Here is a 69,937-nt window from a genome sequence, read left to right on the forward strand (position 1 = left end):
CTGGGGGGGTTACTGGAAGCACTGGGGGTAGTGGGGACTACTGGGGACACTGGGAGCACTGGGCACAGTGGGTGCTCTGAGAGCGGTGGGAGCACGAGGGGGGAACTGGGAGCACTGGGAGCACTGGGATGGAACACTGGAAGCACTGGGGGGCACTGGGACAACTAGGGGGCACTAGGGGAAACTGGGGGAAATTGGGAGCAGTGGGACGGAACACTGGAAGCACTGGGACAACTGGGGAGCACTGGGGGAACTGAGGGGCGCTGGGAGCACTGGGAGCACGGGGGGACACTGGGAGCACTGGGACAAGTGGGGGAGGCACTGGGGGAAACTGGTGGGTACTGGGAGCAGTGGGACAAGTGGATGGCACTGGGGGAAACTGGGAGCATTCAGAGGGTACACTGGGAGCACTGGGGGGGCACTGGGAGCACTGGGGGGCACTGGGAGAATTGGAGGGAACTGGAAGCACTGGGGGGAACTGGGGGAGGCACTGGGGGAAACCGGAGAGTACTGGGAGCACTGGGACAAGTGGGGGAGGCACTGGGGGAAACTGGGGCACTTGAAGGGAACATTGGAAGCACTTGGGGGAACTGGGAGCACTGGGGGGGCACTGGGAGAACTGGAGGGAACTGGGAGCACTGGGGGGAACTGGGAGCACTGGAGGAAACTGGGGGAGGCACTGGGGGAAACTGGGGGGTACTGGGAGCACTGGGACAACTGGGGGGTACTGGGAGCACTGGGACGGAACACTGGAGGCACTGGGGGGCACTGGGGCAACTGGGGGGCACTGGGCGAAACTGGGGGAGCACTGGAGTGGTACTGGGAGCACTGGGGGAGGGTGGACTCACTCTGGACGCCCGTGTCCGCCCCTCCCCCCTCCCCGGCGGCCCCTTTGATCCCGCACGTGTCCGGCACCCGCCGGGGCGGGGGGGGGAGGGGCGGCGCGTGGGAACCCGGAGGCCGGGATTCTCCCACGGGGGGGGGGAGGGGCGGCTGACACCTCCCCCCACCCCCCACCTGGGGACCTTTTGGGCTGCCCCTCCCCCACCCCCCGGACGTTGGGGTCCCCCTGGGGGGGGGGGGGGGGGGGCCCAATGGCCGGAGGTGGCGGGTGGGGGGAGGGGCAGGAGCGTGGTGTCCCCGTGCGCGCACGTGACCAACCCCCTCCCCTCCCCCCCCCCAACGCCTCCGGGTGCTGCCCCTCCCCCCCCCAGGTCTCTGGGTGCTGCCCCTCCCCCCCTCCAGGTGCCCCCCAATAACTCCTCGCCCCTCCCCCACGTGGTGCCCCCCATTTTATTGGAGGCCCCGCCCCCCCTCCGTGGCCTCTGTGGGGCAGGGTGTGGGGCAGGGGGGTGTGGGTCAGGGGTTGTGGGGCAGAGTGGTGTGGGGCAGGGTGGTGTGGGGCAGGGGGTGTGGGGCAGGGTGTGGGGCAGCGGGGTGTGGGGCACAGCAGTGTGGGGCAGAGCTGTGGGGCAGAGCGGTGTGGGGCAGGCAGTGTGGGGCAGAGGTGTGTGGGGCACGGTGTGGGGCACGGGATGTGTGGGGCAGGGTGTGGGGCAGGATGTGGGGCAGAGCAGTGTGGGGCAGGGGGTGTGGGGCAGAGGTGTGGAGCAGGGTGTGGGGCAGAGTGGTGTGGGGCAGGGGGTGTGGGGCAGGGTGTGGGGCAGCGGGGTGTGGGGCAGGATGTGGGGCAGAGCAGTGTGGGGCAGGGGGTGTGGGGCAGGGTGTGGGGCAGCAGGGTGTGGGGCAGAGCTGTGGGGCAGAGCGGTGTGGGGCAGGCGGTGTGGGGCTGGGGGGTGTGGGGCAGAGGTGTGTGGGGCAGGGTGTGGGGCACGGGATGTGTGGGGCAGGGTGTGGGGCAGGGTGTGGGGCAGAGGTGTGGGGCAGAGGGTGTGGGGCTGGGGGGTGTGGGGCAGAGGGTGTGGGGCAGAGGTGTGGGGCAGGATGTGGGGCAGGGGGGTGTTGGGCAGGATGCGGGGCAGGGCGATGTGTGGGGTAGGGGGGTGAGGTGTGGGGCAGGATATGGGGCAGGGCGATGTGTGGGGCAGGCCGTGGGGCAGGGGGGCAATGTGTGGGGCAGGGGCAGAGGGTGTGGGGCAGGATGTGGGGCAGGGGGGTGAGGTGTGGGGCAGCTCCGTGGGGCTCAGCTCTCGCCGTGGGGCCAGCGCAGGCACCACTCGCAGGCGTTGCGGAACATGCGCAGCCAGGGGGCGCTGCCGCCGCTCGCCGTGGGGCTGCCCCACTGCGGGGGCCACCAGGGCCACTGCCAGGGGCGCACCCCGCGCTCGGGGTGCGGCATCACCGCCAGGTGGCGCCCGCAGGGGGAGCTCAGCGCCGCAGCGCCCCCTGGCGACCCGTTGGGGTTCTGCGGGTACTCGCTCGTCGGGCGCCCCCTGTCGTCCACGTACCGCAACGGCACCAGCCCCGCCCCCAGCGCCGCCTCCAGCCCCCCCGGGGCCGCGAAGTGGAACCGTCCTGGGGAGGGGGGGGCGCCCCCTGTCGGTGGGAAGCCTAACGGGCTCCCAGTGCTCCCAGTGCCACCCGGTGCTCCCCCAGTAGCCCCCAGTGACCCCCAGTGCTCCCAGTGCCCCTAGTGCTCCTACTGCTCCCAGTGTGCCCAGTGCACCCCCAGTGTCCCTCAGTGCTCCCAGTGCCCCCCCGTGCCCCCCGGTGCTCCCCCAGTACCCCCCAGTGCCTCCCAGTGCCTCCCAGTGCACCCAGTACCCACCAATGCTCCCACTCCCTCCCAGTGCTCCCCCAGTGCCCCCCCCAGTGTCCCCAGTGCTCCCAGTGCTCCCCCAGTGTCCCCCAGTGCTCCCCCCAGTACCCTCCCAGTATCCCCAGTCCTCCCAGTGCTCCCAGTGCTCCCAGCCCCGCCCCCAGCGCCGCCACCAGCCCCGCGGGGGCGCGAAGTGGAACCGCCCTGGGGGGGGAGGGGCGCCCCCTCTCGGTGGGGAGCAGCACCAAAGCTCCCAGTGCACTCCCACTATCCCCCAGTGCTCCCCCAGTGGCGCCCAGTGCTCTCCCAGTGCGCCCAGTGCTCTCCCAGTGCTCCCAGTGCCTGTAGTGCCCCTACTGCTCCCAGTGTCCCCAGTGTACTCCCAGTATCCCCAGAGCTCCCAGTGCCCCCCCCAGTGCTCCCAGTGTCCCCCAGTGACGCCCCCAGTACCCTCATAGTGACCCCCAGTATCCCCAGTGTGCCCAGTGCCCCCCCAGTGCCTCCTAGTGGTCCCAGTGCCTCCAGTGTCCCCCAGTGCCTCCCAGTGCTCCCAGTGCCCCCCAGTGCTCCCCGGTGCTCCCCCAGTACCCCCCCAGTGCCTCCCAGTGCCCCCCAGTGTGCCCAGTGCTCCCAGCGACCCCCAGTGCTCCCAGTGCCCCCAGTGCCCCTACTGCTCCCAGTGCTCCCCCAGTGCCCCCCAGTGTGCCCAGTGCTCCCAGCGACCCCCAGTGCTCCCAGTGCCCCCAGTGCCCCTACTGCTCCCAGTGCTCCCCCAGTGCCCCCAGTGGTTCCAGTGCTCCCAGCCCTCCCAGTGCTCCCAGTGCCCCCAGTGCCCCTACTGCTCCCAGTGCTCCCCCAGTGCCCCCAGTGGTTCCAGTGCTCCCAGCCCTCCCAGTATTCCCAGTGCTCCCACTACTCCCAGTACAACCAGTACTCACAGTACTCCCAGTATCCCCACTCCTCCCACTCCCCCACTCCCTCCAGTGCTCCCAGTATTCCCACTCCCCCCACTCCTCCCACTCCTTCCAGTCCTCCCAGTATCCCCAGTCCTCCCAATGCTCCCAGTGCTCCCAGTGCTCCCAGTACTCCCAGTATCCCCACTCCTCCCAGCCCTCCCAGTCCTCACAGTACCCTCATTCCTCCCAGTCCTCCCAGTATTCCCAGTGCTCCCACTCCTCCCAGTCCTCCCAGCATCCCCAGTCCTCCCAGCACTCCCAGTGCTCCCAGCACTCCCAGTATCCCCACTCCTCCCAGTCCCCCCAGTATCCCCGGTATCCCCAGTCCTCCCAGTGCTCCCAGTAATCCCAGCATCTCCACTCCTCCCACTCCTTCCAGTCTTCCCAATATCCCCAGTATTCCCAGTCCTCCCAGTATTCCCAGTGCTCCCAGTTCTCCTAGTGCTCCCAGTACTCCCAGCGCTCCCAGTGCTCCCAGTACTCCCAGTATCCCCACTCCTCCTAGTATCCCCACCCCCCCCCCCAGCACTCCCAGTCCTCCCAGTGTTCCCAGTACCCCCAGTATCCCCACTCCCCCCATCACCCCCACTCCCCCCACCCCCCCAGCGCTCCCAGTACTCCCACTCCCCCCAGTGCTCCCAGTATCCCCACCCCCCCCGCCCCCCCCACCCCTCCCAGTACCCCCAGTGCCCCCAGTACCTTCCCCGTGCGCCACCCACACGCCCAGCAGCGCCCCCTGGAGGCCGCGCAGCATCAGGGCGGGCCCCGGCCCCACCCCCACGGTCACGAACCGCGACTCGAAGCGTCCGGACACGTTGGGGCAGAGGGTGACGGCGGGGGGGGCGCCCCCCTCTGGGGACACGGGTCACTGCGGGGACCCTGGGGACACCCCAGGGACCCCACCCACCCATGGGTGCCCCCCCAAGGTACCCCACCCCCCCAGGGACACCATCCCCCCAGGGACACTCCTAGTGACACCCACCCCCCCCTGCACCCACAGTGTCACCCCCCCCCCCAGGGACACCCCTGGGGACACCCACACGCCCCCCCAAAGGGACCCCACCCCACCCTGGGGACCCCCCTCCCAAGGGACACCCCCCACCACCCCCCTCCCCCCCACCCAGGGGACACTCGCAGGGTCCCTCCCTCCCCAGGACTCCCACCCCCCCCCGCCCCCCCACAGCGACATTCACCCCCCACCCATGGGTGCCCCCCCCTCTCCCACCATGGGACACCCCCTCCCAAGGGACCACATCCCCCCATGGGTCACCCCACCATGGGACACCCCCCCCCACCCCCAACATGGGAATCCCCCTCCCCACCCACGGGTGCCCCCCCCCACCCATAGGTGCCCTCCCCCTCTATGAGACCCTCCCCACCCATGGGACCCCCACCACCACCCCCCATGGGTGCCTTCCCCACCCATATGTGCCCTCCCCTCCCTCCATGAGACCCCCCCCCCATAGGACACACCCCCCCCACCCATGGGTGCCCCCCACCCACCTTGGGGCACCCCCACCCAGCCGAGCAGGGCCAGCAGCTGGCACCCGTTGCAGACGCCGAGGCTGAAGGTGTCGGGGCGGCGGCGGAACCGCTCCAGGGCGTCCCGGGCGCGGGGGTGGAACCGCACGGCGGCCGCCCACCCTGGGGGGGGACCCCAAAAGTGGGTGCACCCCCACCCCCAGCACCCCCAGCACCCACACCCCCAGCACCTCCAGCACCCACACACCCAGCACCCCAAATCAGGGGCCCCCCAAAAATGGGAACCCCCCCACCCAGCACCCATAGCACCCAGCACCCCCAAATCCAGGGGCACCCCAAAAATGGGGACCCCCACCCCCCCCTAGCACCCACACCCCTAGCACCCAGCACCCCAAATCCAGGGGCACCCCGAAAATGGGGACCCCGACACCCAGCACCCCCAAACTAGGGATCCCCCCACCCAGCACCCCGACACCCCCAGCACCCCAAACCCTGCACCCTAAATGAGGGGCAACCCCAAACTGGGGAATCCCCCACCCAGCACCCCAAAACCAGGGGCACCCTGACCCATGGACACCCCAAAACCTGGGACACCTTAAAACCAGGAGCACCCTAACCCAGGGCACCCTGAAACAGGGACACCCCAAACCCAGGGGCACCCCAAATCCAGGTGCACCCTGATCCATGGACACCCCAATGTCGGGGGCACCCTAAAACCAGGGGCACCCTAACCCAGGACACCCCAAACCCAGGGGCACCCCAAACCCAGGTGCACCTTGACCCAGGGACACCCCAACGTCGGGGGCACCCTAAACCCAGGGGCACCCTGACCCAGGGCACCCCGACCCAGGGCACCCCGAGGTCTCACCCTTGGCGGAGCCCAGGACGTCGGCGTAGCTGAAGCCCCCAACGCAGACGAGGCCCCGGAAGCCATCGAGGGTGGCGGCACCCGAGCAAAGGTCCTCGGTGGTCACGTCCCACACCTGGGGGGGACACCCCGACCCTCGGGTCACCCCCAGACCCCGCGGCACCCATCCCGGGCACCTGGGTCACCTCCTGGGCCACCAACCCCCTGGGGCCACCAACCCCGGACACCTGGGTCACCCCTGGGGCCACCAACCCCTGGGTCACCCCTGGGCCACCCAACCTGGACACCTGGGTCACCTCTGAGGCCACCAACCCCTGGGTCACCCCTGGGCCACCCAACCCCTGGACACCTGGGTCACCCCTTGGGGCCACCCAACCCCTGGACACCTGGGTCACCCCTCGGGGCCACCTAACCCCTGGACATGTGGGTCACCCCTGAGGCCACCCAACCTCTGTGTCACCCACCCCTGGACATCTGGGTCACCCCTGGGGCCACCAACCCCTGGGGCCACCAACCCCTGGACATCTGGGTCACCCCTTGGGGCCACCCAACCCCTGGACACCTGGGTCACCCCTGAAGCCACCCAACCCCTGGGCCACCCACCCCTGGACATCCGGGTCATCCCCCTGGGGCCACCAACCCTTGGTTCCCACCCTGGGCCACCAACCCGGGACACCTGGGTCACCCCTTGGGGCCACCCAACCCCTGGACACGTGGGTCACCCCTGAGGCCACCCAACCCCTGTGTCATCCACCCCTGGACATCTGGGTCCCACCTTGGGGCCACCCAACCTGGACACCTGGGTCCCACCATGGGACCACCCACCCCCGACACCTGGGTCCCCCTGGGCCACGAGGGGGGTGGGGGTCCCTCACCTGGAAGCCGGCCATGACGAAGGCGGCCGCCATTTCCCGGTCCCCGTTGCTGCCCTCCTCCCGCAGGATGGCCACCCGCGGCCCCGGCAGCTCTGGGGACACCAGCGTCACCCACCTTGGCCCCTGGACCACTGCAGACCCACCCAGAGCCCCATGGGGCCCCCAGAGCCCCATGACGTCCACGGTCCCTCAGACCCCCCTGGATCTCCAGACATCCATGTCCCTCAAGACCTCCATGATCTCCATGACCTCCATCACCCCTCAGACCTCCACGACCCCCAAGACCCCCATGATCCCTCAGACCTCCATGACCCCCAAGACCCCCACAGCTCTCCAGACCTCCATGTCCCCCAAGACCCCCATGATCCCTCAGACCTCCATGACCCCCAAGACCCCCACAGCTCTCCAGACCTCCATGTCCCCCAAGACCCCCATGATCCCTCAGACCTCCATGACCTCCATGACCTCCATGATACCTCAGACCCCCACAGCCCTCCAGACCCCCATGTCCCCCAAGACCCCCATGATCTCCAAGACCCCATCACCCCTCAGACCTCCATGACCTCCAAGACCCCCATGTCTCCCCAGACCTCCATGACCTCCAAGACCTCCATGATCCCTCAGAGCCCCACAGCTCTCCAGACCCCCATGATCCCTCAGACCCCCATGACCTCCCACCCCCCATGTCCCCCAAGACCCCCATGATCCCTCAGACCTCCAAGACCCGAAGACCCCCATGATCCCTCAGACCCCCACAGCTCTCCAGATCCCCATGACCTACCATATCTTCTTGGACCCCCATGACCCCCATGATTCCCCAGACCCCTATGACCTCCCACACCTCCATGTCCCCCCAGACCGCCATGATCATCCAGACCTCCATCACCCCCAAGACCCCCATGATCCCTCAGACCTCCATGACCCCCAAGACCTCCATGATCCCTCAGACCTCCATCACCCCCCAAGACCCCCATGATCCCTCTAGACCCCAAGGCTCTCCAGACCCCCATGGCCTCCAGACCCCCATGTCCTCCCCAGGCCCCCATGACCACTCAGACCTCCATGACCTCCCAGACCTCCATGACCGCACCCCCCCCACCATGACCTTCTCCCCCACACCCCTCACCCATATGCCGGAGCAGTGGAGGCTCTTCCAAGGGGTCAAAGGTGAGGGTGAAGGTGGGTCCCCAGCGCCGGTGCAGCCCGGCCTCCTCCTGGGCCACGCACTCCACGGCCGCCTGCTCCCGCTCCAGCCGGAAGCTGGTCTCCTCCCAGATGGCCCGCAGGTCCCCCACGGGCTCAGCCACCACGGTGGCGCCTGCCACCACCACCTCGACCTGCCATGGGGACATGGGGATGATGAGGGACACACAGAGATGGCCACCACCACCTGAACCTGCCATGGGGACATGGGGATGGTGAGGGACATGGCCACCACCATGGCCACCACCACCTCAACCTGCCATGGAGACATGGGGATGGTGAGGAACATGGCCACCACCATCTGAACCTGCCATGGGGACACAGAGATGTTGAAGGACATGGCCACCACCATGGCCACCACCACCTGATCCTGCCATGGGGACACAGAGATGTTGAAGGACATGGCCACCACCATGGCCACCACCACCTGATCCTGCCATGGGGACATGGGGATGGTGAGGAACATGGCTGCCATCATGGCCACCACCACGTGAGCCTGCCATGGGGACATGGGGATGGGTCAGGGACACGCAGAGATGGCCACCACCACCTGATCCTGCCATGGAGACATGGGGATGGTGAGGGACACGGCCACCACCATGGCCACCACCATGGCCACCACCACCTCGTCCTGCCATGGGGACATGGGGATGGTGAGGGACATGGTCACCACCATGGCCACCACCACCTGATCCTGCCATGGGGACATGGGGATGGTGAGGGACATGGCCACCACCATGGCCACCACCACCTGAACCTGCCATGGGGACATGGGGATGGTGAGGGACATGGCCACCACCATGGCCACCACCACCTGAACCTGCCATGGGGACATGGGGATGGTGAGGGACATGGTCACCACCATGGCCACCACCACCTGATCCTGCCATGGGGACATGGGGATGGTGAGGAACATGGCTGCCATCATGGCCACCACCACGTGAGCCTGCCATGGGGACATGCGGATGGGTCAGGGACACGCAGAGATGGCCACCACCACCTGATCCTGCCATGGAGACATGGGGATGGTGAGGGACACGGCCACCACCATGGCCACCACCATGGCCACCACCACCTCGTCCTGCCATGGGGACATGGGGATGGTGAGGGACATGGTCACCACCATGGCCACCACCACCTGATCCTGCCATGGGGACATGGGGATGGTGAGGGACATGGCCACCACCATGGCCACCACCACCTGAACCTGCCATGGGGACATGGGGATGGTGAGGGACATGGCCACCACCATGGCCACCACCACCTGAACCTGCCATGGGGACATGGGGATGGTGAGGGACATGGTCACCACCATGGCCACCACCACCTGATCCTGCCATGGGGACTTGGGGACAGTCAGGGACGTGGGGACATGGCCACCACCATGGGAACACAGCCCTGGGGACATACCCATGGCCATGTGCTGTCCCACCATGGCACCATGGGGACACAGCCCTGGGGACATACCCATGGCCATCTGCTGTCCCACCATGACACCATGGGCACACAGCCATGGGGACACAGCCATGGCCACCTCTTGTCCCACCATAGTACCACAGGAACACAGCCATGGGGACACGGCCATGGCCATCTCCTGTCCCACCATGACACCATGGGGACACAGTCACAGGGACATACCCATGGCCATCTCCTGTCCCACCATGACACCATGGGGACACAGCCATGGGGACATGGCCATGGCCACCTCTTGTCCCACCATAGTACCACAGGAACACAGCCATGGGGACATGGCCATGGCCATCTCCTGTCCCACCATGACACCATGGGGACACAGCCATGGGGACACGGCCATGGCCATCTCCTGTCCCACCATGACACCAGGGGTACATGGCCATGGCCACCTCCTGTCCCACCATGACCCCATGGGGACACATCTGCAGGTCCACACCTTCAGTCCCCTCCCATGCCCTCAGGACCATCTCCCCTGCCACCCCCGTGTCCCCTCACCATGGCATCGGGCCCATAGGGGCCGCTGTGGCCGATGGGGACACAGCGCACGCCGGCCTCCTGGTAGCGGCGACAGACGTCCACGCTGGTGGCCACCGGCACCTCCAGCACCAGCCCGGGCTCCTCCGCGAAGAGCACGGCCAGCGCTGAGGGGACGAGGGACGCGGAGGGGGAAGAGAGTGACACGGGACGTCAGACGTGGAGATGTGGGACGTGGGGACGTGGGGACATGGGGACATGGGGACATGGGGATGGGGATGTGGGGATGTGGGGATGTGGAGACATGGGGACATGGAGATATGGGACATGGGACATGGGGATGGGGACATGAGAACATGGGGACATGGGGACATGGGAATGTGGGGATGTGGGGACATGGGACATAGGAGACCTGGCGACATGAAGTCATGGGGACATGAGAACATGGACCATGGGACAATGGGGACATGAAGACATGGGATAATGGGGACATGGGGACATGAGGACATGGGGACATGGAGGTATCTGCGAATGGAGGATGTGGGGACATGGGACATGGGGACATGAGGACATGGGGACATGGACATATGGGACATGGCGACATGAGGACATGACGACATGGGGACATGGAGATATGGGATAATGGGGACATGGGAACGGAGGATGTGGGGACATGGGACATAGGAGACCTGGGGACATGGAGTCATGGGGACATGAGAACATGGGGATGGGCAATCTGGGGATGTGGGGACATGGGACATAGAGAACATGAGGACATGGGGACAGGGGGACATGGGACTTGGGGACATGGGGGACAAGGGGGATGTGGGGACATGAGCCATTGGGACACAGGGACACGGTGATACAGGGACTTGGGGACACGGCACGTGAGGACATGTGGACAAGGGGACATGGGGACATGAGGACATGGGGCTGTGGGGACACGGAGGACAGGAGGACATGGGGCACGTGACATGGGGACACGAGAGGTGGGACGTGGAGGTTGAGGTTCTCCAAGGGTTCTGCAAGGGTTCTCCAAGAGGTCCCCCAAGATGGGAAGGTCCCGAGTGGGGTTCCCCAGGGTGGGGTGTCCCTGGGGTGTCCCCGGGGTGTCCCCAGGATGTCTCCGGGGTGTCCCCGGGGCGGAGGGAGGTGACAGTGACTCACGGGAGGCGCCGGGGGGGGACGGTGGCGATGTCCAGGCGGAGGCCACAGTTGCCGGCGAAGGCCATCTCCAGGGCGCAGCCCAGCAGCCCCCCATCGCTCACGTCGTGGCCCGCGCTCAGCGCCCGCTCTGGGGGCAGCAGCACCCCAGGTCACCCCGCGTCACCCTCCGTCACCCCATGTCACCCCGTGCCACCCTCCATCATCCCATGTCACCCTGCATCACTTTCCATCACCCTGTGTCACCCCATCACCCCGTGTCACCCCCCGTCACCCTGTGTCACCCCACGTCACCTTGTGTCACTCCACGTCACTCCGTGTCACCCTCCATCACCCTGTGTCACCCCATGTCACCCTCTGTCACCGTCACCCCACATCACTCTGTATCACCCCGCGTCACCCCGCACCACCCTCTGTCACCCCGCGTCACCCCACGTCACCCTTCATCCTCCCATGTCACCCCGCATCACTTTCCATCACCTCGTGTCACCCCCGTCACCGCGTGTCACCTCCCATCACCCTCTGTCACCCTGTGTCACCTGTCACCGTGTCACTCCACATCACCCATGTCACCCTGTGTCAGCCCGTCACCCCACATCACTCCGCATCACCCCATGTCACCCCATGTCACCTCGCGTCACCCCGCATCACTTTCCATCACCCCGTGTCACCCCGTCACTCCCGCGTCACCCCCATCACCCTCCGTCACCCCACGTCACCCCACATCACTCTGCATCACCCCATGTCACCCCGTGTCACCCATCATCCTCTTGTCACCCCGCGTCACCCTGTGTCACCCTCCATCATCCCATGTCACCCCACATCACTTTCCATCACCCCGTGTCACCCCCGTCACCCTCCATCACCGTGTCACCCCACGTCACCCTGTGTCACTCCACGTCACTCCGTGTCACCCTCCGTCATCCCGTGTCACCCCGTGTCACCCTCTGTCACCCCACGTCACCCCACATCACTCTGTATCACCCCGCGTCACCTCGCACCACCGTCACCCCGCATCACCCCGTGTCACCCTCCATCATCCCGTGTCACCCCGCATCACTTTCCATCACCTCGTGTCACCCCCCGTCACCGCATGTCACCTCCCATCACCGTCTGTCACCCCGTGTCACCCCCCGTCACCCTCTGTCACCGTGTCACTCCACATCACCCATGTCACCCTGTGTCACCCCACGTCACTCCATGTCACCTGTCACCCCGCATCACCCCACGTCACCCCGTCACTCCCTATCGTCCCATGTCACCTGTGTCACCCCCATCACCTGTGTCACCCATCACCTGTGTCACCCCGCATCACCCTCTGTCACCCTGCGTCACCCCATGCCACCCTGTCACCCCGCGTCACCTTCCATCACCCCGTGTCACCCCACATCACTCCATGTCACCCCACGTCACCCTGTGTCACTCCACATCACCCATGTCACCCTCTGTCAGCCCGTGTCACCCCACATCACTTTCCATCACCCTGTCACCCCATCACCCCGTGTCACCCTCTGTCACCCCCGTGTCACCCCACGTCACCCTCCAACACCCTCTGTCACCTTGTGTCACCCCGTCATCCTGTCACCCCATGTCATCCATGTCACCCCGTGTCACCCTCATCCCCCCCCATACACCCCAAATCCTCCCCCTACAGCCCAATCCCCCCCCCCCCAGCACCCACCTTCCAGCAGGCGCTGGGTGACGCCGAAGGCGCCCGCCAGGCTCTCGGGGTGCTCCAGGTCGGGACACGCGTCGCCCAGTTGGGAGAAGACCTGGGCCAGGGCGCTGCCCCCCAGCCGGTGCTGCCCCGGGCTCAGCTGCACCCACAGCAGCGCCCCTGGGGGGACCCAACACCCATGGGCGACCCCAAAGGCACCCCAACCCCCCCCAGGGGGCACAGCACCCCCAGGGCACCCCACAACCCCTATGGGGTGGCCCTGGGTCCCTGAGGGCACCCGACAACCCCTATAGGGTGGTCCTGGGTCCCTGAGGGCACCCCAAAACCCCCCAGGATCACACCACACCCAAGGGCACCCCACAACCCCTATGGGGTGGTCCTGGCACCCTGAGGGCACCCCAACCCCCCCCAGGAGTCACAGCACCCCAAAATGTTCCCAGGGTGTCACCACCCCCCCCAAAGTTACCCCAAATCCCTTCTGGGGACCCTAAAAATCTATAGAAGGTGTCAAACCCCCCGCCAGCACCCCAAAAGGCACCCAGGGGGCCCACCCCAGCCCAGGGCACCCCAAAACCTCTATGGGGTGGTCCTGGCACCCTGAGGGCACCCCAAAACCCCCCAGGACTCACAGCACCCCAAAGGCACCCCACAACCCCTATGAGGTGGTCCTTGAGGGCACCCCAAAATTCCCCCAGGGTTCACAGCACCCCAAGGGCACCCCACAACCCCTATGGGGTGGCCCTGGCACCCTGTGGGCACCCCAAAACTCCCCCAGGGTTCACAGCACTCCAAGGGCACCCCACAACCCCTGTGGGGTGGCCCTGGCACCTTGAGGGCACCCCAAAACCTCACAGGGTTCCCAGCACCCCAAGGACACCCCCCAACCCCTATGGGGTGGTCCTGGCACCCTGAGGGCACCCCAAAACCCCCCAGGGCACCCCACAACCCCTATGGGGTGGCCCTGGCACCCTGAGGGCACCCAATCCCTCTCTGGGGTCACTGACCTTTACCATCAGGACACTTGAGGTCGGGGGTGACGGTGGCCGTGATGTCGGGGCACACGGCGTAGGCCGAGACCACCAGGGTGCCTGGGGAGGGGGCAAGAGGTCATGGGGGGTCACCAAGGGGTTGGGGGTCATAAGGGGTCACAGTGGGGCACCCATGGCCAGGGGTGGTGGCACTCATGGGTCACAGTGCCATGGTGGTGGCGTCCGTGACGCATCATGGCGGTGGTGGCACCCACAAGCCGTCATCGTGGTGGTGGCACCCATGGGGCCATCCCACTGCTGTGGCACCCATGATCCATCACCATGGTGGTGGCACCCATGGGTCCTGGTGCTGTGGCACCCCTGAGCCATCATCATGGTGGTGGTACCCACAACCCGTCATCATGGTGGTGGCACCCATGGGTCCTGGTGCTGTGCCACTCCTGAGCCATCATCATGGTGGTGGCCCCCATGGGTCCATCCCACCGCTGTGGCACCCCGACCCATCATCATGGTGGTGGCACCCATGGGTCCACCCCACTGTGGCATCCACAGCTCACCATCATGGTGGTGGCCCCCATGGCTCCACCCCACCGCTGTGGCACCCATGCCCTACCCTCCTGGTGGTGACACCTCGGGGTTCCTCCACCACGGTGGTGGCCATCGCACCCCTACCCCACACCAGCAGCACCCACCGCTCCCCCCCCGGCCGCGGGACTCACCGGGTGCCAGGACGGTGTCGGTGCCCACGCGGGCGGCCATGCTGAGCGAGTCCTTGCCCCCGTCGATGGCCACCCCCAGGTGGTGCAGGAGGGCCACCAGCCCCTCGCAGGCCGTCACCAGCGCCCCACCCTCGGCCCCCGTCTTGGCCCCCCACATCCAGTTCCCCGAGCACTTCACGTCCTGGGGACACCGAGGGGACAACGATGGGGACACCAGGGGGACACCAGGGGGACAGAGATGGGGACACCAGGGGGACAGAGAAGGTGGGGACACCAGGGGGACAGAGATGGGGACACCAGGGGGACAGAGAAGGTGGGGACACCAGGGGGACAGAGAAGGTGGGGACACCAGGGGAACAACAATGGGGACAGCAGGGGGACAAAGATGGGGACACCAGGGGGACAGAGAAGATGGGGACACAGGGACATGGAGGACACCAAGGCAGGGACACGGGGATGTGGAGGATGGGGAGCCACCAGGACCAGGGAGGGGGGGACATGGGGACACCAAAGGGGACATTAAAGGACACAGGACAGTGGAGGAGGGGAGAAGTCAAAGCCACCCCATGTCCCACCCCCCTCCTGCCACCCTCGACTCCCCAAGTTGTCCCCTGGTAGCCCCCAACCTCCTCGTCACCTCCCACCCCATGTCTAGTGGCAGTCTCAGTGGCCACCACATGGCCATGACGTGGTGGCCGTGGCCGTGCCATGGCCCCTCCTGACCATGACGTGGCCCTGGTGACACCAGCTTGGCCCCCACGGCAGTGACATGGTCCTGGTGGCTCCCCATGGCCATGACGTGACCTTGCCACGGCCCCTGGAGTCATAGCACAGCTCTGGTGGGACGATGACGTGGTCCCTGTGGCCGTGGCATGGACGCTGTGGCCTCATGTCCCATTGCTGTGTCATGGCCATGCCATGGGTGCTCTTGGCCATGCCATGGTGTGACCACATCATGGTGGTCCCCTATGGACATGCCATGGTCATGCCATGGTCCCCTTTGCCCACGCCATGGTCATGCCTTGGTGGTCCCCTATGGCCATGCCATGGTGTGAACCATCATGGTGGTCCCCTTCGGCCATGCCATGGTCCTCCATGGCCACACCTTGGCCCCACCATAGTCACCCATGGCCATGCCATGCTCCTCTATGGCCATGCCATGGTGTGACCACATCATGGTGGTCCCCTTTGGCCATGCCATGGTCATGCCATAGTCCCCTATGGCCATGCCATGGTCCTCCATGGCCATGCCTTGGCTCCTCCATAGTCACCCGTGGCCATGCCATAGTCATGCCATGGTGGTGGCATGTCCCCCACGCCATTACCATCCCGTAGCCACGCCATGACCATGTCACTGCTCCCGTAGCCACGCCACGGCCTTGCTGTGGTGGTGGCATGTCTCCCATGCCATGACCATCCCATAGCCACGTCACCGCTCCCGTAGCCACCTCAGGTGGACCTGGCGCGGTGGTGGTGGCGCCGTACTCACGCGGAGGTCCGTGATGCGGGCGAAGACGAGGTTGGTGAGGGCCTCAGTGAGGGCCAGGCGGGCACCAGCGGCCGGGTCCAGCAGGCCCTTGATTGGCTGCTCGCCCAGCGCGGTGGCCGCCCCCACCGTGTCGAAGTGGGACAGGGCCACCACGGCCACGTCGGCCAGCGGCGTGTGCAGGGGCCCCACGCACTGCTGCTGGGCCACCAGCCCTGTCACCGAGCGGTCCACCTGCCCCGGGGACAGCAGCGTCAGTGGGGGGACACGGGCTGGGAGGTGGCCACGGGGACACATCATGGAGGGACATGGATGGGACACGTGTGGGACATGGACACTGGGAGGAGCAGCTGGGACATGGAGGGGGATTGGGGACATGGAGAGGGGTGGGTGACACGGAAGGTACTGGTGGCACAGAGGGGATCGAGGACATGGAGGGGACCATGGCCACCACGTGGGTTGGTGACATGGAGGGGACTGGTGACACAAGGGGACAGAGGACATGGAGTGGACCATGGCCACCAAGAGGGGTTAGGAGACATGGAGTGGACCATGGCCACCAAGTGGGTTGGTGACACAGAAGGGATTGGTGACACAAGGGGACTGGGGACATGGAGGGGACTGTGGCCACCAAGTGGGTTGGGGACACGGAAGGGATTGGTGACATGGAGGGGACCACGGCCACCACAGATGCAGGCACAGGGGTGCTGGGTGGCCCAGAGGGGCCCATGGCCGGGGTTGGGGACGCCGGGTGACACGGAGGGGACACGGGTACCTTGTTGGTGAGGTAGCGCTTGCTGGCCACCGCCGGGAGCCGCAGGACCCGCTCCAGCGCCTGCCGCACCGTCAGCCCCGGGGGCAGGGCCAGCGGGCGCAGGGTGGGGGCCACCCGCTGCAGCACGAACTCCTGGGGGGGAACGAGGGGATGGAGGTTCCATCACCATGGGTGTCTTCATCCCCATTGGGTGGCCCCATTCCCAACTGGGAAGTCCCGATCCTCATTGGGTGGTCTCCATCACCATGGGGGGGCTTCATCCCCATTGGGTGGCCCCATTGGGTGGTCTCCATCATCATGGAGGTCTCCACTCCCATTGGGTGGTCCCCACCATCATGGAGGTCTCCACCCCTGTTGGGTGTCCCCGTTCCCAACTGGGGGGTCCCCATCCACACTGGGTGGTCCCCATCATCATGGTGGTCCCTCTCCCCATTGCGTGTCCCCATTGGGGGGGGTCTCCATCATCATGGAGGTCTCCAACCCCATTGGGGGGGGTCTCCATCATCATGGAGGTCCCCATTGCCATTGGGTGTCCCCATTGGGTGGTCTCCATCATCATGGTGGCCCCCACCCCCAATGGGTGTCCCCATTCCCAACTGGGGTGTCCCCAACCCCATTGGGGGGTCTCCATCATCACAGTGGTCCCCACCCCCATTGGGTGTCCCCATTGGGTGGTCCCCACCATCATGGAGGTCCCCATCCCCATTGGGTGTCCCCATTCCCAACTGGGCCATCCCCATCCCTCATGGGGGGGGTCCCCAACACCCCAGGTGACACCCTGGGGTGACCACAGTGGGTGCCCCCAGGGGTCCCCTCACCTTGCGGGGCATCTTGCCCAGCACCCACTGGAGCTCCAGGTTGACGGGGGTGGGCAGCCCCTCATGGGACCCCCCCTCGGGCACCGGCGCCTCCAGGTCATCCACCAGCATGATCTGGGGTGGGGGGGGGGGGGTCAGTGGGACCGGGGCGTCCCCAAATTGCCCCCAGGACCCTTCCTGCCCCCAGGGACCCCAAGGGACCCCAGGGACCCCCAAAAGCCACCCCAAGGTCCCTGTTGTGTCCTTCAAGCTCCCCAGGTCCCTCCAGGCCCCCGTGTCCTGGCCCCGGGGCCCAACATCCCCCCATGTCCCCCACGTCCCCATGTCCCCCATGTCCCACATCCCACGTCCCATGTCCCCATGTCCCCCATCCCCACATGTCCCATGTCCCCCATGTCCCACGTCCCCACACCCCATGTCCCATGTCCCATGTCCCCACGGTGTCCCCCATGTCTCTGCATCCCTATATCACATGTCCCTACATCCCCACATCCCATGTCCCCCATGTCCACATGTCCCCACATCCCATGTCCCCATGTCCCCATGTCCCCACGTCCCCATGGTGTCCTCCATGTCCCTGCATCCCTGTGTCACATGGTCCCATGTCCCCACATCCCACGTCCCCACATCCCATGTCCCATGTCCCCACGCCCCCACGGTGTCCCCCATATCCCTGCATCTCTATGTCCTATGTCCCCACATCCCACGTCCCCTTGTCCCCCATGTCCCACATCCCCACATCCCATGTCTCATGTCCCCACGTCCCATGTCCCCACATCCCCATGGTGTCCCCCATGTCCCAGCATCCCTGTGTCACATGGTCCCACATCCCCACATCCCATGTCCCCACATCTCATGTCCCCACATCCCCACATCCCATCTCCCCACATCCCATCTCCCCTCGCCCCATGTCCCCATGTCCCCATGGTGTCCCCCATGTCCCTCCATCCCTATGTCCCATGTCCCCACATCCCACGTCCCCATGTCCCCCATGTCCCACATCCCCACATCCCATGTCCCCACATCCCCATGGTGCCACCCATGTCTCTGCATCCCTATGTCCCACGTGCCCCCACATCCCACATCCCCACGTCCCCCCACCCCATCTCCCCACAGTGTCCCCACGGTGTCCCCCCCCGCCCCGCGCCCCCTTACCCGCCCGTCCCCGGTGACGGTCCCCACCACGCAGAGGGGACAGCGCTCGCGGGTGGCCAGGCGCCGCAGCAGCCCCAGCCCCGGCGGCCGCACCAGCAGCGCGTTGGACTCCTGGTACTCGGCGCCCCACAGCTCCAGCACGCTCAGCGTCGGGTCCCCCAGCTGCCACCGGCCGTGTCACCGCGGCCGGGGGGCACCGGGGGGGACGGGGGGAACCAGGGGAACAGGGGACACCAGGGGACAGGGGGAATCAAGGGGACAAGGGGCACCAGGGGGACACAGGACACCAGGGGGACAAGAAGAACCAAGGGGACAGGGGACACCAGGGGGACAGGGGACACCAGTGGCACCAGGGAGACAGGGGGTACTGGGGGCACAAGGGGCACCAGGGGGACAGGGGACACAAAGGGGACAGGGGGCACCAGTGGGACAGAGGAACCAAGGGGACAAGTGGCACTGGGGTGACAAGGGACACCGGGTGGTACTGGGGGGGAACTGGGGGGACAAGGGGACGGGGGGTCCTGGGGGGGGACAGGGGGAACCAAGGGGACAAGAGGCACCAGTGGTACCAGGGGGACAGGGGACACCAGTGACACCAGGGGGACAGGGGGCACTGAGAGCACAGGGGGCACTGGGGGACAGAGGGTGGGTGGTCCCATGGGTGGGGTGTCCCATGGGGGTGGGTGTCCCATGGGTGAGGGTGCCATGGGTAGGGATCCTGTGGGTGGGGGGGTGCCATGGGTGGGTGTCCCATGGGTGGGGGTCCCATGGCGGGGGCGGGCACCTGGAAGCGGCTGGCGTAGATGACGGCCCCCGCCGGCTCGCTGAGCTCCTTCAGCACATTCCCTGGGGACAGCGGGGACATGGGGACACCCCCATGACACCCCGTGTCCCCCCATGTCCTCCCATATCCCCCCATGTCCCCCCACGTCCCCATGTCCCCACATCCCCCATGTCCCCCCATGTCCCCATGTCCCCCATGTCCCCACATCCCCCCATGTCCCCCACGTCCCCATGTCCCCCCGTGTCCCCCCATGTCCCCACATCCCCGTGTCCCCATCCCGATGTCCCCATGACCCCCCATGTCCCCACATCCCCCATGTCCCCCCGTGTCCCCCCACATCCCCCACGTTCCCATGTCCCCCTGTCCCCGTACCGTTGCCCCCCACCCCCTGGTCATGGATGCTGCAGATGGGGTTGTTGTCCCCCCATGTCCCCCACATCCCCCCACATCCCCATGTCCCCCCATGTCCCCCCATGTCCCCATGTCCCCCCATGTCCCCTCATGTCCTCCATGTCCCTGTCCCCCCATACCGTTGCCCCCCGCCCCCTGGTCGTGGATGCTGCAGATGGGGTTGTTGTCCCCCCATGTCCCCATGTCCCCATGTCCCCCCATGTCCCCTCGTGTCCCCCATGTCCCCTCGTGTCCCCCGTGTCCCCCATGTCCCCGTCCCCCCGTACCGTTGCCCCCTGCCCCCTGGTCCTGGATGCTGCAGATGGGGTTGTTGTCCCCCCACGTCCCCCACGTCCCCCATATCCCCCCACATCCCCATGTCCTCCCATGACCCCCCATGTCCCCCGTGTCCCCTCATGTCCCCCATGTCCCCGTCCCCCCGTACCATTGCCCCCCGCCCCCTGGTCGTGGATGCTGCAGATGGGGTTCCCCCCCCCGCTCTCGATGCACCCCCGCAGCACCCGGTTCATCTTCTGCTCCATCTCGGCGTCCCCCCGCTGCACCGCCCCCGCGTCCCGCTCCTCCGCGTTGTCCCCCTGCACCTGGGGGGGGGGACACTGTGGGGACACCTGGGCACCCCCCAACACCCCCCCCCACCCTAAGGAACCCCCCCCACCCTTTACCTGGATGGAGGAGGCGGCGCCCCCCCCCACACCGATGCGGTACACGGGGCCCCCCACCTTCACCACCAGCATCCCTGGGAGGGGGGACATGGGGGGGACACGGGGGGGGACACGGAGGGGGGACATGGGTGAGACTCCCCCCAAAAAAAATCCCCCCTCTTGAGGAGCTTGAGGGGTTGGGGGGGGGATTTGGGGGTCCCGGGGGTGAAAAAGAGGGGGTGGGGGGGGATTTGGGGTCCCAAGGGTGAAAAAGGGGGGGTGGGGGGTGATTTGGGGGTGTCAGGGGGGGCTTGGGGGGGATTTGTGGGTCCCAGGGGTGAAAAAGGGGGGGTGGGGGGGGGATTTGAGGGTGACAGGGGTGAGGGAGGGGGAGGGGGGGGATTGGGGGGTGTCAGGGGGGGTTGGGGGTGTTGGGGGGGGTTGAGGGGGGTTGGGGGGGATTGGGGGTGTCAGGGGGGGTTTGGGGGGGATTTGGGGGTCCCAGGGGTGATGGGGGGGATGGGGGGGGATTGGGGGTGTCAGGGGGAAGTTGGGGGGAATTTGGGGGTCCCGGGGGGGATTGGGGGGGTCCCATGAGGGTGTTGTGGGTCTCAGGGGGATTTGGGGGTCCCAAGGGGGGTTTTGGGGGTCCCAGGGGGGGTTTGGGGGTCCCAGGGGGGTATTGGGTGTCCCAGGGGGTTTTGGGGGTCCCATGAGGGTGTTGGGAGTCCCGGGGGGGGGTTTGGGTGCCCCAGGGGGTATTGGAGGTCCCGGGGGGGGTTTGGGGGTCCCATGAGGTTGTTGGGGGTCCTGGGGGGGTTTGGGTGACCCCAGGGAGGTTTGGGTGCCCCCGGGGGGTCTCACCGGGCTCGGGGGGCTCCTTGCGGACGTGCTCGTCCTCGATGGCGCCGATGCCCCCGCTGAACATGATGGGTTTGATCCACTCCCGCCGCTGCCCCCCCGGCAGCACCTGCCCGAAGGAGCGGGCAAAGCCTGGGGACACCCAACCGTGTCACCTCCCCATGTCACCCCAGAGCCACCCCGAGGGGTGCCACAACATCCCCAAGGGTCCCCAAGACCGTGGAGGTCTTTGAGTGTCATTGGAAAGTCCCCAAATGTCCTTGGGGTCCCCAATGCCGTAGGGTGTGCCCAAGGGTCCCCAAGACCACAGAAGACCTTGAGCAACTCTGAAGGGTCCCCAGATGTCCCCAAGGGGTCCCCAGGGCTGTAGGGTGTCACTGAGGGTCCCCAAGGGTCCCCAAGACCGTGGAGGTCTTTGAGTGTCATTGGAAAGTCCCCAAATGTCCTTGGGGTCCCCAATGCCATAGGGTGTCTCCAAGGGTCCCCAAGACCACAGAAGACCTTGAGCACCCCTGAAGGGTCCCCAGATGTCCCCAAGGGGTCCCTAGGGCTGTAGGGTGTCCCTGAGGGTCCCCAAGACCGTGGAGGTCTTTGAGTGTCATCGAATGGTCACCAAATATCCTTGGGGTCCCCAAGGCCACAGGGTGTCTCCAAGGGTCCCCAAGACCACAGAAGTCCTTGAGCACCCCTGAAGGGTCCCCAGATGTCCCCAAGGGGTCCCCAGGGCTGTAGGGTGTCACTGAGGGTCCCCAGGGGTCCCCAAGACCGTGGAGGTCTTTGAGTGTCATTGGAAAGTCCCCAAATGTCCTTGGGGTCCCCGAGGCCATAGCGTGTCTCCAAGGGTCGCCAAGACCACAGAGGTCTTTGAGTGTCCCTGAAGGGTCCCCAGAAGTCCCCAAAGGGTCCCTAGGGCTGTAGGGTGTCCCTGAAGGGTCCCCAGATGTCCCCAAAGGGTCCCTAGGGCTGTAAGGTGTCCCTGAGGGTCCCCAAGACCATGGAAAACTTTAAGTGCCATTGGAAGGTCCCCAAATATCCTTGGGGTCCCCAAGGCCACAGGGTGTCTCCAAGAGTCCCCAAGACCACAGAAGTCCTTGAAGGTCCCCAGACGTCCCCAAGGGGTCCCCAAGGTCATAGGGTGTCCCTAAGGGTCCCCAGGGGTCCCCAAGGGGTCCCCAAGGCCATAAGGTGTCCCTAAGGGTCCCCAAGGCCAATGGGCGTCTCCAAGGGTCCCCAAGACCACAGAAGTCCTTGAGCACCCCTGAAGGTCCCCAGATGTCCCCAAGGGGTCCCCAGGTGTCCCCGGGGCGGGTCCCCGCTCACCGGCCAACACGGGCTCCCCGAACTTGTTGCCGTAGTCGCTGGCGCCGTCGCTGGCCCCGATGGCCACCTCCAGGGGGCGGGCGAAGGACGTGGGGTACGGCTGCGCCCCGTCCTCCCAGGGCAGCTCGTAACCTGGGGGGGGGGCGGGTCCCAAGGGTGGGGGGGGGACACCCAGGTATGGGTGGGAGTCCCAAGGGTGGAACTTGGGGGGTCCCAAGGGTGGGGGGACCTCAGATTTGGGGGGACAAGGGGAGTTTTGGGGGGTCCTGGGGGGGGTATAGGGGGGTCCCAGGGGTATTTGGGGGGTCCTGGGGGGGGGTATAAGGGGGTCTCAGGGGTATTGGGGGTCCTGGGGGGGGTATAGGGGGTCCTGGGGGGGGGTATAGGGGGTCTCAAGGGTATTGGGGGTCCTGGGGGGGGGCATAGGGGGGTCTCAGGGGTATTGGGGGTCCTGGGGAGGTATAGGGGGGTTTCAGGGGTATTGGGGGGTCCTGGTGGGGTATAGGGGGCTCTCAGGGGTATTTGGGGTCCTGGGGGGGGGTATTTGGGGGTCCTGGGGGGGTATAGGGAGGTCTCAGGGGTATTGGGGGGTCCTGGTGGGGTATAGGGGGCTCTCAGGGGTATTTGGGGTCCTGGGGGGGGGTATTGGGGGGTCCTGGGGGGGTATAGGGGGGTCTCAGGGGTATTGGGGGGTCCTGGTGGGGTATAGGGGGCTCTCAGGGGTATTTGGGGTCCTGGGGGGGGGTATTGGGGGGTCCTGGGGGGGTATAGGGGGGTCTCAGGGGTATTGGGGGTCCTGGGGGGGTATAGGGGGGTCTCAGGGGTATTGCGGGTCCTGGGGGGGTACATGGGGGTCTCAGGGGTATTGGGGGTATTGGGGGGGGTATAGGGGGGTCTCAGGGGTATTGGGGGGTCCTGGGGGGGGGTATTGGGGGGTCCTGGGGGGGGGGTATAGGGGGGTCTCAGGGGTATTGGGGGGTCCTGGGGGGGTATAGGCGGGTCTCAGGGGTATTGGGGGTATTGGGGGGGGTATAGGGGGGTCTCAGGGGTATTGGGGGTCCTGGGGGGGGGTATTGGGGGGTCCTGGGGGGGTATAGGGGGGTCTCAGGGGTATTGGGGGTCCTGGGGGGGTACATGGGGGTCTCAGGGGTATTGGGGGGGGTATAGGGGGGTCTCGGGGGTATAGGGGGGTCTCAGGGGTATTGGGGGTCCTGGGGGGGTATAGGCGGGTCTCAGGGGTATTGGGGGTCCTGGGGGGGTATAGGCGGGTCTCAGGGGTATTGGGGGTATTGGGGAGGGTATAGGGGGGTCCCAGGGGTACTGGGGGTCCTGGGGGGGTATAGGGGGGTCCCAGGCGTGCTAGGGGGGGTCCGAGGGTCTTTGGGTGCCCCCCAGGGGGGTCCCAGGGGTGCTGGGGGGGTCCCAGGGGTATTTGGGGTCCTGTGTGGGTTTAGGGGGGTCCCAGGGGTATCAGGGGGGTCCGAGGGTCTTTGGGTGCCCCCCGGGGGGGTCCCGGGGTCTTTGGGTGCCCCCCGGGGGGGTCCGAGGGTCTCTGGGTGCCCCCCGGGCTCTCACCGGGCAGCAGCAGGTTGCCGAAGCTGTACCCGGCGGTGCCGGCGATGACGTGGGCGCCGCGGCCGGTGCACTGGACGTCCCGGATGCGCCCGCCGGTGCCCGTGGTGGCACCGCTGAAGGGGGCCACGGCTGGGGGGGGGCAAGTTAGGCCACGCCCACTTCCCAGGCCACGCCCACTCCTCAGGCCACGCCCCCACCCACCCACCCGTGGGGAAGTTGTGGGTCTCGGCGGTGAAGATGACGTGGCGGATGGTTGTCCTCTTCTCGAAGGGGCTCGGCTCGGCCGGGTGCTGGGGCCACAGCGCCGTCACCGGCACCCCCCGGATGGCGCTGAGGGGACAGGGGACGCGTCACCCACCGGCGGGAGCCATGATGGGTCCCCAAACCTCCATGGCGTCATCACCCATGGTGATGGGACACCTCAACCTTCACGTCATCACCACCTATGGGTGATGGATCTGCCCAACCTTCATGTCATCACCACCCATGGGTGATGGGACTGGCCAACCTTCATGCCATCATCACCCATGGGTGATGGGACACCTCAACCTTCACGTCATCACCACCCATGGGTGATGGAACTGCCCAACCTCCACGTCATCATCGCCCATGGGTGATGGATCTGCCCAACCTTCATGCCATCATCACCCATGGGTGATGGGACTCCTCAACCTTGAAGCCAACATCACCCATGGGTGATGGGACTCCTCAGCCTTGAAGCCAACATCACCCATGGGTGATGGGACACCTCAACCTTGAAGCCATCATTGCCCATGGGTGATGGGACCCCTCAACCTTGAAGTCATCATCACCTATGGGTGATGGGGTCTCCAAATCTCCATGTCGTCATCACCCATGGGTGATAGAACTGCCCAACCTTCACGTCATCACCACCCATGGGTGATAGAACTGCCCCACTTTCACGTCATCATCACCCATGGATGACGGGACACCTCAACCTTAAAGCTATCATCACCCATGGGTGACGGATCTGCCCCACCTTCATGTCATCACCACCCATGGGTGATGAAACCACCAAACTCCATTCCATGGGCACCCACGGGTGACGGGATCCTCCCAGTCTACGTGCCACAGTCACCAATGGGTGAAGGGATCCCCCAGTGTCCATGCGATGGTCACCCATGGGTGATGGGACCATCGAACCTCCATGCCATTATCACCCACGGGTGATGGGACGCCCCCAACCTCCATGCCGTGGTCACCCATGGGTGACAGCCACCCCAGGGACCCCCAGCCTTGATACCAGGGGGCACCCATGGGTCCCACCTGCTGTTGTCCGAGAACTTGATGACATTGTTGGGGTTGCTGGAGCTCTGGGTTCCCATGATGCTCTGGAAGAGCGACTGCGGCTTCTCCTGCCTGTCCACCACCAGCCGCCCCTTGAAGAACCAGTGGCGGCTGTGCTCACTGGGGACACGGGGACACGGTCACTGGGGGCAGGGTCAGCAGGGGGGGACAGGGACATGGGGGGGTGTCATCAATGGAGGACACGGGACATGGCCATGGGGAAGGCATCAATGGGGACATGGGGACATGGCCATGGTGGGTGGGGTCAATGGGGACATGGGGACATGGCCATGGGGGGGCCTCAATGGGGACATGGCCATGGGGGTAGGGGTCAATGAGGGACATGGTCATGGTGGGTGGGGTCAATGGGGGACCTGGCCATGGGGGGGAATCAATGGGGATATGGGGACATGGGGACATGGGGACATGGCCATGGGGGGATGGCATCAATGGGGACATGGGGACATGGTCATGGTGGGTGGGGTCAATGGGGACATGGTCATGAGGGGGCATCAATGGAGGACATGGTCATGGCGGGATGGCATCAATGGGGACATGGGGACGTGGCCATGGGAGGGGGCATCAATGAGGGGCATGGGGACATGGTCATGGTGGGTGGGGTCAACGGGGACATGGGGACATGGCCATGGTGGGTGGGGTCAATGGGGGACTTGGGGACATGGTCATGGTGGGTGGGGGTCAATGAGGGACATGGTCATGGGGGGGCATCAATAGGGACATGTGGACATGGCCATGGTGGGGCATGAATGGGGGACAGGGGGACATGGTCATGGGGGTGGGGTCAATGGGGGAAATGGGGACATGGCTATGGTGCGTGGGGTCAATGGGGACATGGGGATATGGTCATGGTGGGTGGGGTCAATGGGGGACATGGCCATGGGGGGGGGCATCATTGGGGACATGGGGACATGGCCATGGGGGTAGGAGTCAATGAGGGATATGGGGACATGGTCATGGTGGGTGGGGTCAATGAGGGACATGGGGACATGGTCATGGGGGTAGGGGTCAATGGGGACATGGTCATGGGGGGGCATCAGTGGGGACATGGGGACATGGCCATGCTGGGTGGGGGTCAATGGGGACATGGGGACATGGCCATGGGGTCAGGGGTCAACGGGGGCCGTGGTAGCCTCCAGGGGCACCTGTTGGACTGGGCCAGGTCGAAGCACTCCACCGAGGTGGGGTTGCGCCCGGCGGCGCGGAAGAGGCGGGTGTAGTACTGCACGTCCCAGGGGTCGAAGGCCAGCCCTGGGGGACACCGCTGTCCCCAAGGGGCCCCAGGGACACCCCGGCGTCCCTCCTCCCCTCCTAACCCCACCCCACAGCCCCTCAGGTGCCTCAACCCACACCCGCAGGGACAACGTGTCCCCACAAGTCTTTGTCCCCAAGTGGCCCCACATCCTCCATGGCCCCTTGTCCCCACACCCCATGGCCCCATGTCCCTTGTCCACATGTCCCCTTGTCCCCACGCCCCTGTGTTCCATGTCCCCATGTCACCCTTATCTCCATGTCCCCAAGCCCTCCCTTGGCCCAATGTCCTCCATGTCCCCAAGCACCATGTCCCCCATGTCCCCATGTCCCCTTGTCCCCAAGTGCTCTCACATCTCCCCCATGTCCCATGTCCTCATGTCCCCTTGTCCCATGTCCTCCATGTTCTCATGTCCCATGTCCTCCATGGCCCCATGTCCTCATATCCCCATGTCCCATGTCCTCCATGTCCCCATGTCCCACGTCCTTCATGTCTCCATGTCCCCATGTCCCCCATATTCCCATGTTCCATGTCCTCCATGTCCTGTCCTCCATGTCCCCTTGTCCCTAACTGCTCTCACATCCCCCCATGTCCCCATGTCCCATGTCCTCCATGTCCTCCAAGTTCTCATCTCCCACGTCCCCCACGTCCCCATGTCCCCATGTCCCATATGTCCCATGTCCCCATGTCCTCCATGTCCTTCATGTCCCATGTCCTCCATGTCCCATGTCCTCCATGTCCCCACATCCCATGTCCCCATGTCCCATGTCCTCCATGCCCCATGTCCTCCAAGCTTTCAACTCCCACGTCCCCCATGTCCCCACATCTCCATGTCCCATGTCTCCATGTCCCATGTCCTTCATGTCCCCACGTCCCCATGTCCCATGTCCTCCATGTCCCATGTCCCCTTGTCCCCAAGTACTCTCACATCCCCCCATGTCCCCATGTCCTCCTCCATTTCCCCATATCCCATGTCCTCCATGTCCCATGTCCCATGTCCTCCATGTCCCATGTCCTCCAAGTTCTCCCATGTCCTCCATGTCCCCACATCCCCATGTTCCATGTCCTCATGTCCCATGTCCTCCATGTCCCCATGTCCCCTTGTCCCCAAGTACTCTCACATCCCCCCATGTCCCATCTCCCCCATGTCCCCATGTCCCATCTCCCCCATGTCCCCATGTCCCATGTCCTCCATGTCCCATGTCCTCCAAGTTCTCAACTCCCATGTCCCCCATATCCCCACATCCCCATGTCCCATGTCCCCAAGTGCTCTCACATCCCCCCATGTCCCCATGTCCCACATCCTCCATGTCCCCCATGTCCCCACATCCCATGTCCCCGTGTCCCATGTCCCCATGTCCCATGTCCCCATCCCCACCATGTCCCCATGTCCCCCCGTGTCCCCCGTCCCCCACCCCGGTGTCCTCCTCACCCAGCTCCCGATCCGCCTCCTCCAGAGCCTCAGGGCCACCTTGCAGGACGTCGACGGTGGTGACGGGGACGGGACGCACGGGGACCTCGAAGGTGGCCAGCGGCTCGGGGTAGAGCTGCTCCGTCATGGGGTCCCGCAGCGCCCGCCCCAGCCGCGCCGCCGCCCCCGCCGGGGGCTGGCCCTCGAACTGGGGAGGGGACACAGGGGACACCCCATGTCACCCCCTGGCCTGGCGGGGACCCTCCGTGAGAGACAAGGGGACAACAGGACCCCTGGGACTGGGGGGACACTGGGATGGGGCCAGGGAGGACACTGGGATCTCCAGGATGGGGATGAAGGGGACACCAAGACCCCTGGGGACAACGGGACACCTGGGGACATGGGGACCCCAAGGACAGACGAGGACAGGGGGACCCCTGGGGACCCCTGGGTCATGGGGACACCGGGACCTCCGGGGACAATGGGACCCAAGGGGACAGTTGGGGACAATGAGACCCAAGGGGACAGTTGGGGACAGAGAGACCCCCGGGGACACAGGGACAGCAGGACCACAGGGACAGGGGGACCCCCAGGACAGCTGATGTCCCCCCACGTCCCCCATGTCCCCCCCATGTCCCCCCATGTCCCCCGTGCTCCCCCCTGTCCCCCGTCCCCCCCCCGGTGTCCCCCCACCTCCAGCAGGAGGCGCCGCGCCCGCTCCAGGCGCCGCACCCGGCCCAGCCCGGCTGCCCGGCACAGGGACACGGCGTTGGTGGAGGCGGCCGTCGAGAAGCTCAGCCTGCGGCACCCACAGCACCCATGGGACCCCCGGCACCCAGGGGACACCTCATGGCACCCATGGGACCCACGGCACCCATGGGATCCCCATGGCACCCATGGGACCCACGGCACCCATGGGATCCCCATGGCACCCATGGGACCCACGGCACCCAGGGGACCCCCAGCACCCAGGGGACCCAATGGCACCCAGGGGACCCCCACAGCACCCATGGGACCCCCACGGCACCCATGGGACCCCCGACACCCAGGGGACCATCACAGCACCCATGGGACCCCCGGCACCCAGGGGACCCACAGCACCCAGGCGACCCTCACAGCACCCATTGGACACCAGGCACCCATTGGACCCCCGGCACCCAGGGGACCCCCGGCACCCAGGGGCCACCCCATGGCACCCATGGGACCCCCGGCACCCATGGGATCCCCACAGCATCCATGGGCCCCCCCAGCACCCACAGGATCCCTCCCCCCAGCACCCATGATCCCCCAGCACCCATGGTATCTCCTCAGCACCCATGGGACCCCCAGCCCCCCAGCACCCATAGAATCCCCCCCAGTACCCAGGAACCCCCCCAGCACCCATGGGCCCCCCCCCAGCACCCATAGGACCCCCCAGGCACCCATAGGACCCCCCCCCAGCACCCACAGGACCCCCAGCACCCATGCCCCCCCCCGGCACCCATGGGTGCCCGCACCTGGGCCCGATCTCCAGCAGCAGGTGGTGGCCGCGGGGCCGCAGGAAGCTCTCGGGGGCCACCTCGTCCCCTCCCCCCAGGGGGGACCCCAGGAGCCAGCGCAGGATCTGCCCCTCCTCCGCCCCGGGGGGGGCGTCCCCTGCGCACCCCAGGCCTTGGCACCCCCGGCACCCACAGGGACCCCCCGACACCCCCCATGTCCCCATGTCCCCCCGTGTGTCCCCATGTCCCCCCGTGTGCCCCCGTATCCCCCCATGTCCCCCCGTGTCCCCCCATGTCCCCCCGACACCCCCATGTCCCCCCATGTGCCCCCATGTGCCCCCATGTCCCCTCGTGTCTCCCCGTGTGCCCCCCCATGTCCCCTCCATGCCCCCCCACCCCATGTCCCCCTGTCCCTCCTGTCCCCCCGTGTCCCCATGTCCTCCATGTCCCCCTCCATGTCCCCCCCACCCCTCCCACTCCCTGTGTCCCCTTGTCCCCCCCGTGTCCCCCCGTGTGCCCCTGTGTCCCCCCATGTCCCATGACCATGTCCCCATGTCCCCCCATGTTCCCCCATGTCCCCCCATGTCCCTCCCTTATCCCATGTCCCCCCATGTCCCCCCCCATGTCCCCCCACATCCCCCATCGCCCCACGTCCCCCCTCGTGCCCCACATCCCCACATCCCCCCATGTCCCCCCATGTCCCCACGTCCCCCTCTCACCGTCCCACTCCACGTAGTAGCACAGCTCGCAGGTGACCCCGGTGACCGCCGGCTCCACGCCTCGGGCCACCCGCAGGGGGGACCCCAGCCCCAGCCCTGGGGGGGCGCCCCCACCCCCACCCCCGGCACCCCCCACCCGCTCGGGGGGGCCCGGCCGCACGTAGAACCGCAGCACCCGCATCTGGGGGGGGGAGGGGAGGTGAGAGGGGACCACCCCCCCAAAACCTGGGGACCCCCCCCCGAAATCAGGGACCCCCAACTCCCTGGGACCCCCAAAACCCCCCCCCGGCCCCCCCACCCCCCCCTGGGACCCCCCAAAACCCCTCAGGGACCCCCCAAACCCCCCCATGTGACCCCCAACTCCCTGGGACCCCCAAAACCCCCCCATGTGACCCCAAACCCCCCCCCGGGACCCCCAAACCCCCCCTGGGACCCACCAAAACCCCTCAGGGACCCCCCCAAAACCCCCCACGTGACCCCAAAACCCCCCTGGGACCCCCCAAACCCCCCCACGTGACCCCAATTTCCCCCCCGGGACCCCCAAACCCATCAGGGACCCCCCAAACCCCCCCTGGGACCCCCCCAACCCCCCCCCCCGGCACCCCCAAACCCATTAGGGAGCCCCTCCAAACCCCCCCACGTGACCCCAAACCCCCCCTGGGACCCCCCAAAAACCCTCAGGGACCCCCCAAACCCCCCCATGTGACCCCAAACCCCCCCTGGGACCCCCAAAACTCCTCATGTGACCCCCCAAACCCCCCCCTGGGGACCCCCCCAAAACCCCTCAGGGACCCCCCAAACCCCCCCTATGTGACCCCAAACCCCCCCCCGGGACCCCAAACCCCCCCTGGGACCCCCCAAAACCCCTCAGGGACCCCCCAAAGCCCCCCACGTGACCCCAAACCCCCCCCCGGGACCCCCAAACCCATCAGGGACCCCCCAAACCCCCCCTGGGACCCCCCCAAACCCCCCCCCGGGACCCCCAAACCCCTCCACGTGACCCCAAAACCCCCCCCGGGACCCCCTGGGGATTCCCCAAAACGTCACAAACGGGGTGTCCCCCCCTATTACGTCACTAATGGGGGGGGTCCCCCCTCTCCCTACGTCACAGCATCGCCCCACGTGAACACCCCCCCCCCACCCAACCTAACCCCCCCCTCCCCGCCCTTCCCCTCTCTCTCGGGGTCCCCCCACGTGACGTCACGTTACGTCACGCCACGTCACGCGTGACATTCCCCCCCATCCCCCTCCCCGTACCACGCGCCGCTCCGCAGCCTCTGCCCCCACCGGCGCGCGCGGGGTCGCCACCAAAGGGGGGGGGGGAGGGGAGGGGCGGGGGGAGGGGCGGAGTCACCGCGTGCTGCCCCTCCCCCCCCACGCCCCCCATCCCCTCCACATCCCCCCCCACCCCCACCCCCCCCACCGCAGCATCCAACCAGGGGAGCCCCGCGCTGCCCCTCCCCCCACCCCAACGTGGGGGGGGAGGGGTGGGGACAAACCCCCTCCCCCCCTCCCCACCCCCCCCCAGGGGATTACAGGGGGGATCCGGGGGGGGGGGGGGGGGGTCGCCCATCCCCCACCCCCCTATGGGTGGGGGGAGGGGCAGTGTTACCCAGAAGCCTTTGCGGCGCCCCCTCCCCCCCCCTTGTCCCCCCCCCCCCCATCCCCCACCTCAAGGCCAGCCGTGACCTCGTGACCCCCGTGGGGGGGGAGGGGCCTGGAGGGGGCGTGGGGGGGGTGGGGAAGGTCACGGGTGACGTCATGGGTGACGTCACGGGTGACATCGCAACCAGGTGGCCTTGGAGCGGGACTGTGACCCCACGGGACCCCATCCCCCCGCCAGGGGTCCGGATGGCCCCGCCCACCCCGGGGCGGAGGGGCGGGGTTATGCAAATAGCATGGAGGTGGGCGGGGCCGCGTCAGGCGCATGCGCAGAGCGCCCCCCGCAGGAGTCGGGGGGTGGGGGGGAGAGCTGCGCCGCGCATGCGCAGAGCGCCGAGAGGGGTCGCGGGGGGGCCCCCTGCGCATGCGCGGGGCTGTGGGGTCTCCTGTCCCCGTGGGTCATCGTGTGCGCGTGGACAGGGTGGCCCTTGTCGCCACGCCGAGGGGTCCCATGGCCGTGGTGTCCCCATGTGTCGTGGTGTCCCCATGGCCACAGTGTCCCTTGTCCCCCTGTCCATGGTGTCCCCATGTCCTCATGGCCATGGTGTCCACATGTGTCATGGTGTCCCTTGTCCCTATGGCCAAGGTGTCCCCATGGCCATGGTGTCCTACATCCCCATGGTCATCATGTCCCCATGACCAAGGTGTCCCCATGGCCATGGTGTCCCCAAGTCCCCCTGTCCGTGGTGTCCACATGTGCCATGGTGGCCCTCGTCCCTATAGCCAAGGTGTCCCCATGTCCATGGTGTCCCCGTGTCCTCATGGCCATGGTGTCCACATGTGTCATGGTGTCCCTCGTCCCCGTGTCCATGGTGTCCACATGTGTCATTGTGTCCCTCGTCCCTATGGCCAAGGTGTCCCCATGGCCATGGTGTCCTACATCCCCATGGTCATCATGTCCCCATGACCAAGGTGTCCCCATGGCCATGGTGTCCCCAAGTCCCCATGTCCGTGGTGTCCACATGTGCCATGGTGGCCCTCGTCCCTATAGCCAAGGTGTCCCCATGGCCATGGTGTCCCTTGTCCCCATGTCCATGGTGTCCCCGTGTCCTCATGGCCATGGTGTCCACATGTGTCATGGTGTCCCTTGTCCCCGTGTCCATGGTGTCCACATGTGTCATTGTGTCCCTCGTCCCTATGGCCAAGGTGTCCCCATGGCCATGGTGTCCTACATCCCCATGGTCATCATGTCCCCATGACCAAGGTGTCCCCATGGCCATGGTGTCCCCGTGTCCTCATGGCCATGGTGTCCACATGTGTCATGGTGTCCCTCGTCCCTATGGCCTAGGTGTCCCCATGGCCATGGTGTCCCTTGTCCCCATGTCCATGGTGTCCCCATGTACTCATGGCGTCCCCATGGCCATGGTGTCCCTTGTCCCCGTGTCCATGGTGTCCACATGTGTCATGGTGTCCCTCATCCCCACAGTCATCATGTCCCCATGAACAAGGTGTCCCTTGTCCCCATGTCCGTGGTGTCCACATGTGTCATGGTGTCCCTCGTCCCTGTGGCCAAGGTGTCCCCATGGCCACGGTGTCCACATGTGTCATGGTGTCCCTCATCCTCAGACTGAGGTGTTGTCCCTATGGCCATGGTGTCCCTCATCCCCATAACTGGGATGTCCCCATGTGTCATGGTGTCCCGTGTCCACATGTGTCATGGTGTCCTTCGTCCCCATGGCCAGGGTGTCCCCATGACCAAGGTGTCCCCATGGCCATGGTGTCCCACATCCCCACGGTCATCATGTCCCCATGACCAGGGTGTCCCCATGGCCATGGTGTCCCTTGTCCCCAAACTCAGTCCCAAGCCATGCAGGGGTGGGGGAGGAGCTGCATTTATTCCCCATGTCCCCGGGGGGACATTTGGGACAGGGGACACGGGGCACGTGGGGGACATTTGGGTTGGGGGTCAAGGGGTGCTGGGGACACTGAGGCAGGGCTGGGACAGATGGGGACAATTACAGGGTGGGGCTGAGGGGGATGGAGCAGGGACCAGACCCTGAGGTTGGGGAGACCTCAGGGAGCTTGGGGACACCTCGAGGAGCTTGGGGATGGTCACCAAGCAAGGACGTTGGGGACATCTGGGAGGGAGGGGACACCAAGGGAGTGTTGGGGACATCCAGGAGGGTTGGGGACATCTGGGGAGGTTGGGGACACACTAGTGGGGTGTTGGGGACACATTTGGGGATGGTCCAAGGAGGCTGGGGACATCTGGGGGGGGGGTGGGGACACCGGGGGAGTGTTGGGGACATGTTGGGGGGGAGGAATAGGGAGGTTGGGGACACCATGGGGGTGGTTGGGGATGGTCCAAGGAGGTTGGGGACATCCTGGGGGGCTGGGGACGTGGTGCAGGGCGTTGGGGACACACTGGAGGGGTGACGATGGGATGGGGGAGGTTGGGGATGTCCTGGGGAGGTTGGGGACACACCAGGGAGGTTGGGGACATCTCAGGTGGGGATGGAGAGGTTGGGGACATCTAGGGGTGGTTGGGGAATGTCCAAGGAGGTTGGGGATGTCCTGGGGGGGGGGGCGGGTTGGGGACATCCCAGGGGGTTGGGATGGGGAGGTTGGGGACATCTGGAGCAGGGGAACACCAGGGGGTTGTTGGGGACATGTTGGGGACAAGTTGGGGGACGTTGAGATGGGGAGCTTGGGGACACCATGAGGAGGGTTGAGGGTGGTCCAAGGAGGTTGGGGACATCTTGGGGAGTTGGGGATGGTCCAAGGAGGTTGGGGATGGTCCAAGGAGGTTGGGGACCTCCAGGGGGTCTTGGGGACATCGCGGGGGGAGTTGGGGACATCATTGGGGGGGTCAGATGGCGACACTCTCCTGGACGCAGGCGGGGTCGAGGTAGGGGTAGGGCAGGTCCAGTCCCTCGTTGCGTTGCTGGATGCGGTGGGAGATGGTGGCCAAGCGGCGCCGGAAGGAGGCCACGAGACGCAGTGGGGCCGCCTCACTGAAGGGCTCCTGGTGGCGGGAGCCCAGTGGCCGCTGGGGGACAAGGGGGTGTCATGGGGGGGGGTCCACCTGGACACCTGGGTCCCCTTGGGGACATGTGGTGCCCACATGGCCACCTGGGTGCTCTTGGGGGTCATGGGGGGCCCACCCGGACACCCGAGTCCCCTGGAGGTCATGAGGGGCCCACCCGGACACCTGGGTCCTCCTGGGGGTCATGGGGGCCCACCCGGACACCTGTGTCCTCTTGGGGGTCATGGGGGGCCCAACTGGACACCTGGGTCCTCTGGAGGTCATGAGGGGCCCACCCGGACACCTGGGTCCTCTTGGGGGTCATGGGGGCCCACCTGGACACCTGGGTCCTCTTGGGGGTCATGGGGGGCCCACCTGAACACCCAAGTCCCCTGCAGGTCATGAGGGGCCCACCCAGACACCTGGGTCCTCCTGGGGGTCATGGGGGCCCACCCGGACCCATGTGTCCTCTTGGGGGTCATGGGGGGCCCACCTGGACACCTGGGTCCTCCTGGGGGTCATGGGGGCCCACCTGGACACATGGGTCCTCTTGGGGGTCATGGGGGGCCCACCTGGACACATGGGTCCTCCTGGGGGTCATGGGGGGCCAACTGGACACATGGGTCCTCTTGGGGGTCATGGGGGCCCAACTGGATGCCTGGGTCCTCTGGAGGTCATGAGGGGCCCACCTGGACACCTGGGTCCTCTTGGGGGTCATGGGGACCCACGTGGACACATGGGTCCTCTTGGGGGTCATGTAGGGGACCCCACCCGGCCACCCGTGTCCCCAGGGTCCCCCCTCACCGGTTCTCCACCCTCGTAGCTGACGACGCTGAGCAGGGCCAGGAGGGCACCGGTGGCCTCGGGGGACGGGAGGGTCTCCAGGAGGAGCTGGGCGGTGGCTTCCTCCTTGCTCCTCGGCGGTGGCCGCTGCAGCGTCCCCGGCGTGTTGGGCATCCAGGCAGCGTAGTCGTACTGGGTGGGGTGGGGTGGGGTCAGTGGGGGGACCCAAACATCTGGGGGGGTCACCCAACCTCCTCTGGGGTCACCTGGGTCCCACCGGGGCCACCTGGGTGATTGGCACATCTCCAAGTGCCCTGTGGCCACCAAGGTGGCTCCATGGCCACCTCTGAGGCCTACATGGATGCCTGGGTCTCTCCATCCTCCATGTGTCCCCACATCCATCCAGGTGCCACCAAGGTGGCTTCATGGCCATCTCTGAGCCCTACATGGGTGCTTGGGTCTCTCCACCCTCCATGTGTCCCCATGTCCCCCCAGATGCCCCCAAGGTGGCTCCATGGCCACCTCTGAGCCCTACATGGGCACCTGGGTCTCTCCACCCTCCATGTGTCCCCATGTCCCCCCAGATGCCACCAAGGTGGCTCCATGGCCACCTCTGAACCCTACATGGACCCCTGGGTCTCTCCACCCTCCAAGTTCCTCCGTGCACCCCCATGTCCCCCCGTGTCCCCACGTCCCCCCAGGTGCCACCTGGCCGCTGTTGACGGCAGCGTGCCGGGCGGAGCAGCAGAAGATGATCATGGTGACGAACTTCACCAGCTCAGGGCGGCTGCAGAGCTTGGAGGGGAAGCCTGGGGTGGGAACACAGCGTGACGTCAGAGATGACCTCATCCACCACCAACCCACCACCTGGCACAGGCGTGGCGTGTCCGTGGCCGTCATGTGATCACCTCATGGTGTGACCATGGACATGATCACGCCCATGCCATGTCTTGACCATGACCATGGCATGACCATGACTGCAACCATGCCCATCCCATGTCTTGACCATGACCATGGCATGACCATGATTGTGCACGTAACCGTGCCCATACCTTGTCTTGACCATGGCTGTGGCTATGACCACATCCACCCCATGTCATGACGGTGGCCACAGCCATGATCGTGCCCATGCCATGTCACACGTCTGTGACCATGCCCATGTCCATGGCATGGCTGTGACCATGACCGTGATGGCGGCCATGACTGTGGTGTGAGGCCTTGGCCATGGCCATCACTGTGGCACGGCCATAGCAGTGATTGTGGTCATGGCCATGACTGTGGCATGACCATGGCCACCACCACTGCCTTGACTGCAGCTGTCACCATCGCTGCGGTGTGACCATGGCCACAATGTTACTGTGACCATGACTATGATGTGACCATGACCATCACCATGACGTGACCACGACCATCACCGTGATGTGACCACGACAATCATCATGACAGTCCCCACCATCATGACCATCACCGTGGTGTGACCATGATGATGGCCATGATGGTCACCATCACCACGCATGATCATCACCATGATGTGACCATGACCATGGCCGTCACCGTCACCGGGCCCCCTACCTGTCTTCTCGTTGCCCAGGACAGCGTAGGTGAAGATCTCGCCCACCCAGTCCTGGAGCTCGTGGTCCTCAGCCACGTCACTGTCCTCGGGGTAGTAGAGAGCCACGATCCCCTCCACTAGGCTGGGCCACCACAGGGACACCAGTGGGCCATGGGGACAGGGCCATGCCCACTGTCCTGGTGTCACCCCCCAGCAGCTCCCAACCTTGGGCTCCCTGTCCCCATGGCCCCATCCCTGTTGTCTCCATCTCCACGTCCCCATCTCCCTTGTCCCCATCCCCATTGTCCCCAACCTTATGTCCCCACCACACCTCCCATCCCCATGTCCCACTCCATGGCCCCATCCCTGTTGTCACCATGCCCATGTCCCCACCACCATGTCCCCACCCCCATTGTCCCCAACCTTATGTCCCCACCACACCTCCCATCCCCATGTCCCACTCCATGGCCCCATCCCTGTTGTCACCATGCCCATGTCCCCACCACCATGTCCCCACCCCACATCCCATCCCCATGGCCCCATCCCTCTTGTCCCCACCACCATGTCCCATCCCCACGTCCCACCATCCCATCCCCATGGCCCCATCCCTCTTGTCCCCACCACCATGTCCCATCCCCACGTCCCACCATCCCATCCCCATGGCCCCATCCCTCTTGTCCCTCTGCCCATGGCCCCACCTCCACGTTCCCATCCCTGATGTCCCCATGCCCATGTCCCCACCACCGTGTCCCCACCTCCATGTCCCATCCCCATGTCCCACCATCCCATCCCCATGTCCCCAACTCCATGTCCCATCCCCATGTCCCGCCATCCCATCCCCATGGCCCCATCCCTCTTGTCCCCACCCCCACGTCCCCACCACCATGTCCCACCCCCGTGTCCCCACCTCTCAATGGCCCCCCAGATCTCCAGGGCGTCATCGCGGTAGTAGTAGTTGGGGACGTCGGTGACACCGCGGTGCTCCAGGTCATCGGGGACACACAACTCCCTGTAGGTCAGGGCCGCCGTCCCCCGGGCCACCAGCTCCAGTGTCCCCTCCCGCCCCACGGCGGTGGCCTGGGGACATCACCCCCCCTCAGTGTCCTCCATTGTCCCCCACCCACAATTTCCCCCAACCCTGGAGGACTCAGTTGTCTGGGTGCCACCAAGGGGGACCCAGGGGTCCAGGTGCCACCAAGTGGGACCTGGGTGCCACCGGGGGGGGGGGGGGATGACACTGTCCAGGTGCCACCATGGGGACTTGGGGGTCCGGCTGACCTGGTCGATGATGCCACCAGGGTTGAGCAGCGTCTCACGGGCCAAGATGTTGATGTGGAAGGTGAAGCGGCAGTGGGGCAGCAGGAGCTGGGGACACGTGGGGACAGGGGACGTGGGACACGGGGGTGAGGGGGACACAGGACATGAGGACATGGGATGTTGGGACATGGAAATATGGGGACTTGGGACATGGGTGACATTGGACATGGGAACGTTGTATGTGGGGCTATGGGGACATGGGACATTGGGGACATGGGACATGTGGGTGATGGGGACGTGGGACCTGGGGACATGGGACATTGGGACATGGAATATGGGAACAATGGCCATGGAACAGGGGACATTGGGACATAGAACATGGGGACATGGGGACATTGGGGACATTGTACGTGGGGCTATGGGAACATGGGACATTGGGGAGATGGGACACATGGGTGAGGGGGACATGGGACATGGGGGTATGGGGACATGGGACATTGGGGACATGGGACATGTGGGTGAGGGGGACACGAGACATGGGGATATGGAACGTTGGGACATGGAATATGGGGACATGGGTGACATTGGACGTGGGAATGTTGTGTGTGGGGCTATGGGGACATGGGACATTGGGACATGGGTGACATGGGACATGGGTGACATTGGACATGGGAATGTTGTGTGTGGGGCTATGGGGACATGGGACTTTGGGACATGGAATATGGGGACATGGGTGACATGGGACATGGGTGACATTGGACGTGGGAATGTTGTGTGTGGGGCTATGGGGACATGGGACATCGGGGACATTGGACATGTGGGTGAGGGGGACATGGGACCTGGGGCTATGGGGACATGGGACATTGAGACATGGAATATGGGGACATGGGACATGGGTGACATTGGACATGGGAACATTGTACGTGGGGCTATGGGGACATGGGACATTGGGGACATGGGGAAATGGGGACATATGGGACATGTGGGTGAGGGGACATGTTTTTTGGGGTGCAGATTTGGGGCTGCACTTTTTAGGTGCAGGGTTCTGGGGTGCAGGATTTGGGGAGCAGGATTTGGGGTGCAGGATTTGGGGTGCACTCTTAGGGTGCAGGTTTTTGGGTGCAGGTTTTTGGGTGCAGGACTTGGGGACCAGGATTTGGGTGCAGGATTTGGGGTGCACTTTTAGGGTGCAGATTTTTGAGTGCAGGTTTTGGGGTGCACTTTAGGGGTGCAGGTTTTGGGGGTGCAGTAAGGGATACCAGGTGGGTTTTGGGTGCAGGATTTGGGGTGCAGGGTTTTGGGTGCAGGATTTGGGGTGCAGTTTCAGGGTGCAGTTTAGGGGTGCAGATTTTGGGTGCAGGTTTTTGGGTGCAGTTTCGAGGTGCAGGATTTTGGGTGCTGGATTTGGGGTGCAGGTTTAGGGGTGCAGATTTTTGGGTGCAGCATTTGGGGTGCAGGTTTTTGGGTGCAGTTTCGAGGTGCAGGATTTGGGGTGCACTTTAGGGGTGCAGATTTTTGGGTGCAGGGTTTTGGGGTGCAGGATTTGGGGTGCACTTTTTGGGTGCAGGTTTGGGGGTGCACTTTTTGGGTGCAGGATTTGGGGTGCACTTTTAGGGTGCAGGTTTTTGGGTGCAGGTTTTGGGGTGCAGTTTAGGGGTGCAGATTTTGGGTGCAGTTTCAAGGTGCAGGTTTTTCGGTGCAGTTTCGGGGTGCGGGTTTAGGGGTGCAGGATTTGGGGTGCACTTTTAGGGTGCAGATTTTTGGGTGCAGGTTTTTGGGTGCAGTTTTTGGGTGCAGGATTTGGGTGCAGGGTTTTGGGGTGCAGGATTTGGGGTGCAGTTTAGGGGTGCAGGTTTGGGGTGCACTTTTAGGGTGCAGGTTTTTGGGTGCAGGATTTTGGGTGCAGTTTAGGGGTGCAGATTTTGGGTGCAGGATTTGGGTGCAGGTTTTTGGGTGCAGTTTCGGGGTGCGGGTTTAGGGGTGCAGGATTTGGGGTGTACTTTTAGGGTGCAGATTTTTGGGTGCAGATTTTTGGGTGCAGTTTTTGGGTGCAGGGTTTTGGGGTGCAGGATTTGGGGTGCACTTTAGGGATGCAGTTAGGGATACCACGTGGGTTTTGGGTGCAGGATTTGGGATGTACGTTTGGGGTGCAGGATTTAGGCTTCACTTTTAGGGTGCAGGTTTTTGGGTGCAGGGTTTTGGGGTGCAGGATTTGGGGTGCAGTTTAGGGGTGCAGGTTTGGGGGTGCACTTTTTGGGTGCAGGATTTGGGGTGCACTTTTAGGGTGCAGGTTTTTGGGTGCAGGATTTGGGGTGCAGTTTCAGGGTGCAGGTTTTTGGGTGCAGTTTCGGGGTGCGGGTTGGGGTACCTGGCGTATGGGGTGGCAGGCGGGCAGGCGGTGGGTGGCGGTGGCGAAGGTCTCCCCCAGGAAGTGGCTGTGCAGCAGGTGCGTCACCATCTCGTGCAGGGTGAAGTGGGCGCCCCGCACCCACAGCTTGGCCAGCGCCCACCCCCAGGGCCCATCCCCCGGCACGAAGATGGGGGCGTGGGGACCGGGGTGCTGGGAGAGCTGGGGGGGGACAAGGAGGGGGTTAGTGGGGACAGGGAGGGACATGGGGATGTTGGGACATCGTGGGGACATAGAGACCAGGGGGACATGGGGGACATAGGGGATGTGGGGACATGGGGGGACATGGGGGGACATGGGGGGACATGGGGGATGTGGGGGGACATCATGGGAACACTATGTGGACATGGGGGGACACCTGGGGACACCATAGGGACATGGGAGGCCATCGGGCTGTGGGGACACAGGGGAGACATGGGGGGACACAGGGGAACATGGGGACACGGGGGGGACAGAGGGGGACATGGGGACCCCCTGGGGACATGGGGGGACACAGGGGGGACATGGGGGGACACCTGGGGACATGGGGACACGGGGGGGACAGAGGGAGACATGGGGACCCCCTGGGGACATGGGGGGACACAGGGGGACATGGGGGGACACCTGGGGACATGGGGACATGGGGGGACAGAAGGGGACATGGGGACCCCCTGGGGACATGGGGGGACACAGGGGGACATGGGGGGACATCAGAGGGGTTGTTGGGATATGGGGACACCCTGGGGAAACCATGGGGACGTGGGTGGCCATTGGGCTGTGGGGACACACAGGGGGACATGGGGGGACATGGGGGGACACAGGGGGACATAGGGACATGGGGGGGGACACCATGGGGATATGGGGAGACATTGGGGGGGACACGCTGGGATATGGGGACACCCTGGACAAACCATGGGGACATGGGGAGCCATCGGGCTGTGGGGGGACAGGGGGGACATGGGGACACACAGGGTGACCCGGGGGGTGACAGGGGGGGTGACAGGGGGGTGGCAGGGCCCCACCTGGATGGCGATGGGCACCAGCTGGCGGCGGGGGTTGAGCCAGAGCAGGCAGAGGGGGGCAGCCAGGAACTGGGGGGCGCCCCCGATGCGCCCCGTGGGGACCCCCTCCAGCAGCGCGTAGTCCGCCAGGAACAGCCGCCCCCCCTGTGCCCCACACGTGGGTGCCCTGGGGCCACCTGGGTGTCCCCGGGGCCACCTGGGTCCCCCCCACAGCGCCAGGGTGTCCCCAACACCCCCACCCTCCCACCCCAAAAAAAACCCACCGTGGGACCCCCCCCAACCCCCTCCCCAGGTGCCTGGGACCTCCCCCCCCAAATATTGGGGTCCCCATGACCCCTGAGACACCCATGACCCCTGGGGGCACCCAAACTCTGGGGTACCCATGACCCCCCCCATGTCCCCCCCATGCCCCCCATGTCCCCATGTGCCCCCATGACCCCCCATGTCCTCCCATGTCCCCCCCATGTCCCCATGTCCCCCCCCCCACCCCCCCACCTCCAGCTCCCGGCGCAGGCCGGTGGTGGGCCCGAGGCTGGCGGCCACCATGGGGGGGGTGATGGGGAAGTTGGGGGGCAGGCGGGCGCAGCGGCGCAGCAGGACGGGGTTCACCCCGCTCAGGTACTGCGCCCCGAAGAAGGCGTCGTCCCGCCAGTGCCGCAGCACGTACTCTGGGGGGGGCACCCAAAGCCCTGGGTGACCCCCCCTCAAACCCCCTGGGTGCCCCCATGAACCCCCTGGGTGTCCCCCAAAGCCCTGGGTGCCCCTCAAACCCCCCCAGGTCCCCCCAAATCCCTGGGTGCCCCCCCAAAACCTCTGGGGGACCCCCCCAAACCCCCCTGGGTGCCTCCCAACCCCCTGGGTGCCCCCCAAAACCCCTGGGTGCCCCCCTAACCCGTGGGTCCCCCCAGACCCCTGGGTCCCCCCACCCCACAACCCTGGGTGCCCCCCCCAACCCCCTGGGTGCCCCCACAACCCTGGGTGCCCCCACACCTGTGCGTGCCCCCCCCCCCCCAAAACCCTTGTGTGCCCCCCCCAACCCCCGGGTGTCCCCAACCCCCTGGGTGCCCCCCAAAACCCCTGGGTGCCCCCCTAACCCGTGCGTCCCCCCCAGACCCCTGGGTGCCCCCAACCCCTGGGCGCCCCTAACCCCCTGGATGCCACCCAGACCCCTGGGTGCCCCCCCTAACCTGTGCGTCCCCCCCCAACCCCTTGGGTCCCCCCAATCCCTGGGACCCCCCAACCCCCTGGGTGCCCCCCACATCCCTGGGTGCCACCCAAACCCCCTGGGTGCCCCCAAACCCCCGGGTCCCCCCAAACCACAGGGGTGCCACCCAACCCCCAGGTGCCCCCCAACCCTGGGTAACCCCCCAACCCCCCGGGTCTCCACAAACCCCCTGGGTGCCCCCCCCAAACCCCATGGGTGCCACCCAAAACCCCTTGGATGCCCCCCAACCCCTGGGTCCCCCCAATCCCTGGGACCCCCCAACCCCCTGGGTGCCCCCCCCAAACCCCTGGGTGTCCCCAAACCCCGGGTGTCCCCAGACCCCTGTGTGCCCCCCCCCACCCCTGGGTGCCCCCAACACCCTGGGTGCCCCCAAACCCCCTGCGTGCCCCCACAACCCTGGGTCCCCCCACACCTGTGGGTGCCCCCCCCCCAAAACCCTTGGGTGCCCCCCCCAACCCCCTGGCTGTCCCCAACCCCCCGGGTGTCCCCACCATGGGTGGGGGGCACCCACCGCTGATGGGGGTCCCGGGTCCCCCCAGCGCGTCCTCGATGTCCTCGAAGCTGCGCCAGGAGCCACCGCAGCGAAGGCCCCGGAGCCGCACCCGGACCTGGCTGGGGACAGGGGACAGGGGACATGGGGACACTGTGGGGACACCAGGGGACGTGGGGACACTGTGGAGACACCAGGGGACATGGGGACACTGGGGGACACCGTGGGGGTGTGGGGACACCAGGGGACAAGGGACATGGGGACACCGAGGGACACTGTGGGGATGTGGGGACACCAGGGGACAAGGGACAGGGGACATGGGGACATGGGGGGACATGAAGACATGGGATATGGGGACATGGGACATGGGGGACATGAGAACACCATGGGGACACCGTGGGGACACTGTGGGGACATGGGGACACCAGGGGACAAGGGACATGGGATACAGGGACACCACGGGGACAAGGGACATGGAACATGGGGACACGAGACATGGTGGGACATGAGAACACCGTGGGGACACCATGGGGACACCGTGGGGATGTGGGGACACTGGGGGACAAGGGACAGGGGATATGGGGACATGGGGACAACATGGGGATAGTGTGGGGACATGGGGAGACTGGGGGACATGGGGACACCATGGGGACAAGGGACATGGGACATGGGGACACCGGGGGACACTGTGGGGATGTGGGGACACCGGGGGACAAGGGACATGGGATATGGGGACACCATGGGGACATGGGGACACCCTGGGGACAGGGACACACCCGGGACGCGGTGAGGGACAAGTGGGGACACGCAAGGCCAGCGCGAGGCAGTGGCCGGGCCACGTGGGGGGGGGACACTTGGGGGGGGTGACAGCGGTGACACTGACGCGGCGGCGGCGCGGGCGGCGATGCTGGCGCGGTGGCCCAGGGGGAAGGCCAGGGTGGGGGACAGCGGCGGGGGGGGACACGGGGGGGACACCGGGGACACCAGTGACGCTGGTGCCGGTGACACTGGTGACACTGGTGACACTGGTGCTGGTGGCGGTGGCCGCGGCGGTGGCCAGGGGCACAGGGCGGGGGGCAGCGCCCGCAGGTACCAGGGCCAGCCCGGGGCGTAGGGTGCCCACCTGGGGGGGAACACATGAGGGGGCTGCTCCCAGTGCTCCCAGTAAGCTCCCAGTAAGCTCCCAGTAAGCTCCCAGTGCTCCCAGTCACCCCTGCTGCCCTCCCAGTAACTTCCCAGTGCTCCCAGTAACCTCCCAGTAAGCTCCCACTGCCCTCCCAGTAACATCCCAGGGCTCCCAGTAACCTCCCAGTCACTACCAGTAACTTCCCAGTGCTCCCAGTCACCCCCACTGCCCTCCCAGTGCTCCCAGTAACCTCCCAGTAAGCTCCCACTGCCCTCCCAGTAACATCCCAGGGCTCCCAGTAACCTCCCAGTCACCACCAGTAACTTCCCAGTGCTCCCAGTCACCTCCAGTGCCCTCCCAGTAACTTCCCAGTGCTCCCAGTAAGCTCCCAGTAAGGTCCCAGTAAGGTCCCAGTCACCACCGGTAACTTCCCAGTGCTCCCAGTCACCCCCACTGCCCTCACAGTAACTTCCCAGTGCTCCCAGTAAGCTCCCAGAAGGCTCCTAGTGCTCCCAGTAAGCTCCCACTGCCCTGCCAGTAACATCCCAGTGCTCCCAGTAACCTCCCAGTCACCACCAGTAACCTCCCGGTGCTCCCAGTCACCTCCAGTGCCCTCCCAGTGCTCCCAGTAACCTCCCAGTAAGCTCCCAGTAAGCTCCCAGTAAGCTCCCACTGCCCTCCCAGTAACCTCCCAGTGCTCCCAGTTGCCCCCAGTGCCCTCCCAGTGCTCCCAGTAACTTCCCACTGCCCTCCCAGTAACTTCCCAGTGCTCCCAGTAAGCTCCCAGTAGGCTCCCAGTGCTCCCAGTAAGCTCCCACTGCCCTGACAGTAACTTCCCAGTGCTCCCAGTAACCTCCCATTCACCACCAGTAACCTCTCAGTGCTCCCAGTCACCTCCAGTGCCCTCCCAGTGCTCCCAGTAACCTCCCACTGCCCTCCCAGTGCCCTCCCAGTGCTCCCAGTCCCCTCCCAGGGCCCTCCCAGTCCCTCCCAGTCCCCTCCCACTGCCCTCCCAGGGCCCTCCCAGTGCTCCCAGTCCCCTCGCACGGCCCTCCCAGTCCCTCCCAGTCCCCTCCCAGGGACCTCCCAGTCCCCTCCCAGTGCCCTCCCAGTCCCTCCCAGTCCCCTCCCAGGGACCTCCCAGTCCCCTCCCAGTGCCCTCCCAGTCCCTCCCAGTCCCCTCCCAGTGCTCCCAGTCCCCTCCCAGTGCTCCCATTCCCCCCCCAGTGCCCTCCCAGTACTCCCAGTCCCCCCCAGTGCCTTCCCAGTACTCCCAGTCCCAACTCAGTCCCCTCCCAGTCCTCCCAGTGCCCTCCCAGTGCCCTCCCAGTGCTCCCATTCCCCTCCCAGTGCCCTCCCAGTACTCCCAGTCCCCCCCAGTGCCTTCCCAGTACTCCCAGTCCCAACCCAGTCCCCTCCCAGTCCTCCCAGTGCCCTCCCACTGCCCTCCCAGTGCTTCCAGTCCCCTCCCAGTCCCCTCCCAGAGCCCCCGCAGTCACCCCCAGTCCCCTCCCAGTGCTCCCAGTCCCCTCCCAGTCCCCTCCCATTGCTCCCAGTCCCCACCCAGTGCCATCCCAGTGCTCGCCGTCCCCTTCCAGTGCCCTTCCAGTCCCTCCCAGTCCCCTCCCAGAACCCTCGCAGTCACTCCCAGTCCCCTCCCAGTCCCCTCTCAGTCCCCTCCCAGTGCTCCCAGTCCCCTCCCAGAGCCCTCCCAGTCCCTCCCAGTCCCCGCCCAGTGCTCCCAGTCCCCTCCCACTCCCCTCCTAGTCCCCACCCAGTGCCATCCCAGTGCTCGCCGTCCCCTTCCAGTGCCCTTCCAGTCCCTCCCAGTCCCCCCCCCCAGAACCCTCGCAGTCACTCCCAGTCCCCTCCCAGTCCCCTCCCAGTCCCCTCTCAGTCCCCTCCCAGTGCTCCCAGTCCCCTCCCACTCCCCTCCCAGTGCTCCCAGTCCCCTCCCAGAGCCCTCCCAGTCCCTCCCAGTCCCCTCCCAGTGCTCCCAGTCCCCTCCCACTCCCCTCCCAGTCCCCTCCCAGAGCCCTCTCACTGCTCCCAGTCCCCTCCCAGTGACCTCCCAGAGCCCCCAGTCCCCTCCTAGTCGCTCCCAGTCCCCTCCCAGTCCCCCCCCAGTGCTCCCAGTCCCCTCCCACTCCCCTCCCAGTCCCCTCTCAGTCCCCTCCCAGTGCTCCCAGTCCCCTCCCACTCCCCTCCCAGAGCCCTCCCACTGCTCCCAGTCCCCTCCCAGTGCCCTCCCAGAGCCCCCAGTCCCCTCCTAGTCACTCCCAGTCCCCTCCCAGTGCCCTCCCAGTGCTCCCAGTCCATACTGGAAGGCCTCCTCGAGCTCCCTCCGCTCCTCCTGGCGCTGCTGCAGCAGCCGCGGCTCCCAGGCGGCCCCGCGGGGGGTCCGGGCTGGGGACAGGGGGGACACGGGGGGGGACACGGGAGGGACACGGGGGGGTCACATCACACGGTCCTTCCCAGTGCCTCCAGTTCCCTCCCAGTTCTCCCAGTCCCCACGTCACGGCAGGTGGTGGGAGTCACAGGTGTCCCCATGTCCCCATGGTGGCCCCAAGGTGGCCCCTTGTCCCCATGTCCCCATGGTGGCCCCATGGTGGCGCCATGTCCCCATGGTGGCTCCTTGTCCCCTTGTTCCCATGTCCCCGTGGTGGCCCCGTGGTGGCCCCTTGTCCCCATGGTGACCCCATGGCATCCCCATGTCCCCACATCCCCCATGTCCACAAGTTCCCCATGGTGTCCCCATGTCCCCGTGGTGTCCTCTTGTCCCCATGTCCCCCTATGTCCCCCCATGTCCCCTTGTCCCCATGGTGTTCCCCACGCTGTCCCCACATCTCCATGTCCCCCCATATGTCCCCATGGTGGCCCCGTGTTGTCCTGATGTCCCCATGGTGTCCTCTTGTCCCCATATGTCCCCCCATGTCCCTGTGTGGCCCCATGTCCCCATGGTGTCCTCTTGTCCCCATATGTCCCCCACACTGTCCCCATGTCCCCCCCATATGTCCCCATGGTGTCCACACGATGTCCACTTGTCCCCATGTCCCATATCCTCATGGTGTCCCCTTGTCCCCATGGTGGCCCTGTGGTGGCCACTTGTCCCCATATGTTCCCATGTCCCCACATCCACATGTGTCCCCATGGTGTCCCCATGGTGTCGCCATGTCCCCATGTGTCCCCATGGTGTGTCCCATGTCCCCCCATATGTCCCCATGATGTCCCCACGGTGTCCTCTTGCCCTCATGTCCCCCCATGTCCCCATGTGTCCCCATGTCCCCATGCTGTCCCCCATGCTGTCCCCCGTATGTCCCCATGGTGTCCTCATGTCCCCACAGTGTCCTCTTGTCCCCATGTGTCCCCCGTGCTGTCCCCATGTCTCCATGGTGGCTTCATGTCCCCATTTCATCCTCTTGTCCCCCCGTGTTCCCCCAGTGTCCTCATGTCCCCCCTGTGGCCCCACAGCTTGATGACCCCCCCATGTCCCCATGGTTTCTCCAGGGTGTCCCCATATCCCAACGTGTCCCCCCTGATGTCCCCCCATATCCCCATGGTGTCCCCAGCTGTCCCCCCATGTCCCCCTGGTGTCCCCATGTCCCCCCATGTCCCCCTGGTGTCCCCATGTCCCCCCCTGTCCCCCATGTCCCCCCTGTCCCCATACCGGTGCCCTCCCGCAGCTCCAGGCAGCCACTCTCCAGCCACCGGTAGCAGGGGAAGGTGGCCTTGGGGGTGTCCCCATCGTCCCCGTTGTCACCGTCGTCCCCATCATCACCGTCGTCCCCGTCCCCGTTGTCGCCGTCCCCCAGGGGCCCGGTGACGGTGACGCGGGCGCAGAACCAGCGGTCGGGGACAAGGGACACCAGCGGCTCCTTCCGCAGCCGCAGCAGCAGGAGGGTCCCCAGGGGCCGCGCCGACGTCACCTCTGCCACCACCGTCTGCGGGGCCACCGACTGCCACCCTCTGCCACCCCTCCTGTCACCCCTGTCACCCCCCGTCACCTCCTGTCACCCCCTGTCACCCCTCGTGTCACCCCTGTCACCCCCCATCACATCCCATCACCCCCTGTCACCCCTCGTGTCACCCCTGTCACCCCATCACCCTCTGCCACCCCTCGTGTCACCCCGTCACCTCCTGTCACCCCCATCACCCTCTGCCACCCCCTGTCACCCCCCTGTCACCCTCATCACCCCCGTCACCCCTCGTGTCACCTTGTCACCCCCATCACCCCTTATCACCCCCCCATCACCCTCTGTCACCCCTCGTGTCACCTTGTCACCCCATCACCCCGTCACCCCTTGTGTCACCCCTCGTGTCACCCCCTGTCACCCCGTCACCTCTGTCACCCCCTGTCATCCCCCGTCCTCCCCTCATACCTCATCAGCCCGTTCAGCGCCTCCCAGTACTCCCAGTCCCTTCCCAGTTCCCCTCCCAGTACTCCCAGTCCCCCCAGTGCCCCCCAGTTCCTCCCAGTCCCTTCCCAGTGCCCCCCAGTCCCCCTCCAGTCCCCTTCCAGTGACCCCAGTCACTCTCCAGTCCCCTCCTAATACCCCCCAGTGCCTCCCAGTCACCCTCCAGTGCCCCCCAGTCCCTTCCCAGTCCCTTCCAGTCTCTCCCAGTGCCCACCCAGTCCCTTTCCAATGGCCCCCAGTGCCTCCCGGTCACCCTCCAGTGCCCCCAGTCCCTTTCCAGTCCCTTCCAGTGCCCTCCAGTCCCTTCCCAGTCCCTTCCAGTCTCTCCCAGTGCCCACCCAGTCCCTTTCCAATGGCCCCCAGTGCCTCCCGGTCACCCTCCAGTGCCCCCAGTCCCTTTCCAGTCCCTTCCAGTGCCCTCCAGTCTCTCCCAGTGCCCCCCCAGTCTCTCCCAGTGTCCCCCCAGTCCCTTTCCAATGGCCCCCAGTGACTCCTAGTCCCCTCCCAGCGCCCCCCAGTCCCTTTCCAGTCCCTCCCAGTCCCTCCCAGTGCCCCCCAGTGCACTCACGGTGCCGGGGCACAGGCGGTGGAGGGGCCAGTCGAGGTGGCAGGGGGGGCTCTGTCCCTCCGTCCCCACCAGGCTGAGGGTGACGGCTGCCAGCGTCCCCCCACCCCACTGGGACCCCGTTGTCACCTTCACCCGGTACCGCACCCCCCCGCCGGACACCGGGGTCCCCTCGGGGACACCTGGGTCACCTGGGGGTGACGGGGTCCCCTTGGGGACATCTGGGGACAACGGGGTCCCCTTGGGGACAGCCGAGGCCTCTGGGGACGCCAGGGTCCTTTGGGGCACGTCGGGGTCCTTGGGGTCTTCTGGGGACACCTGGGTCCCTTGGGGTGCTCCTGGGTCCCTCGAGGTCCCTTGGGGTCTTCTGGGTCCCTCGGGGTCCTTCTGGGGACACCTGGGTCCCTTGGGGTTCCTCAAGGTCCTTGGGTCCTTCTGGGTCCCTCCGGGTCCTTCTGGGGACACCTGGGTCCCTTGGGGTCCCTCAAGGTCCTTGGGGCCTCCTGGGTCCCTTGGGGTCTTCTGGGGACACCTGGGTCCCTTGGGGTCACTCGGGGTCCTTCTGGGTCCCTTGGGGTCTTCTGGGGACACCTGCGTCCCTCAGGGTCCCTCAAGGTCCTTGGGGCTCTTCTGGGTCCCTCAGGGTCCTTTGGGGTCTTCTGGGTCCCCTGGGTCCCTTGGGGTCCTTCGGGGTCCCTTGGGGTGCTCCTGGGTCCCTCAGGGTCCTTTGGGGTCTTCTGGGTTCCCTGGGGTCCTTTGGGGTCCCTTGGGGTGCTCCTGGGTCCCTCGGGGTCCTTCAGGGTCCCTTGGGGTGCTCCTGGGCACACCTGTGTCCCTCGGGGTCCCTCAGGGTCCTTTGGGGTCTTCTGGGTCCCCTGAGTCCCTTGAGGTCCTTCGGGGTCCCTTGGGGTGCTCCTGGGTCCCTTGAGGTCCCTTGGGGTCTTCTGGGGACACCTGGGTCCCTTGGGGTCCCTCAAGGTCCTTGGGGTTCTTCTGGGTCCCGCAGGGTTCTTTGGGGTCTTCTGGGTCCTTTGGGGTCCCTTGGGGTCCTTCGGGGTCCCTTGGGGTGCTCCTGGGTCTCTTGGGGTCCTTCGGGGTCCCCTGGGGTCCCTCAGGGTCTCCTGGGGACACCTGGGTCCCTTGGGGTGCTCTTGGGTCCCTCGAGGTCCCTTGGGGTCTTCTGGGGACACTGGGGTCCCTCAGGGCACTCCTGGGTCCCTCGGGGTCCTTGGGGATCCCTTGGGGTCCCTCAGGGTCCCTTGGGGTGCTCCTGGGTCCCTTGGGGTCTTCTGGGGCCACCTGGGTCCCCTTGGGGTCCTTTGGGGTCTTCTGGGGCCACCTGGGTCCCTTGGGGTGCTCCTTAGGGTCCTCCTGGGTCCTTGGGGTCCTTCTGGGTCCCTTGGGGTCCTTCGGGGTCTTCTGGGGCCACCTGGGTCCTTGGGGTCCCTCAGGGTCCCTTTGGGTGCTCCTGGGTCCTTGGGGTCCTTCTGGGGCCACCCGGGTCCCTCGTGGGTCCCCTGGGGCGCTCCTGGGTCCCTTTGCTGCCCCCGCAGTCCCGATCCCGCCCCAGTTCCTCCCAGTTCCTCCCAGTTCCCAGCCTCAACTGGTCAGAGAACTCCTGTGTCCACCCTGCAGCTGCCCAGTTACACCCCAGTTACACCACTGGGCCCAGTAAGACCAGTTCCGCCCTGCTTGCATCAGTGACCGTTGGCCCAGTTACACCCCAATTCCACCCCAGTTACACTACTGGGGCCCAGTAAGACCAGTTCCACCCCACTTGCATCAGTGAGCCTTGGCCCAGTTACGCCCCAGTTCCATCCCAGTTACACCACTGGGGCCAGTAAGACCAGTTCCGCCCCACTTGTGACCCTTGGCCCAGTTACACCCCAGTTACACCACTGGGGCTGGGCCCCACCCCAGTTGCATCCCAGTTCACCCCAGTTACATTCCAGTTACAACACTGGGTCTGGACCCCACCCCAGTTGCACCCCAGTTCACCCCAGTCACATCCCAGTTGCGCCACAGTGTCTGGGCCTAACCCCAGCTCCACCCCAGTTCACCCCAGTTACGCCACTGGGTCTGGGTCACGCCCCAGTTGCATCCCAGTTACAGCCCAGTTTACACCACTAAGGCTTGGCCCAGCACCCATTTACACCCCTGATTCACTACTGGACCCAGTATGACCAGTTACACCCCAGTTTACATTCCACCACCAGTTTGGACCACTGGGCTTGGCCCCCATCCCAGTTACCTCCCAGTTTACACCACTGGGCCTCGCCCCCCATCCCAGTTCCTCCCAGTTCCACCCCAGCGCCCAGCCTCATCCCACTTCCACCCCAGTTTACACCACTGGGCTTGGCCCACCATCCCAGTTACACCCCAGTTCAGACCATTTGGTCTGGTCCCCATTCCAGTTACCTCTCAGTTTACACCCCAGCGCCTAGCGTCCATCCCAGTTCCACCCCAGTTTACACCACTGGGCTGGGCCCACCATCCCAGTTACACCCCAGTTCAGACCATTTGGCCTGGTCCCCGTTCCAGTTACCTCCCAGTTTGGACCACTGCGCCTGGCCTCCACCCAGTTACACCCCAGTTTGGACCATTAAAGTCCCCAGTCTGCAACAGTGGGCTCGTCCCCCATCCCAGTTACACCCCAGTTCCACTCCAGTTTACACCACTGTGCTTGGACCCTCACCCCAGTTACATCCCAGTTTGGACCATTAAAGCACCCAGTTTGTAGCACTGGGCTTGGCCCCTATCCCAGTTACCCCCCAGTAGCCCCCAGTTCCCACCAGTGGGCCCAGCCTCATCCCAGTTCCACCCCAGTTACAGCCCAGTTACGCCACTGGGTCTGGACCCCATCCCAGTTCCACCCCAGTTTACACCATTGAGCTTGGCTCCTCATCTCAGTTACACTCCAGTCCGGACCACTGGGCCCAGCCTCATCCCAGTTACCCCCCAGTTTGGACCATTAAAGCCCCCAGTCCGCAGCACTGGGTCTGACCCCCATCCCAGTTACTCCCCAGTAGCCCCCCGTTCCCACCAGTGGGCCCAGTCCCATCCCAGTTACCTCCCAGTTCCACTCCATTTTACACCACTGGGCTTGGTCCCCATCCCAGTTACCTCCCAGTTTACACCACTGGGCTTGGTCCCCATCCCAATTACCTCCCAGTTTACACCACTGGGCCTCGCCCCCCATCCCAGTTACCCCCCAGTTCCACCCCAGCGCCTAGCCTCCATCCCAGTTCCACCACAGTTTATACCACTGGGCTTGGCCCACCATCCCGGTTACACCCCAGTTCAGACCATTTGGTCTGGTCCCCATTCCAGTTACCTCCCGGTTTACACCACTGCGCCTGGCCTCCACCCAGTTACACCCCAGTTTGGACCATTAAAGCCCCCAGTCCACAGCACTGGGTTTGGCCCCCATCCCAGTTACCCCCCAGTTCCCACCAGTGGGCCCAGCCCCATCCCAGTTCCACCCCAGTCTGGACCACTGGGCCCAGCCTCATCCCAGTTACAGCCCAGTTTGGACCATTAAAGCCCCCAGTTTGGAGCACTGGGTTTGGCCCCATCCCAGTTACCCCCCTAGTTCCCACCAGTGGGCCCAGCCTCATCCCAGTTCCTCCACAGTTCCACTCCAGTTTACACCACTGAGCTTGGCCCCCCATCCCAGTTCCTCTCAGTTCCACCCCAGCGCCTAGCGTCCATCCCATTTCCACTCCAGTTTACACCACTGAGCTTGGCCCCCCATCCCAGTTCCTCCCAGTTCCGCCCCAGCGCCTAGCGTCCATCCCAGTTCCACCCCAGTTTACACCACTGGGCTTGGCCCACCATCCCAGTTACACCCCAGTTCAGACCATTTGGCCTGCTCCCCATTCCAGTTACCTCCCAGTTTACACCACTGCGCCTGGCCTCCACCCAGTTACACCCCAGTTTGGACCATTAAAGTCCCCAGTCTGCAACAGTGGGCTTGGCCCCCATCCCAGTTCCCCCCAGTTCCACCCCAGTTTACACCACTGGGCTTGGCACCTCATCCCAGTTACATCCCAGTTTGGACCATTAAAGCCCCCAGTCTGCAGCACTGGGTCTGGCCCCCATCCCAGTTACCCTCCAGTTACCCCCCCAGTTCCCACTGATGGGCCCAGCCTCATCCCAGTTACCCCCCAGTTCCACTCCAGTTTACACCATTGAGCTTGGCTCCTCATCTCAGTTACACTCCAGTTTACACCACTGGGCCCAGCCTCATCCCAGTTACCCCCCAGTTTGGACCATTAAAGCCCCCAGTTTGGAGCACTGGGTCTGGCCCCCATCCCAGTTACGCCCCCCAGTTCCCACTGATGGGCCCAGCCCCATCCCAGTTACCCCCCAGTTCCACTCCAGTTTACACCATTGAGCTTGGCTCCTCATCTCAGTTACACTCCAGTCCGGACCACTGGGCCCAGCCTCATCCCAGTTACATCCCAGTTTGGACCATTAAAGCCCCTAGTCTGAAGCACTGGGTTTGGCCCCCATCCCAGTTACCCCCCAGTTCCACTCCAGTTTACACCACTGCGCTTGGCCCCTCACCCCAGTTCAACCCCAGTTTAGATCATTAAAGCACCCAGTCTGCAGCACTGGGCTTGGCCCCTATCCCAGTTACCTCCCAGTAGCCCCCCAGTTCCCACCAGTGGGCCCAGCCTCATCCCAGTTCCACCCCAGTTACAGCCCAGTTACGCCACTGGGTCTGGACCCCATCCCAGTTCCACCCCAGTTTACACCATTGAGCTTGGCTCCTCATCTCAGTTACACTCCAGTCCGGACCACTGGGCCCAGCCTCATCCCAGTTACCCCCCAGTTTGGACCATTAAAGCCCCCAGTCCGCAGCACTGGGTCTGACCCCCATCCCAGTTACTCCCCAGTAGCCCCCCGTTCCCACCAGTGGGCCCAGTCCCATCCCAGTTACTCCCCAGTTCCACTCCAGTTTACACCACTGGGTCTGGCCCCCATCCCAGTTACCTCCCAGTTTACACCACTGGGCTTCGCCCCCCATCCCAGTTCCTCCCAGTTCCACCCCAGCGCCTAGCGTCCATCCCAGTTCCACCCCAGTTTACACCACTGGGCTTGGCCCACCATCCCAGTTACACCCCAGTTCAGACCATTTGGCCTGCTCCCCATTCCAGTTACCTCCCAGTTTACACCACTGCGCCTGGCCTCCACCCAGTTACACCCCAGTTTGGACCATTAAAGTCCCCAGTCTGCAACAGTGGGCTTGGCCCCCATCCCAGTTCCCCCCAGTTCCACCCCAGTTTACACCACTGGGCTTGGCCCACCATCCCAGTTACACCCCAGTTCAGACCATTTGGCCCACTCCCCATGCCAGTTACCTCCCAGTGACCTCCCAGTTCCCACCAGTGGGCCCAGCACCATCCCAGCCCCATCCCAGTTCCACTCCAGTTTACACCACTGGGCTTGGCACCTCATCCCAGTTACATCCCAGTTTGGACCATTAAAGCCCCTGGTTTGTAGCACTGGGCTTGGACCCCATCCCAGTTCCCCCCCCACTTCCCCCCCAGTTCCCACCAGTGGGCCCAGCCCCATCCCAGTTACCCCCCAGTTCCACTCCAGTTTACACCATTGAGCTTGGCTCCTCATCCCAGTTACACTCCAGTCCGGACCACTGGGCCCAGCCTCATCCCAGTTACATCCCAGTTTGGACCATTAAAGCCCCTAGTCTGAAGCACTGGGTTTGGTCCCCATCCCAGTTACCCCCCAGTAGCCCCCCAGTTCCCACTGGTGGGCCCGGCCTCATCCCAGTTACCCCCCAGTTTGGACCATTAAAGCCCCCAGTCCACAGCACTGGGTTTGGCCCCCATCCCAGTTACCCCCCAGTTCCCACCAGTGGGCCCAGCCCCATCCCAGTTCCACCCCAGTCTGGACCACTGGGCCCAGCCTCATCCCAGTTACAGCCCAGTTTGGACCATTAAAGCCCCCAGTTTGGAGCACTGGGCTTGGCCACCACCCCAGTTACCCCCCCAGTTCCCACCAGTGGGCCCAGCCTCATCCCAGTTACTCCCCAGTTCCACTCCAGTTTACACCACTGAGCTTGGCCCCCCATCCCAGTTCCTCCCAGTTCCACCCCAGCGCCTAGCGTCCATCCCAGTTCCACCCCAGTTTACACCACTGGGCTTGGCCCACCATCCCAGTTACACCCCAGTTCAGACCATTTGGCCTGCTCCCCATTCCAGTTACCTCCCAGTTTACACCACTGCGCCTGGCCTCCACCCAGTTACACCCCAGTTTGGACCATTAAAGTCCCCAGTCTGCAACAGTGGGCTTGGCCCCCATCCCAGTTACCCCCCAGTAGCCCCCCAGTTCCCACTGGTGGGCCCGGCCTCTTCCCAGTTACCCCCCAGTTTGGACCATTAAAGCCCCCAGTCCACAGCACTGGGTTTGGCCCCCATCCCAGTTACCCCCCAGTTCCCACCAGTGGGCCCAGCCCCATCCCAGTTCCACTCCAGTCTGGACCACTGGGCCCAGCCTCATCCCAGTTACAGCCCAGTTTGGACCATTAAAGCCCCCAGTTTGGAGCACTGGGCTTGGCCACCACCCCAGTTACCCCCCCAGTTCCCACCAGTGGGCCCAGCCTCATCCCAGTTACTCCCCAGTTCCACTCCAGTTTACACCACTGAGCTTGGCCCCCCATCCCAGTTCCTCCCAGTTCCGCCCCAGCGCCTAGCGTCCATCCCAGTTCCACCCCAGTTTACACCACTGGGCTTGGCCCACCATCCCAGTTACACCCCAGTTCAGACCATTTGGCCTGCTCCCCATTCCAGTTACCTCCCAGTTTACACCACTGCGCCTGGCCTCCACCCAGTTACACCCCAGTTTGGACCATTAAAGTCCCCAGTCTGCAACAGTGGGCTTGGCCCCCATCCCAGTTCCCCCCAGTTCCACCCCAGTTTACACCACTGGGCTTGGCACCTCATCCCAGTTACATCCCAGTTTGGACCATTAAAGCCCCCAGTCTGCAGCACTGGGTCTGGCCCCCATCCCAGTTACCCTCCAGTTACCCCCCCAGTTCCCACTGATGGGCCCAGCCCCATCCCAGTTACCCCCCAGTTCCACTCCAGTTTACACCATTGAGCTTGGCTCCTCATCTCAGTTACACTCCAGTTTACACCACTGGGCCCAGCCTCATCCCAGTTACCCCCCAGTTTGGACCATTAAAGCCCCTAGTCTGAAGCACTGGGTTTGGCCCCCATCCCAGTTACCCCCCAGTTCCACTCCAGTTTACACCACTGCGCTTGGCCCCTCACCCCAGTTCAACCCCAGTTTAGATCATTAAAGCACCCAGTCTGCAGCACTGGGCTTGGCCCCTATCCCAGTTACCTCTCAGTAGCCCCCCAGTTCCCACCAGTGGGCCCAGCCTCATCCCAGTTCCACCCCAGTTACAGCCCAGTTACGCCACTGGGTCTGGACCCCATCCCAGTTCCACCCCAGTTTACACCATTGAGCTTGGCTCCTCATCTCAGTTACACTCCAGTCCGGACCACTGGGCCCAGCCTCATCCCAGTTACCCCCCAGTTTGGACCATTAAAGTCCCCAGTCTGCAACAGTGGGCTTGGCCCCCATCCCAGTTACCCCCCAGTTCCACCCCAGTTTACACCACTGGGCTTGGCACCTCATCCCAGTTACAGCCCAGTTTGGACCATTAAAGCCCCCAGTTTGTAGCACTGGGCTTGGCCCCCATCCCAGTTACCCCCCCACTTCCCCCCCAGTTCCCACCAGTGTGTCCAGCCCCACCCCAGTCCCCCCCCACTCCTCCCAGTACACCCAGCACACCCACTACACCACACAAACCACCTTTATTACCACCAGTAACAACTCCCAGTACAGACCAGTTTGCCCCCGCTCCCTCCCCCACACCCCGGGGGGAGCCCAGGTCACCCCCAGCCCTTCCAGGTGTCACCGGGGGGGTCCCGGGTGACCCCAAAGGGGACCCGGGGGGGGGGGGGGCCGGGGGGGACCTGGGGGTCTGGGGGACCCCCCAGCACCTGACACCCCCGGGGCCCCCCAGCACCCACCCAGGACCTCCCGGTGCCCCCCAGTGACCCCCCCACCACATCATGGTTCCCCCCAACATGCCACCATGGAGGCCTCAACCATGCGTGTAGGCCCCAACAGGGACCCCATCACCTGGGTGCCCACCAAAGAGGGACCCAGGTGTCAGGGTGCCCCCCAACACCCCAACATGACCCCCCAGCACCCAACATGACCCCCTCGACACCCCAAAACCCCCCATGACCCCCCCCGTCATCGTGTCCCCCCAACATGCCGCCATGGAGGCCCCAACTATGCGTGTAGGCCCCAAAAGGGACCCCATCACCTGGGTGCCCACCAAAGAGGGACCCAGGTGTCAGGGTGCCCCCCAACACCCCCCCATGACCCCCCAGCACCCAACATGACCCCCTCGACACCCCAAAACCCCCCATGACCCCGCCCCCCGTCATCGTGTCCCCCCAACATGCCGCCATGGAGGCCCCAGCATCCGTGTAGGTCCCAACAGGGACCCCATCATCTGGGTGCCCCCCAGCACCCCCCATGACCCCCCAGCACCCCAACCCCCCCATGACCCCCCCACCACATCATCATGCCCCCAACATGCCACCATGCAGGCCCCAACTACCCGTGTAGGCCCCAACCATCCGTGTAGGCCCCAACAGGGACCCCATCATCTGGGTGCCCACCAAAAAGGGTCCCAGGGGTCTGGGTGCCCCCCAGCACCCCAGCATGACCCCCCAGCACCCAACATGACCCCATGACCCCCCCACCACAACATCAACCCCCCACACGCCACCGTGGAGGCCCCAACCACCCGTGTAGGCCCCAACCATGCGTGTAGGCCCCAACCATGACCCAACCACTGGGTTCCCCTCCCTGGGTGGGTGTGGGGTGGCTCGGGGGGGGGTCCCCCTTTGTTTTTTGGGTGCCCCCCACCCTCAGATGGCGACGCTGTTCTCGATGTTGGGGGGGTCGAGGTAGGTGTAGGGCAGGTCCAGGCCCGCGTTGCGGCGCCGGATGCGGCGGGAGATGGCGGCCAAGCGGCGCTGGAAGGCGCCGATGAGGCGCTGGGGGGTCTCCTCGGTGAAGTGGTGCTCGGGGTAGAAGCCCAGGGGGCGCTGGGGGGAGAGGGTGGGGGTCAGGGTGGGGTGGGGGGCACCCCTGAAGGCTTTGGGGGAGTCATGGGGACCCAACCCAAAGGCTTGGGGGTCATTGGGGTCATGGGGGGGCACCCAAAGGTGTGGGGAGGGTTGGGGACATGGGGGGGGCACCCAAAGGTCATGGGGTCATGGGGGTCATTGGGGTCATGGGGGGGCACCCAAAGGTGTGGGGAGGGTTGGGGTCATGGGGGGGGCACCCAAAGGTCATGGGGGTCATGGGGGGGCACCCAAAGGTCATGGGGGTCATGGGGGTCATGAGGGGGGACCCAAAGGTCATGAGGGTCATAGGGGGGCACCTAAAGGTCTGGAGGTCATGGGGACCCAACCCAAAGGCGTGGGGGTCATTGGGGTCATGGGGGGGCACCCAAACGTGTGGGGAGGGTTGGGGTCATGGGGGGGCACCTAAAGGTCATGGGGGTCATGGGGGTCATTGGGGTCATGGAGGGGCACCCAAAGGTCATTTGGGTCATGGGGGTCATGGGGGGGCACCCAAAGGTGTAGGGAGCGTTAGGGTCATGAGGGCCCCACCCAAAGGTCTGGAGGTCATTGGGGTCATGGGGGGGCACCCAAAGGTCATGGGGGGGCACCCAAAGGTCGGGGGTCATGGGGGGGACACCCAAAGGTCATGGCGTCATTGGGGGGGGACACCCAAAGGTCATAGGGTCATGGGGGGGCACCCAAAGGTCGGGGGGTCATTGGGGGGGGACACCCAAAGGTCATTGGGGTCATGAGGGGCCCACCCAGACTGGTGGGTGCCCTTGGGGTGGGTGCTGTGGGTGGGGGATGGGCGGGGTGGGGGAGGGGTGTTATGGGGGGCTGGTCAGGGTGGGGGGGTGGGTAGGGGGTCCTGGCTGGGTGTCGTGGGTGTGGGGGATGGGCGCTCTGGGGGTGGGGGATGGGCAGGGTGGGTGCTATGGGTGCTCTGGGTGGGTGGGGGATGTGTGGGGGATGGGTGCTGTGGGGGATGGGCGGGGTGGGGGGTGGGTAGGGGTCCTGGCTGGGTGCTGTGGGGGTGGGGGATGGGTGGGGGCTGGGGTCAGGGTGCTGGGGGGAGGTTGGGGGGGGTCAGGGTGCTGTGGGGGGGGTTGGGGGGGTCAGGGTGCTGTGGGTGCTGGGGGTCCCTCACCATGTCGAGGGGCTCGTTGCGCAGCACCCACAGCACCGCCAGCACCTCGGCCGCCGTGTCCTGGGCCGGCAGCGCCGCCAGCAGCTCCCGCTCGCCCACGGGCGCCTTCGAGCGCGGCGGCGGCTCCCGCATGGCGGCCGGCAGGTTGGGCACGAAGGCGCCCAGCTCGAACTGCCACGGCACCCGTCAGCACCCATGAACCCCCCCATGGCACCCACATACCCCCCACGGCACCCACAGCACCCCCATGGCACCCATGAACCTCCCACGGCACCCACAGCATCCACCCTGATACCCCCACGGCACCCATGAACCCCCCACATCACCCATGAACCCCCCATGGCACCCATGAACCACCCACGGCACCCACAGCACCCACCCCACGGCACCTATAAGCCCCCATGGCGCCCATGAACCACCCCGGCACCCACATACCCCCCACAGCACCCACAGCACCCACCCCGATACCCCCCACGGCACCCATGAACCCCCCATGGCACCCACAGCACCCCACGGCACCCAGATACCCACCATGACACCCATGAACCCCCCACGGCACCCAGAGAGCCCCCATGGCACCCACATACCCCCCCCAGCACCCACCCCCCAGCACCTATGAACCCCCCACAGCACCCATGAACCCCCCATGGCACCCACAGCACCCACTCCACGGCACCCATAAACCCCCACGGCACCCATAAACCCCCCATGTCACCCATCCCCCACACCCCCAGAGTACCCACCCTGCCCATCCCCCACAGCACCCGGCCCCATCCCCCACACCCACAGCACCCAGCCCCCACCCAGAGCACCCAGCCGGGACCCCCTACCCAGCCCCCACACCTATGGCACCCATCCCCCACCCACCCCATGGCACCCACATCCCCATAGCACCCACCCACCCACAGCACCCACACCCCCACATGGCACCCATAGACCCCCCTATAGCACCCCTACAGCACCCACAGAACCCCCATAGCACCCACAGACCCCCCTATAGCACCCATAGCACCCACAGCCCCCCCATAGCACCCACAGCCCCCCCATAGCACCCCTATAGCACCCACACCCCTCATAGCACCCACACACCCCCATAAACACCCACAGGCCCCCCTATAGCACCCTCAGCCCCCCTATAGCACCCACAGACACCCCATAGCACCCACACGCCCCCCTATAGCACCCATAGCACCCACAGGCCCCCTATAGCAACCACCCCCCCATAGCACCCACAGCCCCCCCATAGCACCCCCCTATAGCCCCCACATACCCACAGAGCACCCCAATAGCACCCACAGCCCCCCATGGCACCCAGAGCACCCACAGGCCCCCTTATAGCACCCACAGCCCCCCCCACAGCACCCACAGCCCCCCCATAGCCCCCATACACCCACCCTATAGCCCCCACACTGCCCCACAGCACCCCTATAGCACCCACACTCCACCATAGCACCCACACCCCCCCACAGCCCCCACACCCCCCCGATAGCACCCACACCCCCCCTATAGCACCCACAGTCCCCCCACAGCCCCCACAGCCCCCCTATAGCACCCATAGCACCTACAGGCCCCCCATAGCATCCACAGCACCCATAGCCCCCCCATAGCACCCCCAGCCCCCACCCCCCTCACAGCACCAACACCCCCCCCACAGCACCCATACCCCTCCTATAGCACCCCCACCACCCCAGGCCCTGGGGTCACACATGGGTGGGGGCGGTACCTATAGCACCCATACACCCCCCCACAGCCCCCACCCCGCCCTATAGCAACCCCAGGGCCCGGGGGCACCCATGGGTGGGGCAGTACCTATAGCACCCATACACCCCCCCACAGTCCCCACACCCCCCTATAGCAACCCCAGACCCCGGGGGGCACCCATGGGTGGGGCGGTACCTATAGCACCCATACACCCTCCCACAGCCCCCACCCCCCCCATAGCAACCCCAGGCCCCGGGGGGCACCCATGGGTGGGGCAGTACCTATAGCACCCATACACCCCCCCAGGCCCCGGGGGGCACCCATGGGTGGGCGGTACCTATAGCATCCATACACCCCCCCACAGCCCCCACACCCCCCTATAGCACCCATAGCCCCCCTATAGCACCCATAGCACCTACAGGCCCCCCACAGCATCCACAGCACCCATACCCCTCCTATAGCACCCCCACCCCCCCAGGCCCTGGGGTCACCCATGGGTGGGGCAGTACCTATAGCACCCATAGCACCCCCCCACAGCCACCACCCCCCCCATAGCACCCCCAGGCCCCGGGGGGCACCCACGGGTGGGGGCGGTACCTATAGCACCCATACACCCTCCCAGGCCCCAGGGGGCACCCATGGGTGGGGCAGTACCTATAGCACCCATACACCCCCCCAGGCCCCGGGGGGCACCCATGGGTGGGCGGTACCTATAGCATCCATACAGCCCCCCACAGCCCCCACCCCGCCCTATAGCAACCCCAGGCCCCGGGGGGCACCCATGGGTGGGGGCAGTACCTATAGCACCCATACACCCCCCCACAGCCCCCACCCCCCCCATAGCACCCCCAGGCCCCGGGGGGCACCCATGGGTGGGGCAGTACCTATAGCACCCATACACCCCCCCAGGCCCCGGGGGGCACCCATGGGTGGGCGGTACCTATAGCATCCATACACCCCCCCACAGCCCCCACACCCCCCTATAGCACCCATAGCCCCCCTATAGCACCCATAGCACCTACAGGCCCCCCACAGCATCCACAGCACCCATACCCCTCCTATAGCACCCCCACCCCCCCAGGCCCTGGGGTCACCCATGGGTGGGGCAGTACCTATAGCACCCATACACCCTCCCACAGCCCCCACCCCGCCCTATAGCACCCCCAGGCCCCGGGGGGCACCCATGGGTGGGGCAGTACCTATAGCACCCATACACCCCCCCAGGCCCCGGGGGGCACCCATGGGTGGGCGGTACCTATAGCATCCATACACCCCCCCACAGCCCCCACCCCGCCCTATAGCACCCCCAGGCCCCGGGGGGCACCCATGGGTGGGGCAGTACCTATAGCACCCATACACCCCCCCAGGCCCCGGGGGGCACCCATGGGTGGGCGGTACCTATAGCATCCATACACCCCCCCACAGCCCCCACCCCGCCCTATAGCAACCCCAGGCCCCGGGGGGCACCCATGGGTGGGGGCAGTACCTATAGCACCCATACACCCTCCCACAGCCCCCACCCCCCCCCATACCACCCCCAGGCCCCAGGGGGCACCCATGGGTGGGGGCGGTACCTATAGCACCCATACACCCCCCCAGGCCCCGGGGGGCACCCATGGGTGGGGGCGGTACCTATAGCACCCATACACCCCCCCAGACCCCGGGGGGCACCCATGGGTGGGGGGTACCTGGCCGCTGTTGGTGGCGGCGTGGTGGGCGGAGCAGGTGTAGATGATGGTGGTGAGGAAGGTGACGAGGCGGGGGAGGGTGCTGAGGCGGGAGGGTGCCCCTGGGGGGGGGAGGGGTCAGGGGGTGGGTGCTGAGGCAGGAGGGTGCCCCTGGGGGGGGAGGGGCCTCTTGGGGTGGGGGAGGGGCGTGGTGGGGCCTCTTGGGGGTGTGGTCACATGAGGGTCAAGCAAGGGTCACCCTGGGTCACATGAGGGTCACCCGGGGTCATGGAGGTCACCCGGGGTCACCCGGGGTCACCCAGGGGTCACCCAGAGGTCAGGGGTCACCCAGGGGTCACAGAAGGGTCACGCAGGGGTCATGTGAGGGTCACATGGGGTCACCCAGGGGTCATATGGGGTCAGGGGTCACCCAGGGGTCACCCAGGGGTTACTGGGGGTCACTGGGGGTCACATGGGGTCACATGGGGTCAGGGGTCACACAGGGGTCACGACCTCGCACGAGGGGTCACCCAGGGGTCAAGGCCTCGCACGAGGGGTCACGTGAGGGTCACCCAGGGGTCATGACCTCGCACGAGGGGTCACACGAGGGTCAGGCCTCACAAGAGGGGTCACGTGAGGGTCACGTGGGGGTCATGACCTCACACGAGGAGTCACGTGGGGGTCACCCAGGGGTCATGACCTCGCACGAGGGGTCACACGAGGGTCAGGCCTCACAAGAGGGGTCACGTGAGGGTCACCCAGGGGTCATGACCTCGCACGAGGGGTCACGTGGGGGTCACGACCTCACACGAGGGGTCACCCAGGGGTCAAGGCCTCGCACGAGGGGTCACACGAGGGTCAGGCCTCACACGAGGGGTCACGTGAGGGTCACATGGGGGTCATGACCTCACACGAGGGGTCACGTGGGGGTCAGGACCTCACACGAGGGGTCACATGAGGGTCACCCAGGGGTCATGACCTCGCACAAGGGGTCATGCAGGGGTCACGCAGGGGTCACATGGGGGTCACGACCTTGCACGAGGGGTCACGTGAGGGTCACGCAGGGGTCAGGCCTCGCACGAGGGGTCACGGCCTCGCACGAGGGGTCACGTGAGGGTCACACGGGGGTCAAACAGGGGTCAGGGCTCTCCCGGGGGGGTCATGCGAGGGGGTGCCCGTCCCCCCCTCCCCCCCCCCGTTGCACGAGGGCGCCCCCGTGCGAGCGCACCTGAGCGGCGGCGCCCCAGGAAGCCGCAGCGGAAGATCTCGCCCACCCAGGCCTGCAGCTCGGGGTCGGCTCGCACGGCCGCGTCGCACGGGTAGTAGTGACCCACGATGCCCTTCACGAAGCTGGGGGGGGAGGGGGGGGTCAGCCCTCGTGCCCCTCCCCCCCCCCCCAAGCCTCATTTCCCCACTCCCGCCTCTTGCACGAGGGGGCACAAGGGGACACGAGGGGACATGAGGGTGCACGAGGGGGCATGAGAGCTCACGAGGGGGTATGAGGACGCATGAGGGGACACCAAGGATGGACGAGGGGGCACGAGAGGGCACGAGGACACATCAGGACAGATGAGGGCTCAGGAGGACACACGAGGACGCACGAGGGGGCACAAGGACACACGAGGACAGATGAGGGCTCAGGAGGACATGAGGGGGCACAAGGGGACACAAGGGGACACGAGGACAGATGAGGGGACACGAGGACACACGAGGGGGCACAAGGGGGCACGAGGACACACGAGGACAGATGAGGGGGCACGAGGGGACACGAGAGCTCACAAGGGGGCACAAGGACACAGGAAGGTGCACAAGGACACATGAGGACACACGAGGACACACGAGGACCCAGGAGGGGGCACGAGGGGGCACAAGGACACAGGAGGGGGCACGAGGGGGCACGAGGGGGCACAAGGACACATGAGGACGTGTGAGGACACAGGATGCACGAGGATACACGAGGGGGCACAAGGACACAGGAGGACACGTGATGACACACGAGGGGGCACAAGGACACACGAGGGTGCACAAGAGGCACCCGAGGAAGCACGAGAGGGCACGAGGATGCACAAGGATGCACGAGGGCTCCCGAGGATGCACGAGGACACACGAGAGCTCACGAGGGGGCACGAGGACGCACAAGGACACGTGAGGACACCGGAGGATGCACGAGGACACACGAGGGGACATGAGGACAGACAAGGGGGCACGAGGACAAGCGAGGACAGATGAGGGCTCAGGAGGACGCACAAGGGCTCACGAGGGGGCACAAGGGGACACGAGGGGGCATGAGGGGGCACAAGGACAGACAAGGGGGCACGAGGGGACACGAGAGCTCACAAGGGGGCACAAGGACACAGGAAGGTGCACAAGGACACACGAGGACACACGAGGACACACGAGGACACAAGAGGGGGCACAAGGGGGCACAAGGGGGCACAAGGGGGCACAAGAACACATGAGGACGTGTGAGGACACAGGATGCACGAGGATACACGAGGGGGCACAAGGACACAGGAGGGGGCACAAGGACACGCGAGGGTGCACAAGAGGCACCCGAGGAAGCACGAGAGGGCACGAGGATGCACAAGGGGGTGGGGGGATGCACAAGGATGCACGAGGGCTCCCGAGGATGCACGAGGACACACGAGAGCTCACGAGGGGGCACGAGGACACACAAGGACACGTGAGGACACCGGAGGATGCACGAGGACACACGAGGGGGCATGAGGACAGACAAGGGGGCACGAGGACACACGAGGACAGATGAGGGCTCAGGAGGACGCACAAGGGCTCACGAGGGGGCAGAGGGGACACGAGGGGGCATGAGGGGGCACAAGGACAGACAAGGGGGCACGAGGGGACACGAGAGCTCACAAGGGGGCACAAGGACACAGGAAGGTGCACAAGGACACATGAGGACACACGAGGACACACGAGGACCCAGGAGGGGGCACGAGGGGGCACAAGGACACATGAGGACGTGTGAGGACACAGGACGCACGAGGATACACGAGGAGGCACAAGGACAGAGGAGGGGGCACAAGGACACAGGAGGACACGTGATGACACACGAGGGGGCACAAGGACATGCGAGGGTGCACAAGACGCACCGGAGGAGGCACAAGAGGGCGGGAGGATGCACAAGGATGCACGAGGGCTCCCGAGGATGCACGAGGACACACGAGAGCTCACGAGGGGGCACGAGGACGCACAAGGACACGTGAGGACACCGGAGGATGCACGAGGACACACGAGGGGGCATGAGGACAGACAAGGCGGCACGAGGACAAGCGAGGACAGATGAGGGCTCAGGAGGACACACGAGGACGCACGAGGGGGCACGAGGGGGTACAAGGACAGATGAGGGGGCACAAGGACGCATGAGGGGACACGAGAGCTCATGGGGGGGCACAAGGGGACATGAGAGCTCAGGAGGACACATGAGGGGACACGAGGGCTCACAAGGATGCACGAGGGGGCACGAGGGAACACGAGGGGGCACAACGACAGATGAGGGGACCCGAGGGCGCATGAGGACACATGAGGATGCACGGGGGGACACGAGGACACACAAGGGGGCACGAGGATGCATGAGAGGGCATCAGGATGCATAAAGGGGCAGGAGGACGCACGAGGGGGCACGAGGGGGCACGAAGAGGGGACAAGAGGGGACAAGAGAGTTCACAAGGGGGCACGAGAGCTCATGAGGGGGTATGAGGACGCATGAGGAGACACAAGGATGCACGAGGGCGCACGAGGACACACAAGAGCTCATGAGAGCTCACGAGGGGGCAGGAGGGGACAAGAGGGGACAGGAGAGGACAAGAGAGCTCATGAGGATGCACAAGAGGGCACGAGGGGGAACAAGAGGACGCACGAGGGGGCACGAGGGGGCACAAGAGGGCACGAGGGAGCACGAGGGGGCACGAGGGGGCACGAGGGGGCACGAGGGGGCACGAGGGGGCACAAGGGGGCACAAGGGGGCACAAGGGGGCCCCACCTGCGGATGGCGGCCCAGATGCGCCGGGCGTCGTCGGCGAAGTGGTAGCAGCGGGTGCGGGTGACGCCGCGGCGGCGCAGGTCGCGGGGCAGGACCAGGGCGGAGTAGGGCAGCGCCCGCAGCCCCCGGGCCACCAGCCGCAGCAGCCCCCGGCGCCCCAGGGCCACCGCCTGCACCGGCGGCGGTCACCCCGCGGCCACCCCGGGCCCACCCAGAGCCCCCAAATCCCCCGAGAGCCCCCAAATCCCCCCAAATCCCCCCAAAATTCCCTCCAAAATTCCCCCCAAATCCACCCAAACCCCCCCAAATCCCCCCAAATCCCCCCAAATCCCCAAAATCTCCCCAAATCCCCCCAAAATCCACCCAAATCCACACAAATCCCCCCAAAATCCCCCAAATCCCCCCAAAATCTCCCCAAATCCCCCCAAATCCTCCCAAATCCCCCGAAAATTCCCCCCAAAATTCCCCCAAATCCCCCAAAATCCCCCAAATCCCCCCAAAATCTCCCCAAATCCCCCCAAATCCCCCCAAAATCCCCCCAAATCCCGCCAAATCCCCCAAATCCCCCCAAAATCCCCCAAAATCCCCACAAAATCCCCACAAATTCCATCGAAATCCCCCCAAAATCCCCCCAAATCCACCCCAAATCCCCCCAAATCCCCCGAAAATTCCCCCCAAAATCCCCCCAAATACCCCCAAAATCTGCACAAATTCCATCGAAATCCACCATAATCATCAAAAAAATCCCCCAAATCCCCCCAAAATGCCCCAAATCCCCCCAAATCCCATCAAAATCCACCCGAATCCACCCAAAACATCAAAAAATCCCCCAAATACCCCCCAAATCCCATCAAATTCCACTAAATTCCACCAAAATCCACTCAAATGACCCCAAGATCCCTCCAAAACCCCCAAATCCACCAATAGACCCCCCAAAATCCACCCCAAATCCCCAAAATCCCCCCAAATACACCAAAAATCCACCATAATCCCCCCAAATCCCCCAAATCCCCCCAAAATCCCCAGATCTCCTCAAAATCCCTCAAATCCACCCAAAATCTGACCAAAATCCAGCAAATCTATGCATAAACCCCACAAATCCACCCAAATCCACCCCAAATCCCCCCAAAAACCCCCCTAATCCACCCAAAATCCCCCAAAATCCCATCAAATTCTACACAAACTATCAAAAAATCCCCCAAATCCCCCAAAACCCCCCAAAATCCCAAAAATACCCCCAAATACCCCCAAATCCACCGAAAATCCCACCCAATTCCACCAAGAACCCTCCAAAATCCCCCAAATCCACCCAAATCCCCCCCAAATCCCCCCAAAATGCCCCAAATCCCACCAAAATCCCCCAAATCCCCCAAATCCCCATAAATCCACCCAAAATCCCCACAAATTCCATCGAAATCCACCATAATCATCAAAAAAATCCCCCAAATCCCCCCAAAATGCCCCAAATCCCCCCAAATCCCATCAAAATCCACCCGAATCCACCCAAAACATCAAAAAATCCCTCAAATCCCCCCAAATCCCCTCAATATCCCCCCAAAACCCCCCCAAAATCCACCCAACCCCCCCAAAATCCCACTAAAATCCACCAAAACCCCATCAAAATACACCCAAATGCCCCCAAAACCCCTCAAAATCCCCCAAATCCACCCCAAAATCCACCCCAAATCCACCCCAAATCCCCCCCAACCCCCCCCCCAGCACCCACCCTGTCGTAGACCCCCCCGGGGTTCAGCAGGAACTTCCTGGCCAGGGTGGCCACTTGCACCGTGAAGCGGGTGTGGGGCACCAGCAGCTGCGGGGACCCCCCACCCATGGGTGCTGGGGGACCCCAAAACCAGGGGAACCCCCCCATGGGTGCTGGGGGACCCCAAAACCGGAGGGACCCCCCCATGGGTGCTGGGGGACCCCAAAACTGGAGGGACCCCCCTATGGGTGCTGGGGGACCCCAAAACCGGGGGATTCCCCCCTCCATGGGTGCTGGGGGACCCCAAAACCGGAGGGACCACCCCCATGGGTGCTGGGGGACCCCAAAACTGGAGGAACCCCCCTATGGGTGCTGGGGAACCCCAAAACCGGGGGGACCCCCCTTTGGGTGCTGGGGGACCCCAAAACCGGGGGAACCCCCCCATGGGTGCTGGGGGGTGTTTTTATGGGGTGCT

At 65.4% G+C, this 69,937-nt stretch overlaps 3 protein-coding genes across 3 annotated transcripts in view; all 3 read right to left on the reverse strand.

Moving 5' to 3' along the window:
• Window positions 1–2,143: 2,143 nt before the first annotated feature.
• Window positions 2,144–31,845, reverse strand: PFAS (phosphoribosylformylglycinamidine synthase). The gene is made up of 29 exons (XM_068406621.1): window positions 31,822–31,845; window positions 30,613–30,793; window positions 29,912–30,050; window positions 29,109–29,214; window positions 28,437–28,623; window positions 26,898–27,003; window positions 25,714–25,854; window positions 24,632–24,756; window positions 24,427–24,555; window positions 22,852–22,983; window positions 21,535–21,663; window positions 20,692–20,765; window positions 20,454–20,610; window positions 19,619–19,680; window positions 18,835–18,996; window positions 17,680–17,793; window positions 16,862–16,993; window positions 16,090–16,320; window positions 14,601–14,781; window positions 13,897–13,980; window positions 12,896–13,051; window positions 11,228–11,344; window positions 10,072–10,220; window positions 8,027–8,237; window positions 6,901–6,992; window positions 6,026–6,140; window positions 5,179–5,319; window positions 4,375–4,527; window positions 2,144–2,475 (listed from the first exon to the last, which is right to left on the reverse strand). Exons 1-29 carry the CDS (start codon window positions 31,843–31,845, stop codon window positions 2,144–2,146), a joined length of 4,062 nt encoding a protein of 1,353 aa, XP_068262722.1.
• Window positions 31,846–34,922: 3,077 nt separating this feature from the next.
• LOC137666537 (polyunsaturated fatty acid lipoxygenase ALOX15B-like) lies at window positions 34,923–52,345 on the reverse strand. Its single transcript, XM_068406622.1, has 15 exons — window positions 52,312–52,345; window positions 50,064–50,251; window positions 48,748–49,021; window positions 47,402–47,486; window positions 44,838–45,077; window positions 43,976–44,076; window positions 42,735–42,907; window positions 42,240–42,383; window positions 41,200–41,400; window positions 38,853–38,939; window positions 38,482–38,651; window positions 37,595–37,716; window positions 36,731–36,831; window positions 36,044–36,214; window positions 34,923–35,263 (listed from the first exon to the last, which is right to left on the reverse strand). Exons 1-15 carry the CDS (start codon window positions 52,343–52,345, stop codon window positions 35,084–35,086), a joined length of 2,271 nt encoding a protein of 756 aa, XP_068262723.1. The 3' UTR covers window positions 34,923–35,083.
• A 6,617-nt stretch (window positions 52,346–58,962) lies between these two features.
• The window catches only part of LOC137666538 (polyunsaturated fatty acid lipoxygenase ALOX15B-like), a gene marked incomplete at its 5' end in the record, with an annotated part of 18,724 nt that continues 7,749 nt past the window's right edge, over window positions 58,963–69,937 (reverse strand). The window contains 6 exons of the mRNA XM_068406623.1: window positions 58,963–59,221; window positions 60,390–60,560; window positions 63,779–63,879; window positions 64,986–65,107; window positions 67,758–67,927; window positions 69,484–69,570. Of these exons, the coding sequence (XP_068262724.1) occupies window positions 59,042–59,221; window positions 60,390–60,560; window positions 63,779–63,879; window positions 64,986–65,107; window positions 67,758–67,927; window positions 69,484–69,570 (831 nt within the window). The remainder of the gene's footprint in view (window positions 59,222–60,389; window positions 60,561–63,778; window positions 63,880–64,985; window positions 65,108–67,757; window positions 67,928–69,483; window positions 69,571–69,937) is intronic.

The sequence above is a fragment of the Nyctibius grandis genome, chromosome 8 (assembly GCF_013368605.1).
Source record: "Nyctibius grandis isolate bNycGra1 chromosome 8, bNycGra1.pri, whole genome shotgun sequence".
NCBI lineage: Eukaryota > Metazoa > Chordata > Aves > Nyctibiiformes > Nyctibiidae > Nyctibius > Nyctibius grandis.

Bases quoted from the DNA above. Each gene is read 5' to 3' on its own strand.
- PFAS (XM_068406621.1), bottom strand. From the start codon at position 31,845: ATGTCACGCGTGACGTGGCGTGAC. The intron at 30,794-31,821 runs GTAACGTGACGT...TCCCCCCCCCAG, and splicing joins CACGCGTGACGTGGCGTGAC to ATGCGGGTGCTGCGGTTCTA. The intron at 8,238-10,071 runs GTGAGGGGACAC...TCCCCATGGCAG, and splicing joins CCTATGGGCCCGATGCCATG to GTCGAGGTGGTGGTGGCAGG.
- LOC137666537 (XM_068406622.1), bottom strand. From the start codon at position 52,345: ATGGGGGGCGAGGCCCAGTGGTGTAAACTGGGAG. The intron at 49,022-50,063 runs GTGAGTGCACTG...GTGGCCCCGCAG, and splicing joins ACCGCCTGTGCCCCGGCACC to ACGGTGGTGGCAGAGGTGAC. The intron at 36,215-36,730 runs GTGGCACCTGGG...CACCCCACCCAG, and splicing joins CTGCCGTCAACAGCGGCCAG to TACGACTACGCTGCCTGGAT.